Source organism: Coenobita brevimanus, chromosome 45 (genome assembly GCF_032717465.1).
Source record: "Coenobita brevimanus isolate Jiangsu-jjx chromosome 45, ASM3271746v2, whole genome shotgun sequence".
Lineage (NCBI taxonomy): Eukaryota > Metazoa > Arthropoda > Malacostraca > Decapoda > Coenobitidae > Coenobita > Coenobita brevimanus.
This window is the reverse complement of record NC_136998.1, coordinates 14,357,059-14,429,147: the sequence shown is the minus strand read 5'-3', so window position 1 is coordinate 14,429,147 and position 72,089 is coordinate 14,357,059.

Sequence of the window (72,089 nt, the reverse complement as noted above, 5' to 3'; positions counted from 1 at the left end):
CCATTCATCTTCACTCAACAATACTGTATCATCAGCAAACAGCAACACCAGAATCTTCCAAATCTCATCCTCATTCATTAGAGCCACCCCCACATCCACTGCCCTACCTTGCATCTCCTTTACAATCCCATCCATGTATATATTAAACAGCCATGGAGACATCAAACAACCCTGTTTCAGTCCCACATTCAGATCAAAGAACTCACTCAGCTCACCATCCACTCGCACCGTAGCCCTAGCTCCTTCGTACATACTCTTCACAGCACTCAACAATTTTCCCTCCACTCCATATATTCGTAATACTTTCCACATACCTTGCCTATCTATTCTGTCATAAGCCTTCTCCAAGTCCATGAAGGCAGCATACACTTTCCTTCCCTTCTCTAGATAATTCTCCACTAAACATCGTAGAACAAATATCTGATCTACACACCCTTTTCCCTTCCTAAATCCCCCTTGTTCTTCTCCAACTAGCTCCTCTGTTATATGCCTAACCCTATCAATGAGTATTCTACCATATATTTTACCAGTCACACTAAGAAGGCAAATACCTCTATGGTTACCACATACTTCTCTCTCCCCTTTTCCTTTGTATAAAGGAACAATTATACCTGATTTCCAGTCCTCTGGAACCCATCCCTCTTCCCAAGCCAATCTAAACAACTTCCATATCCACTCCACAACAATCTCACCCCCGTACGTCAGCATTTCACCACACACTCCGTCAATTCCTGGGGCCTTTCCCAACTTGATCTTCTTCATTGCTTCCACTACTTCCGCCCTACTGATCTCTTCCTCCCTCCTCTCATCTCTTCTTCTCCCAGTCATTCCCCAACCACTTATACTCTCACTGCTCTCACTTTCTGAATTCAACAAATCCTCAAAGTGCTTCTTCAATCTCCTCATTGTAATTGTACAATATTACTACAGTTAGTACAACAACCTACAATAGTACTGCAGTTACAACAATATTACTACAGTTACCACAATTAATTACGAACGACAGCATTACTGCAACAATGTTGCTACAATTATCTAACTACGAACGATAGCATTGTTGCAATTATGTTACTACAATTATGAAAGTACAAACGCCAATATTGCTCCAGTTAGATAACAATAACAATATTACTTCAATTTAAGATACAATTATGTAACAATTACAATGCAATTATGCACAATATAAATACCATTATGTAATATAATTATGTAACAATTTCATCATTAATTAAAAATACAATTATGTACCGTAACAACTACAATATTCCTTCAATTAAATAAGACAATTATGTAACAGTTACATTCATACAATATAAGTATATATATAAGTATAATTTTCCTACAATTCTGTATTACCAGATTCATCATACAAGTGTAAAAATAGGCATTACTATAGGCATAATACCATATGTAATGTAATGACCTAGCAGTATTACCATTGCATAAATAAATGCGTATGTCTGTTATACATACTGTATACATTTGTGCTACAATATACTACAATGTGCTACAATATTCATACTGCAATGTGTCATATAATATTCTATATTCAATTTTACTACAATGTCGTTACTCCATTATACATATAGTTTATTACTACGATCTATCTATCTATCTATTGCCAGACGCCTTAATCCCGTTTGGGGTGGCCACAAACAAATCGCCTCCAAGTCGCCCTGTCCCCCGCCATTTCACTGCCCTGCTCCCAACTCACACACCTCTCTCTCATATACCTCTCCACCCCATCCCTCCATCTCATCCTCGGCCTCCCCCTCCCTCTTACCCCTTTCACCTCAGTCACATGCACTCTCTTCGTCAGTCTTTCACCCTCCATCCTCTCCACATGGCCAAACCACCTCAGTGTGTTCCTCATAACGCTTCCTATCACATCCACATCAACACCACAACGCTCCTTTATATCCTTATTCGTCAGCCTGTCTCTCCATGTGACTCCACAGGCTCCTCTTAAATAACTCATTTCCACTGCTCTCACTCTTGACATGTGTCCTTCCAACAACGTCCAAGCTTCACTTCCTTACGTTAGAGTTGGTATCACAATACTGTCATGTAGTAACTTTTTCACTTCCATGCTCACTTCACTGTTTCTTATCACTGCTTTCAAAGAACCAGCAACCTTTCTTCCCTGCTATACCCATTCAAGCACTTCACCCTCCAAACCTCCATCCTTACTCATCACACTACTCAAGTACTTAAACGTACTCACATTTTCCAATTCCTCACCATCCAACCTCGCTGTACATTCACTGACTTCACCTCTCTCAAAGACCATCACTTTACTCTTCCCTACATTCACCATTAGATTCTGTTTCTTACACACTCTCCCAAACTCATCCACCAAGCCTTGCAGCTCCCGTTCGTCTTCACTCAACAACACAGTATCATCTGCAAACAACAGTACAGGGAGTTTCCAAACACTATCCTCTCTCACCAGGGCCACTCCAACATCCACTACCCTACCTTGTACCTCTTTTATTACCCCATCCATGTACAGATTGAACAACCATGGAGACATGACACATCCCTGTTTCAACCCAACTTTCAAAGAGAAAAATTCGCTTAGTTCACCAACCACACGCACTGCAGCCTTCGCACCATCGTACATACTCTTCACAGCATTCAACAACTTCTCATCTACTCCATATATTCTTAACACTTTCCACAATCCTTGTCTATCCACCCTGTCATATGCTTTCTCCAAATCCATGAAAGCCGCATACAACTTCTTTCCCTTCTCTAGAAACTTTTACACTACAGATCTAAGAATGAATATCTGATCTACACAATCTCTTCCCTTCCTAAAGCCTCCCTGTTTTCTCCAACTAATTTCTCTGTTCTTTCTCTAACTCTGTCAATAAGTATCCTACCATACACTTTTCCTATTATACTAAGAAGACAAATGCCCCTGTGATTACCACACACTTCTTTTTCCCCATTTCCTTTGTACAAGGGAATAATTATACCTGACTTCCAATCCTCCGGGACTCGACCTTCCTCCCAGGCCAATCTGGACATCTTCCACATCCATTCTACTACTATCTCTCCCCCATGCTTCAGCATTTCACCACACACTCCATCAATTCCTGGGTCTTTCCCCGATTTAACTTCATTGCTTCCACAACTTCTATCCTACTGATTTCTTTCTGTCTTCTCACCTCCCTCCTTCTCCCAGCCATTCCCCAGCCACTTATACTCGCATTACTTTCATCCTCTACGTTCAACAATTCCTTAAAGTGTTCTCTCCATCTGCTCACTTTTTCTCCCTTCTCCACTAGTAATCTACCATTTTTATCTTTCACTCCCCTGCTAACTTCACTTCCACCCTGTCTTACTCTTTTCACCTCTTTCCAGAACATTTTCTTACAGTCCCTCCACTTTACACTCAAATTCCTTCCAAATTCCTCATCCACTCTCTTCTTACTCTCTTACTAATCTTTTCACCTCTCTCTTTCTTTATACATATAACTCTCTGTTCCGCCTCTCAACTTCTTCCATGCCCCTATTTCTCATCCATTCATTGTATGCTTTCTTCTTTTGTGCCACAGCCTGTTTCACCTCTTCAGTCCACCATGCTATTCCTTGCACGCCCCCTCCGTCTTCTCTTCCTTCCACACACATCACATGCTGCACATATTTCTTCTGTAATTATCCTACACACACCTTCCACGTCTCCCATCTGCTCCAATTCATATTTGCCCAACCGTTCCTCCACTTCTCTGTTATACTCTGCCTTTTTCTCATCCTCTTGTAACCTTTCCACTCTCCTTGCAACTACTCCTTCCTCTCGTCTTTCCCTTCTTCTATTCCTCCATCTTACTTGAATTCTAATTCTGGCCACCACCAAGTATTACTACAATGTGTTATGTTTTTACAGTATTATTATATCTGTACAATATTGTCATGAATATTATATCTCTAATATAATATATTAATAGGTTAGCATTAGTTGCTACATGCTGTCGTAGGTTCATCAGCAGGGCGTGACCGAGCGATGTGAGGACTCTAGAATATCATAAATAATAGCTGGTAGCATAGATGTAAGCTAGAGGTTAAGTCAAAGTCATGGCTAGGGTCTGCAGGAAATATCATTTACAAAATTCTTTCTCAGGAATGCCAGACAGCAAGGTGTGACCAGAAAGTTACCATACACACATACACACACACAGGCTTCTAGAACATTCGATAACAGTGTAGCCCAAGTGACAGAAGTTCTCATATATGGAAGGAAAGAGGAGAAGAAGTTAGAAGGAGTTAGGAGGCTGGAAAAGAAAGAAACAAGAAAAAATGAGGAGAGAGAGAGGGAGAAAGGGGTCTAGACTCGAGAGAGAAGCACAGTGGTGTTAAAAAGGGGTCAGGCTGACGAAGTTAACTTAGTGTTAATTTTGAGATATCCCCTTGAAGAAAATAAAACTACAGCCAACCCCAGACTCATCTTTATCTTCTCCTGTCACCGACTACAAGTGAACTGAGGTTATCTCCTGCAAATCCACTCACAATTAACTACAGCTCGGCTACGACTACGATTTAATCAGTTACAGAGCTGATATACTATTTTGGTGGCCAGAGGTAAAAACGAACCGACTACACTCAAGCCGCGCCTAACGAGTTTATACGCAGCAGATTACTTAATTACAGCAGAGTAATCAATTACAAGTCTGATAAATATATTTTAACTGTTAGTTATGTAACATTCAAAATCTGTAATACAGAATATTCTATAATGGCATATACAAGTATTTCACTTTTTTTTTTTCGTAGCAATTTATCATCAGTGTACCTTCTAAGCCCATTCTTTACCCTCTGATTTCCTGATTTCTAGTTATCCACTCAAACCTATGGACTTTCCCCCATACATTCCTCAACACTCTTTTCTGTACCTTTCAGTCTTGATTTTTGATACTCAGGTCATTTCAAACTCTCTCACTGATTCACAAATGAAGGTATAAGCATCCTTTCATGCAGTCGTTAGCAAACTACATTCAGAACTTTATTGCGTGTCAGGGCCCCCAGTTTACTAGCCAATTTACTTCCATTGGCAGCTCTACTCTTCATTTCCACCAGCTGTTCTGCGTTTCACTTCCATTATCATAAACCTTTCCATTGTCGTAGTCCGCCTTAGTCTTATAATCTACTGCCACCTCTAGCCCCTCTATTTACCACCCCATTCCATTGCTACAAGTATTTTCCTAAAAAAGCTGTTTTTGTTTTACTGCATAATACTTTCAGACCTCGGTACAAACAATCTGTCTGTCGATAGCCAGACACCTTAATCCTAGAAGGGATGGACACTAGCGAATTGCCACTTTGTCACCCTGTCCATTGCCATCAGTTTACGTTCTCGCCAACTTACCCCTTGTCACTGATGTATCTTTCCACCCGATCCCTCCATCTCACCCTCGATCTCCCACTCCTCCTTTCCTCCTCCACCTCACGCACGTACAGTACACTCTCCTATTCAGTCCCTTATTCTTTATTCTCTCCACATAACAAACCAATCTCAAGGTTTTACAGTTATCCTAATGGTTTCCAGCACATCCACATCAACACCACAGCATTTCGTCACTCCTTCATCTACTTGTCTGTTACTCTACTTAACTCCACTTGTATCGTTGCAACAGAGCCCAGTCTTCAATCTCACATGCTATCATGGAGATCACAGACCTGTAAAGTAGTGGGACCTTTATTTCCTTACTCAATTTTCTGTTCTTTATCACAAATTTCAGTGAATCTGGAACCTCTCGTTGTTGCTCAACCCTTTCTTGAGATTCAGTCCTTACTCATCATGGGATTTAGATATTTAAAGACATTCATATTCTCTGTATCCTGACCATTCATCCTCATAATGCACTCCGTGATTGCCTTCCTTTGAAGGACAGACAAGTAAACATGCATACAAAAAATTTAGAATCAATATTCAGATTAAGATCACTGTGAGTCAACAACACATCATGTGTATGAAGTAAGTAGAATGATTTCCACATAAAATTCAGAAGCAAGACTTGAATAAAAAGCAGTTTCAGTCTTGCAATCAACATGTCTACTAATACATCACATTCTGTCACAGAGCACTAAGTGGACAGGCGATGAACAAACTCAAAGCTGCTTTAATCACACAGTCCATCAAAGGGAACGTGCAAATTCTACAAACGATATATTTCAATGCCAGGAATTAGGCACACAGATTCATGCTCATAGAAGTATTAATACTATTAAAAACTCTCTCTCTCTCTCTCTCTCTCTCTCTCTCTCTCTCTCTCTCTCTCTCTCTCTCTCTCTCTCAGGAAGCTCACAAGTCATCCCGCTGGTGAAAGTTGGTGGGTGGATGAGTATGTGAGCGGGGTGGGTGAGCAGGGTGGGTGGGTGGGGCGAGGTTGGTGAGTAGGTGGGTTGAATGAGTGACAAGAAAGGTTTGGTAGGTTACTGGGTTGATGTGGCTGGGTAGGGAGTGTGGTGTGGGGGGTTTGCTGGTGGGGGGGTGGAAGAGCAAGGTGGATGGGTTGTGTTGGGATTGGTAAGCAAAGAATGTGGTGGGAGGGAGGATGGGCAAATGGAGTGGGTGGGTGAATGGTGAGGTTGGTTGTGTGGGTTGTGAGGTTGGTTTTGTGGGTAAGTGGGATGGCAGTGGGTGGGTAAGATGGATGGGTAGTCTGAGTGGGATGGATTGGCAGAAAATGGGTAGGAGTGAGTGAGCAGGGTAGGTGAGTAAGGTCTGTTGAGTGGGCAAAGCAGGGTGACCTGGGTGGGCATGTGGGTGGGATTGGTTGGGTGGCCAGGTGATGAAGGCAGATAGGGTGGATGGGTGAGGTTGGAGTGGATAAATGGGTTCGTGGGTGACATAGGTATGGAATTGGAAAAAAAAGTCCATAAGGGCTGATTCCATGGAATGGATAGATACATTGTAGGAGTAGGTCCATGTGGCAAAAATATCAAGGTGGGAAGAATCCCCAAGGACGGTGACCCAAGTAGCAACATGGGTCCAGTATGTCTACGATGGAGATACGTTCATGAGAGAAAGTAAGTCTGATTTGGTGTTTCACCCGGGGGAGGAAATAGGTCCAAGAGTTGAAACAGGTCAGTGGGCTAAACAGATCCAGTGGGAAAATAGAGCATTGGGGGAAATACGTCCATATAAGGGAAAATCATTGATGGTGAATATAGGTCCATGGCAGAAAAATTGTTAATGGAGAAACTAGAATCACAAGGAAAATAGGCCCATGTTGAAAATAGGTTCCCGTAACGAATAGGCTGATAAGTAATATAGCCTCATTTTCCGAATATCTCTGCTACCAACCATATTTCCACGTTAAAAATATTTTCATTGGTTAAAATAGGTCTTAAGATGCAAGCTCGACCCATTGTGGAGACTATGACCAATGGGAAAATAGGTCTAAGGGGAAAATGAGGCCATAGGAAAGGCATGTTAGTACAGGAACAAGTTCCTGGCAGAAATAGGCGGGAGGAGGGTTGACACATACAGGTGGAGCCGGACACGAGTTTATGTGTTAATGCTCTTGGAATTGTAACAGACTTTGTTAAATCTCTTTTATTTGAATTAAACTGAACAATGGATTTCTAGCACCAGCTCTCAAAGACCATGTTGCACAAATTCAGAGGAAAGCTATATGACTAGCAGTGGAACAGAAACTGGAAAGGGGATGTAGAAGTGGCTTTAGCACTGAACTGGTTTTGATGTAGAACTGGTTTTGGTGAAAAAGTTACCTTGGTATAAAAGTGGTAATGGTGTAGATGTGACTTGATGATGAAAAGGTTTAGCATTACGGCTTGAGTGGTCAGTTGGTTGAAAGGTTTGACTCGGGAAAGGAGGAAGGGTCGACATCAATGAGGTCCTTCAACTCTATATTCAATAAAACCAAATGACCAACCTGATAACAGCAGGGAAAATAATAAAGTCTGGAAGAAACAGACTTATCAAGAGATGAGGTAGGACAAAAAAGAAGGAGAGGACAGTAAGGAGAGAAAGAATGGAGCGAAAAATGTACACTTTAATAAACTCTTATATCACCCAGGGATACTGAATATTGTTTCTCCTCACCCCCTGTCCCCTGGGAGATGTAATTGAACTGAATTATTAAAAATGGCATGGCGTCACAACTACTAGGTCATATAGCACCGCAAATACGTTAATACATATAGATGCATATAGCATATGCATACAAATACATACATAATTATACACACAGCAGTAACGCAGGACACGGTAATGAACATAAAAAACAATGAAATCTGACAAAAATTTCACTGGACTATAAGAGGTGAAGGAGGCCCGCCTCCTTCAAGAAATTAAAAACTTCAGATGGAATGAAAGAGGCTCCCCCAAGCACGGAGGACAGACAAGCGCCATCCGCCCCCTATGGCTATGGAGGAACCTCCAACGCAGGTCTCCCAGACTTGGACACTCCACCAGCAAGTGCCGGGTAGTATGTCATCATAATATGGCTGGTTCCCACCACACATCGGGAAGCCATGAGTTAACTGGGAGTGCTCAATGCGCAGTATGGTCACAGCAGTTTCCAACCGTCTAGGCATGGAGAGTAGCACCCTATTGATAACCACCCTTTCGGTAAGCTCCCTTAGTTTATTGTCACGAACAGTATCCCACCTCGCCTGCCAACAAGTCTGAACTGCAAACTTGACAGGAGTCAAATCTGGGGCAGGAAGTGGGTAATTAGCAGAGGGTCGACGAGAAGAAGCAGAAGTGGCCAGTGCATTGGCCCTCTCATTACCAGTTACACCAACGTAACCATGGACCCAACAAAACCCTGCAGTTTTCCCCACACTCACTCAGGAAAAGCCACTCGAGGCAAGGACCAATGGGTGAGTAGGGTTAAAACCCTCAAGGGCCAAAAGGGCCCTTTGAGGGTCATTAAAACTGTAAAGCAGTTGTCATGATGAAAATTAAATGAATTTTAAAGCTAAAATGATACCTCACATTTCTGCAGTAAAAATAGATGCATCGACAGGAAGACTCCCACCTCGTACAAAACTTGGAAATACCACCCCAAACCCAATGCCAGTATCTGACTTCGAACCATACACTTAAACAGGAACAATGCGACTCTGGAGAGACTTATGTTCCAAAAACAACTGACGAAAGGCTTGAGAAGGGACACAGGAATTGGAGCCCATAAAAACCCGGCAGGAATGCACCTCTGGGAGCAACCAAGGAGCGATCCTTGGAACCCGGACAGGGCAGACAGGCCGTATGGAAAGACTAAAGACCCCCACACTCTGCCTAACCCTGTACCCAAAAGGACATGGAGCACGAAGATGCAGATCATAATAATTTAAAATATATTACCTAGATACACAAACTGTTGTGAATGAGCCTGGCATGCGTCTCAAGTGGTTCCAGCAACGAATGATGAAGGAATTGTGTTGGAAATCCAGGGAAGCAGTGTTGCCACACGTACGAAATTATCGTATGTTTACGATAATATTGCCTCGAACGATGTACGATACCATTTTCTATTATCATACGGTTTGTACGATAATTTTGGGTTGAATGCTAGCATGGCAGTAAATATTGTGGTCACACATTCTAATGCTGAATGTGAAAGAGTATTCAGCAAAGTTAATCTTCTCAAAACCAAGCTAAGAAATTGGCTAAAAACCAAATTTGTAAATGGAGGTCTTCTTTCATCAGAATGCCTAAAAAAATTACAAGGGTCATATATCAAATTTAATCACTCTAAAGATATGATTGCATGCATAGCTAATCATGCACAGTTATTCCATAGTTTGACAGATGAGGATCTTATGGGCTAATGTAATGGTGATCACTGAAAATACTTTTTTAATGGTCTTACAGAATTATTATCTCAAAAGCACATTTCTTTGAATTATCTATTTCAGTTCTATGGACTGCATTCTGCTGCTATACTCTATTTCACTGAGTCTGGCACCATCAATGATGTCCTCAACACTTATAGCACTGATAAAGCTCCTCAGCACTGGATATACCTTTTTGAATTGCCTTTATAAAGGTTCTGAAGGTAATATAACAGAGGCTTACCTAGTGCAGAGGATTTACATCAACAGTGCAGGCGTTGAGAACATCACTGATGGTGCCAGACTCGGTGAAAATGAGAATAGTTTACCGGACGGCCACAGATAATGTTGAGTGACGGCGTGATGACTTGGATTATTTACATTGCATGTCTTGGTGTGATCCCAGTATTTTGTCTTCTTACCTCATTTCACTTATACTTATCCCTGGCTATGGCTTCTAAGAAAGATGCAAGTGTCAGTGGTGGTGTCAAGCTTAAACACCAGTCTATTCCAACAAAGCTGGTCCGCCATACTACTCCAAAGACTAAACCCCCTAATATCCAGATACAGAGGCGTACTAAGGGGGGGCAGGGGGGTGGCCCACTCAGGATGACAGCCATAGTGGGTGCCATTTAGCTGAATGATAACTTTTTCATTTAACCGTTTCAAGGTTTTCAGTATTTCAGAAATTAGATAGAAAGTAAAATGGTTCTGTGCTGCCTAATTTTCATTAAACATGAATTCATCTCTGGGAGGTAGGGGGTGCCAGTGAATAGATCTGTCCTGTTGCCAAATACTCTAAAAACGCCCCTTACCAGATAGAGCAAACGGAATATAAAAAGATTGATTTTCTAGTGTGGCACAGAGGCTACTTCTTTTCCATGTAATATTTTTTGTAATAAAAGATTGATTATATTATTATAATAGTATTATCAATATGAGATTTTCATGGTATGCCTAATTCTGATACAAAATAAAAGGTGATAAAAAACACCTGAGTATACGTCAGCACCTTACAAAATTACGGTTCTGATAAAGATAACTGTAATGAGTAAGTTTTCAGTAAATACAGCAAAGTATCGGCGACAGTTTTAAAATACATCAGATTATTAAACATTATAAAAAACGAATTTAATAGTGTATGATAATTCCAGCGAAACAAAGATAATTTTGAAGAGCAAGTACGATAATACCCATTTACAAATGTGGCAACACTGCAGGGGAGGCACTCCAGCCTCCCCCAATAAGCTAGGGATTGGGGAGGACCTAAAAGCTCTTGTAGTAAGTCGCAAACCAGCATGATATACAGGATCAAGAACCTTAACCCCTAAAGTACTAACAGGATTGATCGATCCTTTTTCTGGATTACGCTAGATCCCGAATGTGATTGATAGAGGTGCCTTTGTAAAAAAAACTGTGGACACTAGGCTTCGGCCTGATTGTGACATATATCGATGCAAATCAATGAGAACTAATTCTTAAGTAGGGAGAGGGGAGGATCCGGGCCCCTACCCATGGTGGCGGGGGTGATTCCCTAACCCCCCTCTCGCCACTTTCCTCTACCTCAATACCTTTGTTCTCTCTCCTTCCTTCTCTTCTGGCGGCCTCCTACTCACTCACTCCTGCCCCACCATCCTCCATCACTCCCCTGTGGTTCCTCCCCCTTTCCCCCTTGTTTCCCTGGGGAGGGTTATATCCCCCCTACCCATCCTCCACACCCCTGTACTTCCTCTCTGCCTGTCCTCTTTGTCTTGTGGTGTCTGTCTCCCACCTCTGTATCCCTGTACCACCGCCGCAGGTCTCTCCCCACCCCCACCCGCTGTAGTATGCCGTCCGCTTACCTCTCCCCTCCCCCTCCGCTCAGAGTATTATACGTCCTTATTACTATTCATGTCACGTGCTTTCATTCAATACCAGATTATTGTTTGTGTAATTGCAGACACTGATGCACGACACACACAATGTATGTTTTTTTCATGTATGTTTTTTATTTTGACAGCTACACACCTCTGAGGGAAGGGGACAGGGGAAGGGAAGGTGGGGGGGGGAGAAGTGTTGGGGGGGAAGGGTGTTGGGAGTGAGTGAGGAACACCAACATAATTATTGTGCATGCTATTGTTTAAAAAAATAAAAAATTTAGCTGGAAAATTCTGAAGGGTGGGGGTAGGGGAGGGGGGTAGGAGGTAGGGGGAGGGGGAGGGAAGAGAGAGAGGGTGATGGGAGTGGGTGAGGAAGTTCACGGGAGGGGAGGAATGAGGGAGGGGTGGAAACATATAGAAGTGTGGAGTTGCCCCACCTGGAAGGGTAACATTTTTCAACTTTGACGGGCTATAGCTCATGAACCAGTTTGTCTTCAGTGCTCTGGATTGAGGCATAAGGTGCGTAAATTCAAGCTCTAAACTTGGGCATGAAACTTTTTACTTCTGTGAGAGTCAAAAAATCGGCTCCATATACAGGTTTTCAGTGAAGTTCGATCGATCGAATTGCGTATCGTAGGGGTTAAGTCAAGGCACAGTAGCAGAGGCGTAAACCCCACAACCATAGGCAAGTTTAGATCCCAGTAACACCTGATATAGGTGTAGGAGAGTTCGTACGATACGATCAGCACCCCATTGGGTATGGGACAAAACATTTAACAAATTCATAGCCTGCATACAAGATACTTTCAGATGTTGCCAGTGTGGAACCCAAGTTATCCGGCTGTCAAACTTTAGACCGAAAACTTGGTTTCCTCCACACACTGGAGCCGGCACCCACTGAGAAATAAGTCAGGGTCTAGTTGAACTCTCCTAATCCAACGAAAGTGCATTGCCACCGTTTTACTCAAAGAAAAATGAAAACCTCTTCAGTCTGCCCAGCTGGCGACTCTGTCCAGTGCCATCTGCATTCGCCTCTCAGCCACTGACATGTGGGATCCAGCAAACCAGATTGCCAAGTCATCCACATAAAGGGAGGATAATACTCCCTCAGGCAATGAGTCTGTTATGCTATTAATGGCAATTGCAAATAAAGGACACTTAATACACTGCCTTGTGGAACACCCTTCTTCTGAACCTGAGAGGCAGAGAGTGAGGAATCCACTCGGACCCGAAACATGCGGTTCGACAAAAAGTCCTGGAGCAACACCGGTAGATGACCACACAACCCAGAGCTGTGAAACATACTCATGATGCCATGCTACCACATCGTATCATACGCCTTCTCCAAGTCAAAGAAGACAGCAACATGACGTTGCTTTGAGGCAAAAGCCTCACAGATCGCTGATTCAAGTCTGAGTAGGTTGTCAGATGTACACCCCATCTTGCAAAACCCAGTCTGCGAAGGAAAGAAGAACCCATTCTTCTCTTAAAATGAAGCCAGCCTCACGTTAACTATTTTCTCAAACAGTTTACATACACAAGATGTCAAAGAAATAGGACAGTAATTAGAAACATGAGAATGGTCCTTACCAGACTTAGGAAATGGGAGGACTGTACCCAGTTTCCAAATAGTGGGCACAGTACCTTTATCCCAAATCCTACTGCAAAGGTCTAACAAAAACAGGAAAGATTCATCAGGTAAGTGGCGAATCATAACATAAGGTACATCACCCAGACCAGGAGCAGAAGCACGACACTGTCAGAGAGCAGCTTGTAATTCACAAAGAGTAAAGCATGTATTATAGGTTTCTTCACCTCTAGAATGAAAGGAAAGACTAAGCTTCTCCTGTTGCTGCTGGTAACAACTGAACATCTGAGAAGGATCCTTGCAGAAGACATTGTAAAAGTGTTCTGCCATAGCAGTTACCACATCCAAAGTGTTAACACAGAAGCACCGTGAACAGTCAGCACAGAGGAAGGAGAAGGCGAATGCTTATGCATTATTTTTCTCACTTTCTTCCATACTAATGGTAAAGGAGTAGACGAGGATACAGTCAAGACATATGACCTTCAAGAGTTGCGGCGGGAGTTCCTCAGAACCCATCAATAGGGAGCTCGAGCTTTCTTGTACTCAATTTTAGGAGAAATATTATTACTGTTCATCCTATATCTTCTGCCAACTGCTTTACAGACAGTTCGAGCCAGAGCACACTCCTCACTCCACCAAGGCACGGGTCTCCTGCAGAACCTGCCACGTTCATGGGACAGAAGAAATCCCAGTCTGGAAAACACTAGCTTGGAAGTAATGTACTGCATCATCCACATTCTCAAACTCACAAACACCTAATTCAGTCCTACAGTGTTCCTTAAACTCTGCCCAGTCAGCCTTATCTAAACACCATCGAGGAATGAGTTTCAAAGGCACTGAACTGCACGTTTTGATCTCAATAAGGAAATGGTCTCTACCACACAAGTCACGCAGAGTCACACACGAAAAATACAACGAGCAATCTGGAGAGGCCAAAGTAAGAACAATAACTGAATGAGAATCAGTCTGTTCATGAAAATGTGTAGAGTCACCTGTAGTCAGAAGAACCAAATCCAAATCCTCAATCAAAGTTGCCAGATCAACTCAGGGGTTAGAAATTGTATCACCCCACAAAACATGATGCTCATTAAGATCACCAAGAAGAACAAACGGTCAAGGAAGTTGACTGATAAAGTGGTCATGGTTGGCACGTGAGACAGGCACAGATGGAGGTAAATAAATGCAAAAAAATGGATATTTTCTCTCCAAGTGTAACTGAACAGCCACAACCTGAAGAGGAGATCTAACAGGAAAAGAAGTGAATGAAACATCTGTCTGGCACAGAATAGCACAGCCACCTTGATTAGTACAGCCCATTAAAGGAGGGGAGTGGAAAACTGTATAGCCTCTAGGAGCAGAAAGAGGCCTATCTCCGACCATAGTCTCTTGAAGGCAAGCAAAGAAAGGGTGAAACCCAGACAGAAGCAACTGAAGTTGCTCCCAGTTAGCTCTAACATCACGGCAGTTCCACTGTAAATCAACATGTATTGAACCAGGCAAGGTTGGTTACCAGGAAACTTTAGGACGAGGAACACTGGATCCACCCAGATGAGGAACAGATGATGAAGGCCATACAGGGTTTTTAGAAAGATAGATTTGTTTATCATTGGTTACTGGGTTGGCTGTAGGAGCCGAAGAAACATGATTTGGTGCTGTAGCATTGTCAAATGTAACAGCAGAGGATGCACCAACCTTCACACCAGCCACCATCAGCACGTCCACAAAAGCCCCAGAAGTAGCAGTCAGGTTGCCTCTCACTGGTGTCTTTGGCAGAGAGTTTGCTTGGGAGATTCTCTGCCAAAACTGACTCTGCTGATCCCCTACTACATTTTTATGCACCAGAAGAACCATGTTAGGTAGTAGATGTAGTCTTAGAAATTTGAGGACTACGCGATCCACGTAAAAGGCTAGATGTAGCAACTGCAGGTTTCGGCTTTGTATGATGGGCAGAACTGGAGACAGGGACTGGAGAAGACTCTGGAGCTGAGGGTTGGAAAGACTCTCAAGAATCATCATAAACAGGGACCAGAGAAGACTCTGCATTTGGGGGATGGCAGACTCGTGAGATGCACCACAAACAGGGACTGAGAAGACACTACATTTGAGGGTTTGGAAGACTCTTGAGATTCACCACAAGCAGGTCGAACCAGAACTACGGCTGAAGAGGATGGCTCAAGGACAGAACCATCGCCAGACACAGAAGCATGTGCTGTTGAATGCGACTTGGAAGTTGTATCCCTAGAGGAGACGCTTGGACTCGATCTGGAGAGTGCAGCTGCATATGTAACACCTTGACGAACAAACATAAATCGTACATGGTCCTCAGCCTCAGGAAAACTCAGCATCTCCTTGGCACGAAGGGACAAAACTTCCTTCTTAAATCTGTACCGATCACATGACTTAGATGATGCTGCATGGCTACCACTATAGTTAACACAAGACTCAGGACCAGTGCAATCCTTCATGAATGTCCATCCCGCATGAAACACACTAGAAGCAAGCCCAGGACTAGACACCGGCAGGACTGACCAGTGTGACCATAGTGATGGCAATGAAAACATCTCCTTGGCATAGGAACATAGTCTTTAGCTCGAAAACGATAGCAACCAGCAGACAAAATCTCAGGAACATGGAGAAGGTCAAATGTAATGATCAGCATTGGCGTGGGAAATAGGTCACCACCCATCTTCTTAATTCTCTCCACCTTTACAACATGTTGATCAGCAAGCTCTCTTGTTAGTCGTGCTTCATTATACGTCATCAAATCTCTGGCACAAACGACACCTTAAGAGGAATTTAATGAAGCATGAGGAGACCAGGATTCTGGCTGATCCCCCCAAAAGGTCAGGGATAACATATGTGTACTTGTACTTGCATCAGGCACTTCAACCAGCAAGCTACCATCAGCCTGAGGAACAACTTTTGGAGACTTACCACAAACTCTTACCAATGCTGAATATCAGACACAAAACACTTCCTCAAATCCATCCCTTCCTTGGAGCACATGATCAAAAACTTAACAAACGACTCTTTTTGTTTGCTTGGGTCAAACATAGACCAGACAACTCTCGTGGGATGGGGACGGGACCCCTTAGATGGAGGCTGACGTGAAGTAATTGGCAGTCTCATAAGGCTCCAGAGTCATTACAAGAGACAGTTCACAGAATCCTGAGACATACCAGAGGGTCGTGGCATCAAGATGCCAGCCAATTCATTATTAATTTCTTCCATAACAAGGAAAAGCCTTCATTGCCCCACTCCTCCACCAACCAACAAGCCCAGCAAAGGGAGCTCGTATACCGAGGACAACACCATTGGCGACCCCAGAGGGGGCAGGAGAATATACGCAGGTAACCACCGGGGGACCTGGGCAAGGGTGACTCCAGGATGACCGGAGCCACCAGGTCCCCAAGTGCCCACTTAACCCTAGCCAATGCATGACCAGGCGATTGACATTGTCACGCCCAACCAGGCCGCCCATCTACTCAGAATAAGGGACGAAACAGATGTACTGCTAGCTGTAGGGTGCACTGTGCAGCATCAATCAACCCTCAGGACTCCCGTCTCCCAACATTACGGAACGCCACGTACTGCAAACACATGGGGAAGCAACAGTCCTGCCCTAGATGGCAAGTGGGCAGGGACAAACATCACCAGCAGGCCTCCTCCACCAGCGATGTAGGGGGTGCTTGGTCCACAAGACCAACATGTGCCGAACCTTACAAAGGTAGACATGCCTCTGGAGTAGGTGGCACTGCCAGCCACGCTTCAAGCACCGCCACCACGTCAAGGTGACCCCTCTCAGCGGGCCTGGGAGGTATAAAATTTCTTTCCTAGCAAAGAATATTATGACATAGAAAAATATCTCATGACACTGTAATACCGACATAGATTGTGTAAGCAGATTACATATATTACTTAAATGATTTGCAGTATGCAGAAATTACTGATAAGGAGAGATTTAGTGGAAACCTCTACATCATATGATTTAACACTACAGCTCAATGGGCAGTATTCATGTGATCTAGGCGGTATTTTTCCACACAACTTTTTATCATTATAATATTGTATGACATGTCATCATTCCCTTGTAAGATAGTTATGCACACAGCACCTGTTAAATCTATTTCATCTATCAGTTAATCTATCTATCTATCTATCTATCTATCTATCTATATATTTCATCTCATCTCATCAGCCGTTTGTCTGTCCACTGCAGGACCGGCCTATCCCGATCAAAGTGGGGGCGATATAGCCAATGTATCTCTACCAAGTGGCTTAGGCTGTCTAGTAGAGATTGTATGTAGGGAAAGAAGTGCTTGTAAGTGTCATTGGAGTGTTGGAGTGGCTTTGGATGTGTGTGTAGTCTGTGAACCAAGTGTAATCGGCCCACGCAAGCCGACTGGGTGCAAACATACTTTAAAGTATGCGACACTGGTTCAACCACAGCACCCCTTGAGTCCGCCAATGCAGTATGTGGCCAGAAGAACGCTCCCAGAGTTTATTACCCTGGCGGGACACAAACCCTCGTTCTTCAGTGTACGAAAACGCACACTTCACCACTGCACCACAGAGGCATCCATCTATCTATATATATATGTATATATCTATCTATCTATCTGTCTATCTATGTATCTATCTATCTATGTATATATATATATATATATATATATATATATATATATATATATATATATTATGCAAGGAAGAAGGAACCAAAGGCTAAGCCAGCATGAACGTTCATTCCAAGGGAAAAAAAAAACACAAACAATACAAAAGAGAGCCAATTTCAAGATCCATTCATTTCGAGATGCCAGGACACACTGCGTTTGAAAGACTGGAGATTATAGGAGGTAGGAAATATAGAGGGAGGCAGTTCCAGAGTTGACCTGTTGCATAAATGAAGGACTGAGAGTAACGGTTAACTCTTGCATTAGAGAGTTGGACAGAAAAGGGATGAGAGTTTGTTGCTAGATGGGTGCTACGCACCCGTCGTAGAGGTGGAGGGATGCAAGCAGACAGTTCAGAGGAGCAGTGACCAATGAAGTAGCGATAGAAAAGAGATAATGAGGCAACAGTGCAGCGAAGAGACAGAGGTTGAAGGGATCCAGTAAGAGGAGGAGAGATGATGAGACAAATAGCCTTTGACTCTACCCTATTGAGAAGAGCTGTATGTGGGGACCCTCCCCACACATGACAGTTGTACTCTAAACAGGGGCAAATAAAACCCATGTATAAAGTCAACAACTGTTCAGGGGTAAAGAAGGCACGGAGTCGACTTAGTACACCTAATGTTTTGGAAGCAGATTTTACAAGAGATGCAATATGATCTTTCCAAGATAAGTCCTGAGTGAATGAAACCCCAAGCATGTTCAAGGATGGTGCAGGATTGAGCTGGATATTATATATATATATATATATATATATATATATATATATATATATATATATATATATATATATATATATATATATATATATATACAGGTATACATATACATATATATATATATATATATATATATATATATATATATATAATGTGTGTGTGTGTGTGTGTGTGTGTGTGTGTGTGTGTGTGTGTTTGAAAGGATTATTTGGGTATTATATGTTAATGAATTTGCTGACGAGATTACAGTTCATAGTCACGAGAGAGAGAGAGAGAGAGAGAGAGAGAGAGAGAGACTGCAAAGGGTTTTTGCAAACATCTCCCTGAACACTGGCAGCGGCCTTGACTTTGGCCACTATTGTTCATCGTTATCCTAAAAAATGTAGTCTTGTCGTTTAGGAGCGATGGTACGTATTCTAGTGCATTTATTCTACATGTGATACCTTTCCTTCTAGAATCATTTGTTTGACGATTGAATTTGTACACTGTACCCCTGAGGTTATCTTAATCCATTCAATTTCTTTCTGGCAAGAGGGAAGACGAAGACCGTTTTGAGTATTGCCAAAGAAATGTACTAAAGGGTTCAGTTGTCACATTATGCTTCTCATAATCAGAGGTTCACTCAACTGAATCCTAACACATTTCACAGTGATCCTTTGACTGCAGCGCATTTGGTTAAAGAGGATTTTGTTATCACTGGAAGATGAAAATCTGCACTCCTGCCATTATAGAGTATTTTTCGGCTCAAAAACATTGTTATCGCACGCTTGAGCTGGGTCAAGCCCAAGACTCACAAAGAATAGCCCGGAGGCATGATTTTTTCTTTCATTACACTTAATCATCCAGGCATATTGGGAACATGGAAGACAGTTCAGCGAGAAATGATTTGGCACGTCGCACCTTTACTCAGGAGTAGATGCAAGAATGCAGCTAATCAAACCATAAAATCATCATCAAAACCATGCTTTGACAATAAACCAACTTAACCTACCATAATACGTTATTTTGTTCAGAAGGATGAGGAAGGTGCGCAGTTGTCGATTCTTCTCTCCGGGCACTCAGACAATTACCTGATGACTTAAGTGTACGAGAAAAATATAAAAAAATACAGCCCAGATCATTAGCCCATGACATCATCACATGGATGAGCTGTTTCCATTGCTCAGGAACTTTTGACACTGAATATTTGCTTTTCTTTGGCCCACACCATCACAGCTTGAGTACAATGCGCAGCCCACACCCCAAAGTCATGAACAGTTATAATCCAGGTCAAATGCATGCAAATACTACGTTTTCAATTATCCACATTGTAATGCTCATTTTTGTGCTTCATAAACTCGTAACATTAAAATAATTCCGGATATAATATTTAATTTCAAAAGCACAAGAGGTATTATACAACTGATGTTGATTAGCTTTTGTTTACAACTAAGCCAGTCAGTGCATAATCTGGATTTTTTTTTAATTAATTTTATTAAAAGGCTCAAGATGCCATTTTAATGCCAATGTCATATAAATAAGTATACAAAATATTCTAAATCTAAATTTTTCGTATTTGTCGACGATGCCATCATGAAACCAAATTTATTATGACATCACGTGTGAAACGATATCGTTATAATTGCTACTTCACCCCTTCTTACAGCAACAGCTTTTAAAATTCATTCTAAGAGTCATTTTTTCGCTCTTGAAATGTTTAATGAATTTCATCAACAATTCGGTGTTTCCTTACAAAGTTAGAGATAATTTCTGGAAGTTGTATGTTTAACGGTTTTACCCTAATAGTCACAGATTTTAGCATCACTGCAGCAGAATTCTTTTCCATTACTCCTAAAACGGAAACTTTCAGTCGTAACGAAATCTTACTTAGAACTATTTTTAATCCTAGAAGCGGCAGCCACGTTGAGTGAAAAATAATAATAATAAAAAAATCTTTTAAGAGACGCTGCTGATAAATAAAAAAATAGAAAAAATCAATAGGCAACGTTCTTAACTGATAATGGCAATCTCCTCGAATTAGCTTTTTTTTTTTTTTTCATTATGTACTAAAAATCAGCAGATCTGAGGAACCAAATTCTAAATATTTATTACTTCCATATCTCAGTGCTGGAATTATATTATTACTTTGCCAAAGTCATATTTATACGACTATCAAAACATTCTCAATTGTTCTTATGAGAGTTATCACGGCTCTCTGACACTTTACCAACGGAAAAATGTCTTAAGGTGTAAGACCACCTAGTATTAAGCGCGAATATACCTTTTTTTGTAGTTTATTCATGAGAGTGATGATCCCGTTTTAAAGCCCGAGTCATATATAGAAAAAGAAAATACAGTCAAACTACATTTTACAAATTTTTCAACATCCCCCATCTGAAATATATATATATATATATATATATATATATATATATATATATATATATATATATAGTGCAAAACCCAAATAAAATCTTAGCTCATTTCAAGCGTGAAACCATTTCATTATACATGGTAGACTTTTCTGTATAGCATCAAAAATTTTTTCCCCTAAGTGGTATTCTGTTATTGTCTTTAATGGTTTATGAATTTCTTCAGTAATTCCCCGTGTTTCCCGAGAAATTTAGTGCTCATTGGTCAAAGTTGCATATACAGTATAGCGTTTTCGACTTATAAACGCGAACTTTAGCATCACTACCGTAGAACAAGTGTGAATTACTCTTAAAACGGTTATTTTCATTCGTAACGGGAACCCATTTGGCACTATTTCTTATCCCTGAAGTGACTGCAACGTTGACAGGAAAAAAAAAAAGTCATTTAATACACAGCTTGATAAAGAAAAAATCAAAAGATGCCAAATAAGCCATATATAACCATTCTTTCGAACGTTCCTTCAAGTTTTTATTATTTTTTTTCATATTTGTCATGCGCGTGAAATTTGTGGCCTTGAGAAAACAAATTATAAATGTTTGTCACTGTCATATCTCAGTACTGGAATGATGTTTTTAATTACTCGAATTCATTTTTATCTGAGAGACAAAACCTCCTCAATTATTTTTATAGTAGTTACCTAGGCCCTGAGTGACTTTACTGTCGGAAATATGTTACATGGTCTAATTCGACCCTGTATAATGTGGACTTATTTTTTTTCAGTTTTATTAATATGTTAAAAATATCTTTTTATAGCCCTTGTCATATACGTACAAATAAAATCTCTTCTAACATTACGTTATTCACTTTTGTCGACGACACCATTATCAAACAAGGCATATTATGGTATTCCCACCTCATATGACAGCCCATTTAACGTGTGAATCGATTTCGTTATACATCCTACTTCAGCTTTCCTTATAGGTGCAGCTTTTTAATTTTATTCTGTCGCATTTTCACGCTTTAACATATTTCACGAATTTCTTCAACAATTCTGTGTTTCCCTACAGATTTAAAGATCATTTCTCTATTTATTTATCTATTGCCGGACGCCTTAATCCCGTAAGGGGCGGCCACAAACAAATCGTCTCTATGTCGCCGTCCCCAGCCATTTCACTGCCCTGCTCCCAGCTCACACCCCCCTCTCTCATATACCTCTCCACTCCATCCCTCCATTTCATCCTTGGCCTCCCCCTCCCTCCTCCCCCTCCACCTCACTCACATACACTGTTCTCGTCAGTCTCTCACTCTCCATCCTCTCCACATGGCTAAACCACCTCATTGTGTTTCTCCTAACACTTCCTATCACATCCACATCCACACCACAACGCTCTTTCACTTCCTCATTTGTCAGTCTCTCTCTCCATGTGACTCCACACGCTCCTCTCAAATAACTCATTTCTACAGCTATCACTCTCGACTTCTGTCCCTCCAACAAAGTCCAGGTTTCATTTCCATTTCTCAAAGTTTCATATTTAACGATTTTGTCTTGAAGTCTCAAATTTTAGCATCGCTCCAGCAGAAATGATTTGAATTGGTCCTGAAACGATTAGTTTCAATCGTAAGAAAATCTTACTTAGAACTATTTTTTAACCTAGAAGTGAGAGCTACACTGAATGACAAAAATAATGTTCTTTTAGAGATGCTGTTTGATAAAGAAAAAAATTAATAGATGATGTTGATAACCAATGATGGCAATCCTCCTGCAAGTAACATTTTTTTTTTTTTTTTTAGGGGGGGGAGGGATCTCTTATGTACTAAAAATCTGCAGCTTGAGGAACCAAATTCTAAATATTTACTAGTGTCATAACTCAGTACTGGAATGATACTTTTACCGTGCTGAATTCATTTTTAAAGACTATCAAATCCTTCTCAATTGCTTTTATGCAAGTTATCATGGCTCTCCGAGACTTTGCCGACGAAAATACAGTATGTCTTATGGTGTAAGACCTCCCAGTATAATGTGGGAACATACTTTTTGTTGTTGTTGTTGTTTTTAATCAAGAGAGTTAAGATCCCGTTTTAAAGTCCGAAAAAGAAAATACACTGAGAGTACATTTGTCATTTTTTTTTTTCAACGTCCCCAATCTCAATCAAAATTTATTGTGCAAAACCGATATCAAATCCCAGCTCATTTCATGTGTGAAGCTATTTCTTTAATTATATATTACTTGACCTCATTTTATAGAATATTTTTGTTTCTAAATATTTTTTTTGTCGTCAGTGTTTTATGAATTTCATCAGCAATTCCGTGTTTCCCAAGAAACTTTGAGCTCATTTGTCAAAGTTGTCTATATAGCATTTTCATCTTAAAAACGCGATTTTTAGCATCACTGATGTACAACTGTTGTGAATTAATCTAAAACGATTACACTACTATTTAACGGAAACCCATTAGATACTTTTATGACTGCAACATTATTTGAAAAAAAGGTCATTTATGACACCCAGCTTGCTAAAGGATAAATCAAAAGATGCCCAAGGCACCTCATAACCTCACATAACCATTCTCGGCAATTCTCCTTAAAGCAACAATTTATATATATATTTGTCGTGCACGCAAAATCTGACCTCGTGGAACCAAATATAAGTATTTGTCAGCTGCACATCTCAGTACTTGAATGATATTTTTATCTTGTCAAATTCATTTTCATCAGATAATCAGAACCTCCTCAATAGACCAGTTTCCTCTACCTGAGGCAATGAATAAAATAAAATCTTAGAGCCTCATATAACAAAGTAGTGAAAGTAATTTTTCGATGTGAATGGTGTTATTTATGATACAGACAATTTAAAATCGGAAAATATCCTGCGCACAAAAAAAGCTGGCGCCATGTTGTGACGTCACTACCGAGGTGGCTGGTACTGCAGACGACACAGCCGATCTGTGTCAACACTACTGTATCATATGATGGCCACCGATCCATCCTCAAATGATGTGGTAAGTGTTTATTGTATCTTCATCATGCCTGTTTAGCAAGCTAATAGCAACCTGCTGATGGATAAATAGATAAAGACAAACTGGGACTTTAACGTGGAAATAGCTGAAAAGATACGGTTTCCTTTCACCACAGGAACATATCACTCACTCCCCGCCCTCACACCTGCCTCCCACCAGTAAGTCCCTACCCACCACACTGCCACATCTATGCAGTCCTTCATCTATTTTACGTTGTGTATTATAATGAAAGGAGAACATAGGTATTTTTGGGTAGAAGCCACCAATATTAGAGTAACATTTTCTTGTACATACTGGGTAAGAATAGGTTAGGTAAGGATAGGTTGAGTAGGTTAGTTTTATAAGTAAGATGAAGCACAACCTACAAAATATGAGAAAAATAATTTTACACAAAAATGGGTGGTTACTTCCCAAAACTTACTAAAACATACATAACAGTAGGTTGAGGCCTTGTTTGGATATATTATTTGTGCCATACATTTCAGAGTTGCTTAGATCACTACTCTTAGTAACAGTAGCAGATAATGTTCTCTCATTTTTTCAGAGTCAGACATGTCGGAAGGTGAGCCTCCTTCCCGGTTATGTGATGGCAGTCTACCAAGAGTAGACATACTTATGATAATTCAGTATTATCAAGGACTCCGTCATCCAACTATGAAACATGTTAAGTTGAAAAGATGTGTTACTCAAGCTGGTAGCTGTAGGAACTGTATAATACAATCAGTCAACAGATTTTCAGGCTCTGGATGTAAATTTTTGACAACTTTATCAGTCTCTTAAATTTAGTACAGCAACTTTATCATGTTTGGACTGTCTGACCACTACATGGCAGTGGCCAAAATAAGGTTGCAAAGGAGATGGATGAATAGGTATAGGGGAAGACAGGAGGAAACTGTTCCTGTGAGGAGAGTAGAGAGGTTGCGAGAGGAAGAGAAATAGGTAGAGTACAAGAGAATAGTGGAGGAACGATTGGGCAGGTATGAATTAGAACGGATGGAAGAGGTGGAAGGAGTGTGCAAGATATTTAAGGAAGAATATGTGCAACATGTGAAGCAGTGTGTGGGGTGAGGAGAAGACGCAAAGGAGTGCAAGGGACAGCATGGTGGAATGATGAATTGGAGCAAGCTGTGGAACAAAAGAAGGTAGCTTATAGAGACTGGATGGGAAGTAAGGGAATGGGAGACGTTGAGAGGCAGAAGAGAGAGTTATATGCAGAAAGGAAGAGAGAAGTGAAAAGGTTTGTAGAAGAGAGCAAGAGGAGAGTGGACGAAGAGTTTGGCAGAAATATGAGTAAGAAATGGAAGGAATGCAAGAAACTGTTCTGGAAGGAAGTAAGGAATGTAAGACAGAGTGATAAAGGATGCAGTAGGGAAGTGAAAGATAAGAATGGCAGAATGTTGGTAGAGAGAGGAGAGATAGTGAATAGATGGATGGAACACTTTAAGGATTTATTGAACACCGAGAATAAAAGGAGTGCACTTTATTACGATACTTAGATACTTTGATTTTAAAAAATCTCATTCTTGTGTAAACTAAGTGTTTGAGGTATGAGACTGTTAAATCACAGGCTTTATATACTTCAGTACTTGAAACTATAAAGAGAAAATAAGACACTAACCAAGCTACTCTGAGCAACACTACCACAACCTGTCACAGTACAACACGCCAACAAGCAATCACAGTTATATCACAACACCATTTCATGGTAATTTTGGGTAAGTGTATAATATAATAATATAATACATTTAGTACTTACATTAAAATGGTCTTCACAGTAGTAACAGTCGTATTCCAGCATGGGGAAGTCACGACGACCAGACACTCACCACTGCCTCCTTATTTTCTTATCTTTTGGCACACTTATAAAACGTTTACTTGGTGTTGCCTTCGTGGTGCTTTTGCACATTGGCACAAAGCAATAGTAATAATGTCTGCTTGCCTGGGACATGTTTATAGGGATACAGTACTCAAGTAAACACAGTCACCTGTCGATCAGCTGGGCGGTGGCTCTGGCAAGACACTATTCTGAAGTCTCAACCATTAACAGTGCGTTCCGTAGTCAGGTGATATTTTGGCATAAGAACACTGCATTTATTAAATATATGATGCATATTTAAGCTAAAAGACCATAAGTATATTGAAATTAAACATTTTCCATTAAAATATATATAATATGTACGATTTTTGATCTGAGGAAATTGGTCTATTGCCCGTGGAAATTTGTCTTATGGTCTAAGTCGAAACTCTACAGTATTATGTGCATTTTTTTTTTTTTTTCAGTTTTATTAACAGGGTCAAGATACCATTTTAAAACCATCGTCATATGGAAAAAAAATATAATCTCTTCTAACTCCACATTTCTTACTTTTGTCATCAACGCCATTATATAAAATTTATTATGGTATTCAAACGTCAAACAACATTACATTTCACGCGTGAATCGATTTCGTAATATACGGTGCTTAACCTCTCCTTATAGCAGCAGGTTTTGATTTTTTTTTTTTCGAAGTGTCATTTCTTTCACCCCTTAAAATGTTTTATGAATTTTGTTTACAAAGGCGTGTGTTTCCCAACAGATTTAGAGCTAATTTCATGAAGTTCCGTATTCAGCAGTTTTGCCCTAATACTTGTAAATTTTAGCATTATTCTAGCAGAAATGTTATGAATTAGTCCTGAAAAGTTTGCTCTCAGTCCGAACGAAATCTTACTCAAAACTCTTTTTTCTTCAAGTGACAGCCACGTTGAATGGAAATCAGAAGGCAACATTGATAACCATTCATATCTATCCTCATGCAGGCATATTTTTTTTTTTAACTCTCATATAGTAATAATGTGCGGACTTGAACCAAGTTCTAAAAGTTTATTAGTTTCATCTCAGTATTGGAATGATGGCTTTACTTTGCCAAGGTCATGTTTATATGACTATCAAAACATTCTCGATTGTTTTTATCCAGTGTATTACCTCTCTCTGAGACTTTGCCAAAGAAAATATGTCTTAAAGTGTAAGACCACATTGTACAATGTGCCTTTTTTTTCAGTTTAATCAAAAGAGTCAAGACCCATTTTAAAGTCTGAGTCATACGGAAGAAAGAAAATACATTCAATCTCAAAATTTTTCACATTTTTCAACAACCCCCATTTCAAATAAAATCCCAGCTTATTTTATAGGTGAAGCCATTTCTTTATCTCTGCTACGTGACCTCCCCTTGCCCATGTCCATACTATTTTGATGGACGAATCGTAACAACAACAACAACCTTTCCTTGTATCGACATTTTTTCTTCTATGTGGCATTTTTGCAATTATTGATGATCCCTGTTTCACAAAATTTATTGTGCAAAACCCAAATCAAATCCTGGCTCATCTCAAGTGTGAAGCTATTTCATTATATATGCCACTTGACCCTTCCTTAAAGCATCAGGGTTTATTGTTTGTAAGTGGCATTTTATAAATGATATTGACTGTTTTATAAATTTTATCAGCAATTCCGCGTGTTTCACAACAGAGTTTGAGCCCTTTTGTCAAAGTTGCATATTTAGCTTTTTTGCCATAAAAACTCTGCTTCTAGCATCACTACTGTAGAACGGTTGTGAATTAAGATGAAAACATTTACTTTCACTCGTAACGGGATCCCATTTGTCATCATTTTTTATCCCTGAAGTGACAGCAATGCTGATTGGAAAAAAAAAAATCATTCAAGACACCCAGATTGCCAAGGAAAAAATCAAAAGATGCACGACGTGCCATTTATAACTGATATTGGCACTGATTCTTCAAGCAACAGTGTCATGCACTTGAAATCTGTGGTCTTGGGGAACCAAATTCTAAATCTTTATCAGTTTCATATGTCAGTACTGGAACGTCTTATTTTGAACTCAGTTTTATCTGATGGCTTATCCCCTCCATATAGCAGCAGCTTTTTCATGTTTTTCTAAGCGTAATATGTTTAGGCTACTCTTTAAAATGTTTCATGAATATCAACAAATGCGTGTGTTTCCCAACAAATTTTGAGCTAATTTCTCCATGTTACATATCCAGCGGTTTCACCCAAATGCTCTCAAATATTGGCATCACTCCAGCAGAAATGTTTGAATTACTTGTAAAAATTTGCTCTTAATCGAAATGAAATCTTACCTGGAATTATTATTTATCCTTTAAATGACAGCCACATTGCATTAAAAAAAATAAAATAAAACAGACACGGTTTGATAAATCAAAATTTAAAACAAAATCATTAGACAACGTTGATAACCGTTCATGTTAAACATCATGCAAGCAGCATTTTTTTTTTTTTTTTACCCCCCCTGGACTAAAAATGTGCAAACTTAGGGAATCAAGTTCAAAATGCTTATAAGTTTCATATCTCAGCATTGAAATGATACTTTTACTTTGCCAAATTCATATTTATATGACTCTCAAAACATTCTTAAATGTTTTTACGCGAGTTATCATTATTCGCTGAGACTGTAACAAAAAAAATATGTCTTAAAGTGTAAGACCACCCCGTATAATGTGCAAAAATACCATTTTTTATTTTTAGTCTAATCAAGAGACTCAAGATCCCACTTTAAAGCCCGAGCCACACCCACAAAAAGAAAACACATTCAAACACTACATTTCTCACTTTTTTTTAACAACCCCTAGTTCATATGAAATTCGTTGTACAAAACCCTGATAAAATCCCAGCTAATTTCACATATGATTCCATTTCTTTATATATGCTGCTTGACTTCTCCTTATATATCATCAAGTTTTATTTTTCTAAGTGGCATTTTTTATTATCTGTCCTGTTTTATGAATTGCATCAGCAATTCCATGTGTTTCCCAACAAATTTTATGCTCATTTGTCAAAGTTGCATACTTAGCGTTTTCGCCTACAAGACGCAATTTTCATGGTCTGGGGAAAATCTTGTGCGTCTGCTGAGACCGTGTCGATCAATCAGACAGCAGAATGCAAATCTGTTGGGCTGACCGCAGAGCTTCAAGTAGTAACTGAGAACAAGCAGCTAGTGCCTACACCACAGTCGAGGACAGATCATGAGGTCAGTAATTTAAAACAATGTCAGAAGTAATGAAGAGACATCTCAACTTTAGTATGTAACTCGAAGGGGTACTCGGCATTGTCACGGTAAAACCCTATGATCGTGCATTGCCTGGGACTCTGGACGGCCACTCATTGTGGAGGACCTTCGGGTTCCCACTTTATCCTTGGGAAAATTTCCCCAGGGTTTTATTCTCCATGGATCTATTCCTACCATGAGCATATTTTCCCAGTACCCACCCACCCATCAACCTCCCCACCCATCTCACTAATCCGTCTAACCATCTGACCTGCTTTAGCTAATAATATGAGTATAGATGTAAAAAAAATCCATATATGGTAATTGGCTACCATCTTTCCACCGTGTTGACTTGAATATTTCTGATTATTATAATCCTGGTCTTCAGAGGAGCTACTGTAGCTTATGCAATGTACACATGTAAAACGTTTAAATTCCTTGTCAGAAATTACACCTGCCAGAGCTGTTAAAGGAGTTCTCTATGCATCCCTGTTGATTTAACCCGCCCCATCCCGACATTTTCTGGGCAGTGGTACGCCCCAGTCCCGATATTTTTGGACCTTTTTTTTGGGGGCTCAAACATCCTCTTTTGGTGAGAAACATCGAAAATTCATAGACAAATCGCTCACCTGAGGTTTAAAATACTCGATTAGGTACGAGTACTTCCTTACCTGACTGGGTTTTCTAACAGGCTGGCACCAAAGAAAACGAGTTCTATGGGAGGGTAACTATTTTATCCACTCATAAACAGTATTTATTTATTTACTTGGTACGAATTTATGTGTAGTAAAAGAGTATATTGGTTTTCAAACAGTAATATAGGCATTATAAACATTGTTTCACTCACTAACTCATCACCATTCATGACCTTTATTTCCCACATTACCTGATCATCATTTCTAACTGTTTCTTCCTCTAATGCTATGTAAACTTTGTCCTCCACATTGTCATCGATTGGGGAATCACTCTGGCCCTGAATGTCTTTATTGGCCAGGTCATTGGTAACAGGTGAATTTCCAAGACAATGGCGTGCAGGGGGGGGGGAGAGGTTATGCGGTGTAAGGCATTGTCCCTGCTTGGCATCTTGTAGAGGAATAGAGGAAGGTGTCCCATGTATACGTGCCAAAAATCACTCGTGAAATCACTCACGAAAATTGAAAATTGTGCAAATTAGGGACCTTGCAATGTTGCTGCGTTAATTCACGTCGCCGGGACATGAGTGCACATCATGTGCGGACGTTCATTCACGTCGCCGGGACGGTGCAGGTTAAATGGAAATAATGGACCCTGTTTGTATGAGATGTGCACCTGAGATCTTGGCAACAACTAGGGTGTGTTTGATTTGTGGCTGCTGACTGGTTACTGATGATGTCTTTTTCCAACAGATGCCAGATGAAAAAATAATATTTTTCATTTAATACTATCATCTTGTGCTCTTTGGAATGTATTACTTAGCTGTTAATTAAAATCACAAATAATATATTTAATCTGTTCTTCTGTTGATCAAGATAATGGTCTAAATGCCTTAATTACTCTAAATATGCGAAGAGTACTTGTTGTGACGAATAAATGCTTACTCGTATGTCGATGCCAACACTTGTCTAGCTTTGTTCAAAATGCTCTATGATTTTGTTAATCTCTCATTATATCATGAAGTTTTTATGTCAGTTTGCATTATTCATGTGGTAATGCATGTGTAAACTGCAAGGGCTGATTTAAGCAAAATGAGTGACTATCCCTTGTTCGAAAACGTTTGTGTGATGACAGAACTAACTCAGTATATATGTTAGGTTGATAAAATGTACTTTGCTGGAATTACTTCAAAGGAACAAACATGAACTATCCCTTCAATTTATTTCATGAAACACAAAGTTGTAATGGAGAGCAGATATAAGTACTGGATTCCAACAAGAGACAAAACGGACAGGTTTGGCGGGAAAACTGGCTCATGCCAAACCTGCAGCTTAACACTCGGCACAAGTGAATCCTATCTTTTATATGAGTGCTTATTATAATATGAACATACTGTTTGTAGTAGGATAATCATGGGTGATTAACACAATATCATAAAGAAGGATGTATACCAGCACAACGAGATAGTTGCATGAGGTGGTATGGGAAGAGATCATTTGTTCCAATGACAGTTCGACTACTGTAGTTTTAAAGGACAACGGGGTATTTTTCAATAATAGTAGCGTTTATCAGGATGATGTTAACCCACCGTGTGCCAGTGCCGTTTTAAAACGTTCTGACATAATGATGCTGCCAGTGCCAGTGCCGTTTTAAAATGGTCTAAAATAAAAAACTTCACTGTGACCGCATTTTTCATGATTCGCAGGTAAAAATTGGCAGGCATGTAAGGTAACCGTTCCTCTACCATCCCCCAGGCTGTCAAGGCCATACACTCACTCGCTCCTCCCCTCATGCTCGCTATGCCTCACTCTGCCTGTGTGAACCACCCAGTGCTGTACATAGTGAAGGCATTTTGTAAAGATTTTCATGTAAGTGTAAGTTGTAAATATTTTCTTGTAAGTGTAAGGACTATATAGTGAAGTCAAGTTGTAAATACCTTCTTGTAAGTGCAAGGACTGTATGTAATGAAGTCAGGTTGTACCTATCTTCAAGTAAGTGTAAGATAATGCATTCACAGTGAGAAAGACATGCAAATTGTGATAGATGCTGAAGTAATAAGTGATCAGAGAAGTGTACTGAACATTGCTATACCTTCCCAGCATAAATACCTGAGTATACCATACACAGAGAATGGTTTTCTCTCACGTACATGGTGAGTGTGAGAGAGCGGCTATACTTGTACATGAGTATGCAGGACTAAATAAAACTCATTTCCGAGCCTCAGTGTGCATTTTAATGGCAAAATTCGTTGTTTCCATATCAAATGTATCATTTTAGCCAAAGAATAAAGGTCGAAAAATGGCCGGCACTGGGGTGACCCAGAGGGCTAAAAATAGCCAGCATGTGGCAGGTTAAACACATTGAGAGAGAGAGGAGTCACATTCATTGCTTCCTGTGCTGGCCTCTTGAATGTTGCCATCAACATACAGTAGATGTGAGCATTTATTCATCATGGCCAGTACTCTTTGCTTCTTTACAATACATACAGTATTTAGACCGTTATCTTGTTTAACAGAAGAACAGATTAAATATATTCTTTGTGATTTTGATGAACAAAACGACATCATCAGCAGCCAATCAGCAGCCACAAATCAAAAATTCCCACCTCGTTGCCAGGATCTCAGGTTCACACCTTAAACAAATAGTGTACAATTAATAACATTTTTGGTAACCGGAGACCGATGCAGCTGGTTATTTTACACATTTATAAATCTCTCTCTCTGAAGAGAAATGAAACTCCATGGGAATGCCCAGCTGCATTTATTGCGTATTATATATGCGTTAATTAATAATATTTTTGGTATCTGGAGGCTGACTGCATTCGTTTTTTTTTTTTTTTCCCGCATTCTTTAAGCAGCACATCTTAGGTGCGTTGATAAAAAAAAAAATTGTTGCACTGTAAAGTACCATTTCGGCTAACTTGAGGGTACAAACAGACAAACAGATAAACAAAATGGGATTTTTAGTAATATATAGATTATCAGGTATTATGAGATTAGGAAAGAACTTTTGCAGTAAAATTTTGAACAGAATCTCACTAAAGAAATGAAAGAAATGAAAAGGCATTGCTGAGTCAGTAAGGAGCACCTCAGCAGAGTGCAGCTTCGAGCTGAAAATAAAATTTCCTCAGCTGCTGATCTTGTTGTTGTGTTGTTTAGATTAACCTCCCTTGGGAGGACCGGGCCAGAGGTAGAACGAGGCTGATAGATGGTGGAAAGAGTTTGAACTACTTATTTAGGCTGCTGAACAGCTCTAAATTTGTAGTTTGGTGTAGTTGAAGACACTGGGCATTTATCCTCATCAGTGCTTTGCTGGCAATCTTCACGGCCTTCATTTCAAGGTTGTTTCCTGATGTCGTCGCAGGTGGGATGAGAAGCTTTGAGCTTGAGGTCATAGACGGGCTCGGTGGAGGGGATGGGCAGGTCGAGATTAATGTCATTGAAGGAATATCGTTTCTCTACTTTCCTCTTGTTCCACGCCTTGTTCTTCTGCTTCTTCATCTCAGTGTCGACAAAGAGGAGGAATCACCCGTCTCCACAGACGTGATGTCGATGGAGGCAGCAGGATCTTGAGTGACTCGAGGGTCGGGTTGGACTCCCTTCTCTCCTCGGCTGCCATTGACGGTGCTTGGGTCTCAGTGGTGGTTGTATCAAGGTCCATGTTCGAAGCCAGGCTGTCAGGTGTGATGGCAGTCGCCCTGTTGAGAGGGGCATTCAAAACTGCAGCCATTTCTGTGGTGTCTTGCAGGGTTGGACAGGCTGCAGTGGACAGGGCCGGCACTCCCTATGAGTGGCGGGACGAGCATCTTGGGCGAAGCTCTCAGTGATGGCAAGGCGGGGCAGCCCATTCTCCTCAAAGATTTGAGGGATGAGAGTGAGCAGAGCAGCCCTGTCATCACCACAGAAAGCCCTTGCCGTCATGATGCACATCACAGTGATGGTGTCCATCTCCCCAGAGCACCTAGGATCCTTGGACTGGCATCTTCAGGCCGTGGGAAGTCACAGTGCATAGGCAGAACCCTGCACAGCAACACACCCCGGTCCAGAGACATCCCTGGCCTCAGGGCCCTTAGGAGACTGGGAGAGACTGAACTCCACTGACTCATCCTCGCCAAGGGAGCGCTGAAGGTGCCATGTGTTGGGTGCAACGATCGCTCGGCTGTGCATGAAAACATCAGCACCAGTGTCCTGGCACGTGATGAAACCGTAGGCAGCCTTAACATTAAACCAACACACGGTCCCCCTGATCTCCTGGGCTCCCGGCATCTCGGATCTGCTGTCGATTGTCCCCCTCAGCGTGTTGAAGGCAGTAGCAGATGTTCTAGCCATCAAGACTTGGGGATTGGCCAGCCACGTTTCACTAGCTCTGTAGTGATGCTGCTGGCACAGCTGCTGAACCGGGGCTCAGCTGATAATGTTCAAAGTGCAGACCAATCAAGACTCTTTCAGTAATAACATAGCACGTTGTCAATATGGACAATTCTTTAACAAGTATTGCTGAATCTCTGACAAATAGCTTCAGGAAGAACATAAAGTTTTATTTAATGTATAAACTGTATTCTCGTTTCTTCTGTGTTGTCTCATGTTTTCATCCAATGAAGCTTTTTTCCTATTATATCTTTGTTTTTAGTGCAATTATTATTAGTATTTGGCTATGTTCAAATAAAAATAACACTTTAAATACGTACTTTTGGATGTCGTAAAAGTTTTGTTAATTACCTTCTTTTATTTAAAAAGGTCTAATTTAGACGCTTTTATATGACACTGTATACATCATGTATAATAATATGAGAGAATCGCTCTATTTTTCAATTTCCTAATGATGTGATGGAAAGATCTCGTGTAAGACAGTTATTAAAGTTTTCAGTTTGGTCAGTATTGTTTACATATCTTAATCTCATTTTCTTTACATGTTAAAGCATTACATGAATTAAGTGCAACGTTTCTTTTTGTATTTATGATGATTAGTAGCCTACCTCGCCTGTGCCTGGGGAAAGAAGGGAAAAAAATAATCTCAAGTACACCTGCTTGTCGTAGGAGATGACTGAAAAGATCTTATTTCCAGTCTTTCTCTTCTCTCTGTCTTCTGCTTTTTTGTTCCCACTCTCATGATATTTCCGTGTTTCTTCTTGCCTTTAATTTCCTCCAGCCACTATTAAAAATGCTGACGAGGGGTGCTTCTCACAGTGGCTCCAACAAAGGCTATGTTATTGACTCAACAGATGGTCAGGCCTTTTGTTAAATAGGTGCAGTGCATCCCTGAATTTCCGTTCCTTTCGCAAACCCCAAGTCAATTCATAGGCAACATGAGACAAACAATAACAAGCTTGGTCTTTTTTTTTTTTTTTTTTTTTTTTTTTTGAGAATATAAAATTGGAGTTACTTTTTTTGCTGGTCACATGACAGTAAGGCCTTGTAGAGCAGGCCGTAGTAGCTGAGACTGTGTTGTCCTCTTGTAGGAGCTTTGTGCATTGGCCTTAGCCAGAAATGGCAACATACGGCCTCAAACAACCCTACAACCCTAATCAGGTGAAGTGGGGTATGAAATACCCCAGGGCATGTATTTTTCCAATGTTTTTAACTACTGCGCATGCCCAGTCGGGTGTAGGGGTGCCAGTTGGTGAGGGAATTTCAGTTGCGCTGGTACCCTTGCCAACGGGGAACATGCTACCTGGATCTCATACCCCCAACATGCAGTTTTGGCAACCTTGGGGTATGGTGGACCCCGCTTCCCCTGTCATCGGTAAGTAAACGAGATTTAAGCCCCCTAACATTGCAGGCATTTAAACAATTGATATGGGCATTTATTATGGATATTAGTGATTTAAATGATTCTATAATAAATCCTAAACAGTGATAGGTGAATGAAGCAAAACTGACGGTTATTAGACTGTTTATTGCAAATTTCCCATTTTGTCTCATTCCAGGATTACAATGGCACAATGAACATTGAACGACAAGGAGATTGATGCCTGCCTATCTGCCGTTGACAAAGAAGGTGCATTGAAGGAGGGATTAATAGACCTGGGGGAAGATGTTTCCATTTATTTTGACGAAGATGAACTGCTTGGATTGAGAGTAGAAAGCTGGGAAGAGGAGGGGGACCAGAGACCAAGGGGGAGGTCACACTCCCCCACATTCTCTCCTTCTGTTGCTCCACCACCCCTCCCGACTCACACCGATCCAGACAAAGCACTTGGCAACATGTGCGATGTTACCATGGAGGATACCAACCCAGGCTCTTCTCCTGCTGCAGCCACATAAGAGCAGTAGGAAGAATCTGACCACAAGGAGAACTCAAAGACTTGGACGAGGAGGACTCACAAGACTTGCAGGTAGCTAAGGGAACAGCGTGCAAGGAATTCAACTCTATATATAAGTTGCCTAGGAAATTGGTTGTTGCCAAAGGCAGGCACATGTGGTCCACCCAGCCTCCACGACCGAGAAAACGGATGCGCAAATCTTCCTACATCCTGGGCCCTGTACCAGCTACCCTTGGCATCACAGAGCCAGAGTAGATCTTCAGTTTATTTGTTAATAACTGTACATTGGCAAAAATTTTACTGTACACCAATCAGTTTACTGAAAAAGTGAAGACAAACTCTTGCAAGAGTATATAGAGGTTTGGGGAGTGGATTTCAGACCACCACTTGGTGGTGATCAGAAGCAAAGTCCAAATGAAATGGAGAAATAGAAGGGAAGGACAGGAAGTAGTATATACAAGAAGAGTGGAAAGGTTACAAGAGGATGAGAAAAAGGCAGAATGTAAGAGGGAAGAAGAGGAGCAATCGGGTAAATATGGATCGGAGCAGATGGGGGACGTGGAAGATGTGTGCAAGATATTCACAGAAGAAATCTGTGCAGCAAGTGAGGTGGTGTGTGGAGTGAAGAGATGACGAATAGGGGCGCAGCGAACAGCAGGGTGGAATGAAGGGGTGAGAGAGGCTAAGACACAAAAGAAGAGAGCATATAGTGAGTGGATGAGAGGCAGGGACGTGGAAGAAGTTGAGAGACGGAAGAGAGAGTTATAAGCAAAGAGGAAGAGAGGTGAAAAGATTAGTAAGAGAGAGTAAGAAGAGAGTGGATAAGGAATTTGGAAGGAATTTGAGCGTAAAGTGGAGGGAATGTATGAAAATGTTATGGAAAGAGGTAAAGAGAGTTTGACAGGGTGCCAAAGAAGTTGGTTGGGAAGTGAAAGATAAAAATGGTAGATTACTAATGGAGAAAGGAAAAAAAGTGACAAGAAGGAGAGAACACTTTAAGGAATTGTTGAACATAGAGAATGAAAGTAATGCGAGTATATGTGGCTGGGGAATGGCTGGGAGAAGGAGGGATGTGGGAAGAGAGGAAGAAATCAGTAGGATGGAAGTTGTGGAAGCAATGAAGAAAGTTAAGATGGGGAAAGCCCCAAGAATTGATGGAGTATGTTGTGAAATGCTGAAGCATGGGGGAGAGATACAGTAGTAGTAGAATGGATGCGGAAGATGTGCAGATTGGCCTGAGAGGAAGGTAGAGTCCTGGAGGATTGGAAGTCAGGTATAATTATTCCCTTGTACAAAGGCAAAGGGGAAAAAGAAGTGTATGATAATGGTAGGAGCATTTGTCTCCTTAGTGTAATAGGAAAAGTAAATGGTAGGATACTTATTGACAGAGTTAGGGAAATAACAGAGGAAATAGTTGGAGAAGAACAGGGAGGTTTTAGGAAAGGAAGAGGTTGTGTAGATCTGATATTCATTCTTAGATCTTTGGTGGAAAAGTTTCTAGAGAAGGGAAAGAAGTTGTATGCGGCCTACATGGATTTGGAGAAAGCATATGACAGGGTGGATAGACAAGGATTGTGGAAAGTATTAAGAATATATGGAGTAGATGGGATGTTGTTGGATGCTGTGAACAGTATGTATTGGGGTGCTAAGGCTGCAGTGCGTGTGGATAGTGAACTGAGTGAATTTTTCTATTTGAAGGTTAGATTGAAGCAAGGAGTGAATCTTTCTGTTTGAAGGTTGGATTGAAGCAAGGATGTGTCATGTATCCGTGGTTGTTCAATCTGTATGTGGATGGGGTTATAAAAGAGATAAAAGGTAGGGCAGTGGATGTTGGAGCGGCCCTAGTGAGAGAGGGCAGTGTTTAGAAACTCCTTGTACTGTTGTTTGCAGATGTTACTATGTTGTTAAGACAAAGGAGAGCTGCAAGGCTTGGTGAATGAGTTTGGGAGAGGGTGTAAGAAACGGAATCTGAAGGTGAATGTAGGGAAGAGTAAAGTTTGGGTCTTCAAGAGAAGCGGTGTCAGTGAATGTACAGCGAGGTAGGATGAGGAGGAAATGGAAAATGTGAGCGCGTTTAAGTACTTGGGTAGTGTGATGAGTAAGGATGGAAGTTTAGAGGGTGAAGTGCTTGAAATGGCACAGTAAGGAAGAAAGGTTGCTGGTTCCTTGAAAGCAGTGATAAGAAACAGGGAAGTGAGCAAGGAAGTGAAAAAGTTACTACATGACAGTATTGTGATACCAGCTCAAACGTATGGAAGTGAAGCTTGGACCTTGTTGGAGGGACAGAAGTCAAAACTGAGAGCAGTGGAAATGAGTTATTTGAGAGGCGCCTGTGGAGTCACATGGAGAGACAGACTGACAAATGAGGAAGTAAAGGAGGGTTGTTGTGTGGATGTGGATGTGATAGGAAGTGTTAGGAGAAATACACTGAGGTGGTTTGGCCATTTCCAAAGGATGGAGAGTGAAAGACTGTCGAAGAGAGTGTATGTGAGTGAGGTCAAGGGCGGATTGGGCTACCAGGATGCCAGGCAAAATCCCAGTGTGCCGGTGAGTCTGTTGGCCAGTGCTGTCTGGCGCCTTGTCAGTAACCTGATTGGCTTCTGTAGTTTCAATACTATTATATGCTCCTGAGCAACCTACTGCTCTGTACATTAAGAGGTGTCTGTATGTATAATTTTATGTCAGAATACGGAAGTGATCAGCTGTATCATGAAATTATTGGTGTTCTGGTCCCCAAGCCTCATTGGTGAGAGCCAAAATAAGTTCCAGCGAATATAGTTCAAATTTGGCGTTTCGTACGCGTACATTCAGCCCAACGTTCTGTGGCTCGGATTTAAGGTCCCGTCCACATCAGCGGGCAGTGCCCGACGGGCACAGCCCACTGAGTGGATATCCCTCGTTTTTTTAGCAGTGTCTCCAGATCGAGCAGTCCTTAGCGGCCATTGGCTACAACCAGGCACACCTGTGTTGTTCACACAGCAGACAGAGCTGTGGTAAGGTTGTGGTTATCCAGTAGATGTCGGGCAGGGGCATTTTGATGGTTTGCCCGTGGTTTCCGTGCTTATGACGTCATTTACATCCGTGCCCGCCACCCACCCTCGAAACGTGTGAATTGGAACGTCATTTTGTAACAATATTTGCCCGTCGGGCACTGCCCGCTCGTGTGGACGGGCCCTAAGCCTCAATCGTATTTTGCTTGTTGTAAAGAACAAACTCTTCCAAGGGCTGAGGCACATTGAGTACTAATTAATATATAATATAATATTATGCTTTAAAAAAATAATGAACTATACTAAGTATGAGTTTAAACAAAATCTGAAGTCGAAGTCAGTGCTACTATACCAGCAGTAACCTAGTAAAGTTTCAAGCATAGTCGTTACTTATTTACTCAGTGGTTCACTGGCGTTGATGCAGCAGGACACGCTAAAAATCGTCGAGAGAACGTAAGATTCAAAAGTCTTTTGCATTAATTATTATGCGTAAGGTTAAAAGTCTTTTGCATTAATTATTATGCGTAAGGTTAAAAGTCTTTTGCATTAATTATTATGCGTAAGGTTAAAAGTCTTTTGCATTAATTATTATGCGTAAGGTTAAAAGTCTTTTGCATTAATCATTATGTAGCATTCCCATTCGTTATTATTAAGACAAAATCAGCAAACACTGTACAGTGATTTTTCGAAGTTTTCATTGAAGTTAGATAAAGAAAAGTTGGTTTTAAATCTCATATTTTGTTTAATAGATCTTGATTTTTCTTAGTGGTAGGTGGTGGTGACCATCATCCACTCACTTGATGTGGTGCTTCCTACTTCTTCCTTAGCCTTTATCATTCTTTTTCTGTGCCTGCCCTCCTCTCTTCCCATTTCTCCCATCTTTCCTGTCACTTCTTATCGATTTTTTTTGCTTTACAGGTGGTTTCACATTGACTGACAAGCCCAGTGGTTTCCTGTAAGCCTAGAAAACGTATACAATGCTGGGTGGCAACCATATAACCAAACTATAGCCCAACATGTCAATAAGTGGGTTGGTGGAGGATTAGTGCCCCTCCCCGTAAAACAAATAACTCAAAGTCAAATGGCCACCCCTTACGGGATTATGGCGTCTGGCAATAGATAGATTTGTCTGTATTTTGTAGGCAATAATTTTATTTTCGTTTTACCATACTCATGCTGATTAAAGATTTTTCGAGTTTACTTCAAGCTTTACGGGAAAGATTTAGAAGAATTTGATGTCACAAAATCTCGCCAAATCTGAACTACTAAAATGTAATATATATATATATATATATATATATATATATATATATATATATATATATATATATATATATATATATATATATATATATATATATATATATATATATATATATATTTGTCATTCTGCCTTTGAGCCTCCCTGGTTGATATTTAAAAATTCCTTTTTTCAGCAATAACAGATCTTTTTGGTTTGGTGAACCGCATTTGTTTTTTTCAAATAAGAGTATGTTAATCTAACAGTTTCATGCACCTTTTTTTGATTGATTAAAAAGTGCTTAAAATTATTTTAAAAAGTAATAAAGCTAATTATGGCTCTGAATAGAGAGGCTAGCTGGTTAACCTGCCCCATCCCGTCGACGTATGGGTACGTTGCAACATTTTGCATTTGCCAGTCCCCATGACGTACTGGTATGTCGTGCAATTGCAAGGTCCCTAATTTGCACAATTTTAAATTTTTGTGCATGATTTTTCGTACATATACACGGGACACCTACCTCTATTCCTCTACAAGATGCCAAGCAGGGACAATGCCTTACACCGCATAACCTCCCCCCCCCACACGCCATTGTCTCTGCAATTCACCTGTTACCAGTGACCTGGCCAATAAAGACATTCAGGGCCAGAGTGATTCCCCAATCGATGACAATGTGGAGGACAAAGTTTACATAGCATTAGAGGAAGAAACAGTCAGAAATGATGATCAGGAAATGTGGCAAAAGAAGGTCAGGTATGGTGATGAGTTAGTGAGTGAAACAATGCTTATAATGCCTATATTACTGTTTGATAACCAATATACTCTTGTGCTACATATAAATGCGTACTAAATAAATAAATATCGTTTATGAGTGGTGTGAAATAGTTACCCTCACATAGAACTTGTTTTTTTTGGTGCCAGCCTGTTAGAAAACCCAGTCAGGTAAGGAGGTACTGGTACCTGGATCGAGTATTTTAAACCTCAGGTGAGCGATTTCTCTATGAAATTTCGATGTTTCTCAACAAAAGCGGAGGTTGTAGCCCCCCCCAAAAAAAAAATCGAAAATACCTCGGGATTGGGGGGTGTCGGAGGTGCGAAATAGCTCGGGACGTGACGGGTTAAACATCAGCATGGAACAAAAGAACTACAGGAATATTATGCTCAAATTTTACAGTAACACACAGAATATTTAAAAAATATATATGCGATTATTAACCCGATGGTTTTTGATTACCAAGTTTTATAAACTAATTTAATCCTGATGAGAGAAATTAACATATCGAAATGTCGTTCAGTGACTGCCTGTCGTCGGGACTGTATTTTGTGTAAATATTTATCTTAACCAACCTATCCTAACCAAGGTAACTTATCCTGTGATTATATTAAATTGTCTCTTAACCTGAACATGCTAACCTAACTGTGTTTTCTATTAAACCTGATTGTAGGCTACCTGGATGAACGTAAGCAGATGTATATCAGTGCTTATATAACCTATACTTCATACATTTTTTTGTTAAAATCTTTCTTATCTATCTATCTATCTATCTATCTATATATGGGGAGCCTCTGTGGTACAGTGGTAAAGTTTACGTTTTCGTACACTGAAGAACGAGGGTTCGCGCCCTGCCTTGGTAATAAACTTTGGGAGCGTTCTTCCGGCCATGTACTGCTTTGGTGGACATCAGGGGTGCTGTCGTTGAACCAGTGTCGCATACTATAAAGTATGCATGTACCCAATCGGCTTGCGCAGGGCGATTACACTTGATTCACAGACTACACACACAGACAAAGCCACTCCAACACTACAGTCACACTTACAAGCAATTCTCACCCTACATAAAATCTCTACCAGACAGCCTAAGCCACTTGGTACAGATACATAGGCTGTATCGTCCCCACTCCTGTCCTGCAGTGGACATTCAAACGGCTGAAGAGATGATATATATATATATACAGTAGAGAGAGAGAGAGTTTGAAATCAGTGTAAAACTAATTAAGCTTCGCAGGTCTTGGTGAATGAGTTTGGGAGAGTATGTAAGAAACGGAATCTAAAGGTGAATGTAGGGAAAAGTAAAGTTATGGAATGATCTGCAAGAGAAATGAAGTCGCTGAATGGACAGCGAAGTTGGATGATGAATGAATGGAAAATATGAGTGCATTTAAGTACTGTACTTAGGTAGTGTGATGAGTAAGGATGGGAGTTTAGAGGGTGAAGTGCTTGAACTGGTACAACAAGAATGAAAGGTTGCTGGTTCTCTGAAAGCAGTCATAAGAAAAAGCGAAGCGAGCATGGAAGTAAAAAGTTACAGCATGACATTACTGTGATACCAACTCTAACATATGGTAGTGAAACTGGACCTTGTTGGAGGGACACAAGTCAAGAGTGAGAGCAGTGGAAATGAGCTATTTGAGAGGAGCATGTGGAGTTACATGGGGAGACAGACTGACAAATGAGGAAGCGAAGGAACGTTGTGATGAGGATGTGGATGTGATAGAGAGCGTTAGGAGGAATACATTGAGGTGGTTTGGCCATGTGGAGAGGATGGAGTGCGAGAGACTAACAAGGAGAGTGTATGTGAGTGAGGTGGAGGGGGGGAGAGGGAGGGGGAGGCCGAGGATGAGATGGAGGGATGAAGTGGAGAGGTATATGAGAGAGGGGGTGTGTGAGCTGGGAGCAGGGCAGTGAAATGGCGGGAGACAGGGCGACATGGAGGCGATTTGTTTGTGGCCACCCCTTACGGGATTGAGGCGTCTGGCAATAGAGAGATAGACAGAAGTCTTTATTAAAAAAAGAAATTGCACTTCATCAAGCCGAAAAGTTCCGCTGTAAGATTTTCAAGATATTGCTATTTAGCAAAATGTGAGGTTGGGGAATTTTGTACACTAACCATGAAATTTTTTATAGACACAAAATTACTTGAATATTCGTATTAACCCTTTGTAGATGGAGAAGAAACGCAAAGGAGAGGCAGAAAAACTCCTGGTAAAGAGAAAGAATATTCTCCTCTTTCAAGTAGAAAGGTGTTCAAAGCTTACTGACATATTGAAAGTTAGTGCTGGCACTGCTGCCAGTTCATCTTCTGTGCTGAAACACCATGGAGTAGAAAGTGAAAGTCAAGGCACAATAACTAAAGACTCTCAGTTACATGATAATTCTGCAGCACAAGAAACTACAGATGAAACGCATGAGGCCGCATGTGAGGAGAGTCAGTGTGACAAGGCAGGCACCGAACCTGGGGTTTTTGCATTAAAATTTGATATACAACAGGAAGAAGATGCAGCAGATGCTGATCTTTTTGCCAGGGCAAGAGTAAATGAGAGAGCTTTCTTTTTTCAATTTCATCCAAGACAACCACAAAATGATCGCTCTCCCATTTTCATCAAAAAGTATATTTAGGAGAAAAAATGGTTCTCAGCATTATTGGTTATCATACAATAAATCAAATAATTCACTCTACTGTACAGTATGTCTTGCACATAGTAAAGAACATGAAAGCAATTCATTTATGGAGGGTAGGAGAGACTGAAGGCATATAACATGAAAACAGCAAACATTACAATTATTGTGCAGAAGCTGTCATTCTTAGTTCCAGCAACAAAAACACTGAAAAATTATTGTTTACAAAACAAAAGCTGATGAGAAGAGAAGAAATTAAAAAGAATAGACAGGCAATGGAAAGAGTTAGTGAAGTTGTGAAACTGATTGGTAAACGAGGGCTATGCTACAGAGGCAGTATTACAGCCGAATCAGCCTATCCAATCGATGATTCATTGATAGATCATGGAAATTTTTTAGAACTTCTCATTCTGCTAAGTAAATATGACTCGCTATTGAGGAGGCATTTAGAGAAAGTAGTTAAATAAGTCAGGTGGCACACAAGTTTGGAAGTAAAGGCCGTGGTAGTTCCTTAACCCCTACACCGCGGGCTTGTTTACCAATGACTTGCGTGTGCCGCGGGGTTATTTGGGCTCCAAAAGACTCTCAAAAAATATTTGCCAAAAATCAGTTATTAGTCCTAGAATAATAAAATTATATATTCTTATGGCACATACCTTCAGCTTTCTCCTGGAATGATTGTTGAGCCTTCGTCGGTTACCGTAGGACATGTGGAAACCTCGGAAGTAGGGTAACGAAGTCTCCACTTTACACTTCCCGACAACCCGTAATATGATTACCACAGCCAGATACAAACACTATAAACACTATTCTACAATTTTCAAGTAGTTTGGGATCCATACTAAAAAAAAAAAACACTGTGAAAGCAATGGAAATTACGAGCGCGTCTGATCGTCGCACTGGCACTAGTTCGCTTTTGTTACTCTGTCATTTATTATTCATGAAACCCCTCACACTTTATATTTCTATTACTATATAACACTTATATATATCTACAGTCTTTATCCATAAGTTTCCTTCAGTAGTATTAGTTTATTGTCACTGTAGGGATTCAATTTCTTTCAGTAAAATACGTAGCATTCACTTTCTCGTCCTGTATACTGGCATTGACAGTGAATGTCACTTTCATCTTCACTCTCATAACTCATAGCATTCAGACATGCTAGAGTGAAACTTTCACTTTCATTACTCCTAGGGTATATACTCGTATTCTTATAATATTACTCATTTACATTTCTATTTACGTTCTCTATTTTATTTTACGTTATTTACATTTCTATTTTATTTACACTGTGTTGTGCACTGTCACTTGAAATAACTTATAAAACTATTTTCCATTGTTCACGTATATTTATATTCATTACTTTCACTTGCTGTTTACACATTATTTACACATTATTTACAATTCCACTTGCACTGTTTTACTCAATAGAAAGATCGTAGTCACTCTTTTATCAATTGTCAGCCCTTTACCTCTTTCCACACGAGGTTTAGTAGGGTGTAAAGGTCACAGGGCCATTTGCATGGGGGTTAAAAAAGGCCTTGAAGTCAGTAAGAAGAAACATACGTACTCTCGCTTCGGAAGATGAGAGTAAACTGATAACGGAGGGCCAGCGTGGAGGCCTGCTTAGGGGTTATTCAGAGTTACCAATATTGGTTCCTGAAACAGCTAAGTCTAGCACTGATATGATTGGCAGGAAATCTAGACAATACATTATAAATTTGGTAGTTCCAGGTGAATGTAAATATCACTTAGGCTTCTCCCTTCCCTCCTTACATGTATATTTATTATGAAAATAGATTAGAGGCCTACTTAGGAGATATATATTCAGAGCTACCAATGTTAGATCTTGAAACAGCTTTGTCTAGCACTGATATGATTGGCAGGAAATCTAGACAATACATTATAAATTAGGTAGTTCCAGGTGAATGTAAATATCACTTAGGATTCTCTCTTCCCTCCTTACATGTATATTTATTACGAAAATAGATTATACGGCATATTTCAAGGGGAAAAAAACAGCGAAAATTAGCGAACGAGTGCACGTGAGGTGTTGTCAGGTGATAATTAGCCAATTCCAGGTGTATGGCACTCTCACTTACCTTATTTCTTTCTTGTATATATTATTTGGTATAAGAATAGGACATAGGGCTTATTTCAATGGATGAAATCAGTGAAAAATTCCAGGGAAGGTTTACTTAGCGTAGCACGGCCGGGCAGGCGAGAGGATAGGGTAATGGAGGGGGGGTAGGGAGGGGAGTCAAGAACGGGGAGAAATGGCTAAATTGTCAACAATGGATGGGAGTACAGATGAGATTAGGAGTGCTGACTAGTGTTGGACATTGGCAATACTGATAGATGATACAAGCCCCCACTTGGAAGCCCGGGTGAATTCAAAATAACACAGAATCACAAAAGCGACGCCCCACGGTATGATCCCTTGCTCCCAAGCGTCACGAAAGTGACGCCTCGCGGTTAAAGGGTTAATATTGGTATCCACAACAAGGATGAACAATGTCATAAAAGTTATTTCATCGTTAACAAAGAGGGCTATAGCTGATGAAGTAAGGGAAGCTGGTATGTTTTCAGTACATTCGGTACGTGAACAACAAAGGCATTCAGGAAAGACTGCTAGCACTAGTGAATTGTTCTGAATCTACAGGAAAAGGTTTCCTTGAACTTCTGAAAAATATGTTAAAGGATAATAACTTGGACGTAAATAAATGTACGAGTATTGCTAATGCAACAGATGGAGCAGCCAATACGCAAGGAGTTTGCAATGGTTTTTCAACCTGGCTAAAGAGTGAGTCATCTAGACAATTCAGGTTTGGTGTTATAGTCATATATTAAATTTTGTAATTAGTGATGCAACTCGATCGCCTGCTACTTCACTCTTCTGTTTGTTAAATGGAATTGCATTTTTTTTTTTTTTTTGAGAGAGAGATTCTTATAAAAGAATGAATGTGTGGGATCAGACAAGTAAAAAAAGCAATCAGCATCGCTTATAAACCATCGGTGAAACACGTTGGTGGGCAAAGGATGTCGCACTTACCAAAATATTTGGCTCTTTGGGAAATCCACAAAGTTCCCTGTATATAGATGTAGTTCTTTCTCTCAATTGTACTGCAGGAGCAGAAAATTTCTCCTCTGATATACGAGCAAAAGCTATGTCTTATAAGGAAGTTCTTCTGAAATACGAAACAATAATGACAGCATTCATATATCTTCGGATTTTTAACCTAACAATTCCTTTATCCGAGTACCTGCAGACTATTGGGATAGATCTATTAAAAGCACATCACTTGGTCATGGGTACTTTAGAATAGCTGGTGAACATTCAATGGGACTGTGAAGGGGTGAAAAAAGTGTGATTGATATCACTGACTGGGCAACAGATGAACTTGAAAAACGAAGTCCACTAAATAGTATTATCATTCAAGAGTTTTATCCAGAAAAAAGACTACGGAAGAGAAGCAGACTACCTGGAGAAGGCACAAATGAAGAAAAGACATTTGATGCTTACAATGAATTTGAGGTTAGTGTGCATTATAGAATATTAGACACTACTATTGAAAGCTTAAAGTCCAGATGTGAGAAGAATGGGACTTTATACAGGGACCTGGCTTATTAGTCTCCTCCACAGTTTGGAGAGCTAAAGACATTCTTGCCTCATGAAGAACTTCAAAAGCTAAGTGAAGTACTTATAAAATTGATGAGGAATTAACTTGTGAGCAACTGCTAACTGAACTTAACAGTCTGGCAAATAACTGGGGATAGGCTGAAATATACACGACCTGAGGAGTGTACCCTGCATTATGAACTGTGAAGAAACAGCTAGTAAGACAGACCTTAGAGCGAAGGACACCGGTGAATTACAATATGATGATCAGATTTCTGTGTGTAAATGGTGCCGCAACTGTGCAGCGGCACCGTTTAACCTATTCAGCTGAAAAAAGAGTATGCAGCTTTATACAGGAACATTATCTAATGTACTATAGCACTAGCCATGTGTGTGTGTGTGTGTGTGTGTGTGTGTGTGTGTGTGTGTGTGTGTTGGACAGCCGAAACTACACATTCAAATCGTACCAAAATTGACAAAAAATTACAAAAAATTCACTGATATGAAAAAACTTGCTTCCATCACGATTGAAATCTTTTACTGTATTTAATGAGCAATCACATTTTGACAAAACACGCTGCTCCCGGCGCCCGGCATAGGATCTCCATAGAATTTTTTGCCCATAGCTACAACTAAAATATACTATAGCAGCGAGAGAGGCCTCCGCAGGAGCAAGTGCGAGGGGCTCGAAGGGCCCACGAACACTTGTATATTACTATTCTAATATTATTACTTGTGTAAAGTATTCTGCTTCTCTAAAATGCACTGCCTAGCTATATTGATTGTAGAATATACTTTATACATCACACATATTCCCTTTTCGTTAAGGAGCAATATTTTTTATATTATATTATTACAGATTTATGTTCTGTATCAGCACTGGTATTTGTATATTATTGAATATAGAAAAAAATGTATTTATTTCATTTATTTGAATAACTACATATTATATATAACATTCTCCTTCTTCAGTAAAGATTATCATGTCATATGCATGTTCATATTATAATTTATATCATCTTCTACCAAGTAACTGGGTTATTACTGCTTAATAATTTCAGTTTCGTGGAAGATCAGGCAATCATTTTATTTTTAACTGTATGCAAGAAGATTTATAAAGGTCACACTTAAGATTTCAACTATATTCTTTGTACTCAGAATTACTGAATGTCGGTCTGTCTGTATATATAATTATCTATCTATCTATCTATATACCTAGGCTGCTTCCCCCAAGGAAAGGGAGGTAGCCGAGACAGGATGACTCACTCTCCATTTACTCATCCATTCAAACACATTCATTCGCATCTTAGCCCCAAAGGGGAGAACGGACAGATCCTCACCGCACCGCACCGCACAAGGGTCAACTGGGCAATGCAATCAGTGACATCCGCAGCAGGGCCCGACAGCAGAACTGGTTTACCCCTGCCACATCATAACAGACCCATCCCCTTGCCCGCACCTGACCTGACTAGCTGATCAGACCAAATGCGGGAGAATGTCCCCTCAGGGCTGCGTCATCACTTATTCATTCACAATTTCTCTCCATTTATTTCTGTCACGCACAGCCACTCTTCCTTGCTCAACAGACATCCCTCTCGCATCCAGCGCTCTCTTCACACTGTCCATCCATCCTATTCGTGGTCTTCCTCTCAGCCTTACACCTCTCACATCAGATCTAGTTATCTTTTTCACCAATCGCTCATTATCCATTCTCTCCATATGCCCAAACCATTGCAACACCCTCTGCTCAACTCTGCCAGCCATCTCCCGAACAACTCCAGTTCTCCTTCGCACTTCATCATTTCGCACCCGATCCATACGCGTCACTCCACACATACTCCTCAGACATCTCATCTCCATTACATTCAAACTTTTCCTCTCTGCTACACCCATATTCCATGTTTCAGCCCCATATAATGCAGTCGGTACCACAACACCCTCATACAGCCTTCTCTTTACATCCATTCTAAGCGAACGACATTTAAACACTTTTTTCATTCCTCCCAGCACCTTTCCTACTTCATTTATTCTAAACTTCACTTCTGCATCTATTCTTCCATCCACAGCAACATGTGACCCTAGATATTTAAAACAATCTACCTCCTCAAGCAACTCACCATTCAAAACTATATTCATCCCCCTACCATCTATCAACCTCGTACACTTCATCACTTTACTCTTATTCTCATTTACTTTCAATTTCCTCCTTTCACACACCCTTCCAAACTCCTCTACCAACTGTCTCAATCTCTCCTCTGAATCAGTCACCAGTGCAGTATCATCTGCAAACAGCAGCTGCTTCAGATTCCACTCTCCTCCATCAACATTTATAATTATAAATGTGTATAACTTGATTATTTTTGACCTTGTATAAGTTGTGTACAGGGTTTTGTTTAATGTGCAGTTCTAATCAAAAAGTGCAGTTCTGAAGGCAAATGTGAGAAGTTCAGATACAGAGATATACTGTAACAGTGATTCTTCTAGTAACATCAAGCAAAAATTAAAGTAATGCATTTTTAAATTTTTTTGGATTAACAATTATGTTCCCCATGCCTGCAGAGACTGACAAAAATAACAATTCTAAAACCCAAGGTATTCTTATTCTTGAATAAAGTGGATACAGTCAGACTGCTCAGTCAGTGTTGTCTCAAAACTTACAAAATGTTTATGTTTAGCTTGCTCTTTGAGGACTGTTCATCAACTTCGTCTGTTTCTCCATCTGAGTTGTCTGTCTGTTTATCTATTGCCATACGCCTTAATCCCATAAGGGATGGCCACAAACAAATCGCCTCCATGTCGCCCTGTCCCCTGCAATTTCACTGCCTTGCTCCCATCTCACACCCCTCTCGCTCATATACCTCTCCACTTCATCCATCCATCTCGTCCTCGGTCTCCCCCTCCCTCTCTACCCCTCCACCTCACTCACATACACTTTCCTTGTCAATCTCTCACTCTAACGAAATATATGTTGGATGTGTTTTGTTCTTATTTTCTTTTTAAGTGTTTGTTATTAAAATGCGGCTATTTTAGTGATCGAATCATAAGCCAATGGGATGAAGTACTTAATACTGACCTTTGAATATGTTCTAATACCCATTTCATATGGCCTCAGAATGTCCCTGTAATTGGTCAAATTTCAAAATTTTCTTGTGGACTTAAAGCACTCCGAACTCACAGCTGTATGGGCTCGCTGCGCTCGCCAGAATCACAGCCTACATTAGTGGGCCGATTTTAGGCGTTTAACTGGTCCATTTTGGGCTCCCAATCCTTCCCTGAGTGGGGTGGAGGGGGGGGGGAGAGGGAGGGGGAGGCCAAGGATGAGATGGAGGGACGGAGTGGAGTGGTATATGAGAGAGAGGGGTGTGAGCTGGGGGCAGGGCAATAAAATATGGGGGACAGGGTAACCTGTAGGCGATTTGTTTGTGGCCACCCCTTACGGGATTAAGGCGTCTGGCAATAGATAGAGAAACTTTGCTAATATCAAGAAACAGTACGACCACACGAGCCTCATGGAACTGAAGGCCCTGCTTGGAGCTCTCATAGTGTCTACCGTCAGAAGTGACAACAGGATAGCTGCAGAAGAAATGTTTAGTACAGGGGTGGGAACAACATTGTACTGGGCTGCTATGACTGAGCGAAGGTTCGCCTATCTCTTACGCTGTCTGAGATTCGATGACTCGGAGACCAGACCTGAAAGACAACAGAAAGACAGGCTCGCAATAATAAGGGATATGTTGGACACTTTCGTGCAGAACTGCAAGGATATGTACATGCCAGGCTCTGATGTCACCATTGATAAGCAATTCCTGGGCTTCCATGGGAGGGTTGTTGTCAAGATGCACATCAAGAACAAGCCAGCAAAGTAAGTATAAAATGGAAAGGGTGAAAGAAAGAGAGGGAAAGGGGTGCAACACATAATTACCAGTTTGATATGCAAATACTCACCTTGTTGTTGTGAAGACATCTGAAAATACTTATCTGTTTTTCCCATATTTCCAGGTATGGACTCAAAATCGTGTTGGCCTGTGATGCAAGAACCCACTACATGTTCAGTGCATATCCTTGCCTGAGGAAGGGATGGTGCCCAAGACTAAAGGAAGCACTCTGATGGTTCTGTAGCTATTTCTTCTACTGATAAAGCAGATCTCTTCGCACAGACTTTCTCCTCCAATTCCACCTTAGACGATTCCAGTGCTGTTCCTCCATCTCCTCCCCCCTCTGACTTCCTCATGGCTGATATTAAAATTTCTTCAGTTGATGTATTTTCTGCCATCACTGGCCTCAGTACTAACAAGGCATATGGGCCTGATGGGGTCCCTCCTGTTGTTCTCAAGAACTGTGCTTCTGTGCTTACACCCTGCCTAGGCAAACTCTTTCGCCCTTGTCTGTCAACTTGTACCTTTCCTTCTTGCTGGAAGTTTGCTCTCATTCAGCCAGTCCCAAAGAAGGATGACCACTCCCAACCCTCGAACTATCGTCCAATTGCTTTAACGCCCCGTATTTCAAAAGTTTTCAAGTCAATTCTCAATAGAAAAATTTTAAGGCATCTTTCCTATCACAATCTTCTTTCCGATCATCAGTACGGGTTACGTCACGGACGCTCCACTGGCGATCTTCTCACCTACCTTTCAGACTCCTGGTCATCCTCCTTTCGGGACTTTGGCGAAAGCTTTGCCATTGCACTTGACATCTCAAAGGCTTTCGATCGAGTCTGGCATAAATCTTTAATTTCCAAACTGCTCTCCTACGGTTTCAATCCTTATATCTGTGCCTTCATCGCTAGCTTCCTTTCTGGTCGTTCTATAGCCACTGTTATAGACGGCCATCGTTCTTCTCCTAGATCTATCAACAGTGGTGTTCCTCAGGGCTCTGTCCTATCACCAACTCTCTTCCTTTTATTCATCAATGATCTTCTAAGCTGTACATCTAACCCTATCCACTCATACGCTGATGACTCCACCATTCACCTTTCCATTAGGTTCCCACAACGCCCATCTCAACAGTTACTTCAACAAACAAGGGATGAGGCTATGGCACACCTAATGTCTGACTTGGCTCGTATCTCTGACTGGGGTAAAAATAATATTGTTGTTTTTAATGCATCTAAAACTCAGTTCTTACACCTATCTACCCGACAAAATCTTCCACAGGTATACCCACTAATGTTTAATAATATTCAGCTTAATCCTGCATCATCCTTGAACATGCTTGGGGTTTCATTTACTCGGGACTTATCTTGGAAAGATCATATTACATCTCTTGTAAAATCTCCTTCCAAGAGATTGGGTGTGCTAAGCTGACTCCGCTCTTTCTTTACCCCTGCACAATTGTTGACTCTATACAGGGGTTTGAAAGGCTTTTTGTCTCATTAACTCTCCCCCTCTTACTGACTCCCTTCAACCTCTGTCTAGTCGCCGCACTGTTGCATCTTTATCTCTTTTCTATAGCTACTTTAATGGTCACTGCTCCTCTGAACTGTCTGCTTGCATTCCTCCACCTCTACGACGGGTGCATAGCACCCGTCTGGCAGCAAACTCTCATCCCTTTTCTGTCCAAGTCTTTAATGCAAGAGTTAACTGTTACTCCCAGTCTTTCATTTATGCAACAGGTCAGCTCTGGAACTGTTTCCCTCTGTCTGTATTTCCTGCTACCTATGATCTCCAGTCTTTCAAACGCAGTGTGTCCAGGCATCTCAAAATGATCGGATCTTGAATTTGGCTCTCTATTGTATTTTGTTTTTCTCTTGGAGGGAACTGTTACTGCGGGCTCATGGCCTTTGGTTCCTTCTTCCTCGCATAAAAAAAAAAACTCAAGGCCACTTCCTGTTGGAAAAACTGCTGGGGGGGGGGGTACACTGGCGCAGGCCGGACAGTAACAGTGGATACCTGGTTCACATCTTTTCCCTTGGCCAAGAAACTTCTCGAGGAGGACACCTACATAGCTGGGACAATGAGAATGAAACCGTATGTTCCAGAGGAGGCAATAGCACTCAAGACAGAGACCTGTCGGAACTTCAGCTTTCTTCTATGACAACGATGCCACCCTCCTATCATACAAGGCCAAGAAAATAAAAAAGTGTTGCTATTCTCAAACAGGCATCAAACCCATACCACTGGAGAACATGACAAGCCCGTGATCCTGCACTACTACGATATAAACAAAGGAGGTGTGGATATATCTGACAAGCTTTGTGGTAAATACAGCTGTAGTCGAAAGACAAGAAGATGGCCTGTCTGCATCTTCCTGGGGATGCTGAACATGACCTTAGTGAATTCCTACATCATCCACAAAGAGCACCAGGTGCAAGCAGGCAATGGACACATGCCTGTTTCTCAGAGAGATGGCCAGGGAATTGATCAGGCCATGGGCCGTTAGCCGCCTGCAACAGCCTGACCAGCTCTTCTCCACCTGTGCACTCATATGAGATGTGTACCACTTTGTGAAGGCAGACCAACTCCCCCCGCTCCAAGATCCAGCTCTGCCCGAGGTCTCAAGACAGGAAGACCAGAGAAGTGTGCTACAAGTGCAACCACCCAGTCTACAGGGACCATTCACAGCCCACCTGTTTCCTCTGTCGGGAATAACAAGGTAGTTAGATTTGACTTTCTGTGCTGGAATTACTGTAAATATGTCTGACAATATATTTCAGGCCAAAATATAACTTATAACCATATACAACTCCCCTGAGCCCACCCTAACTAACCCCCATCAAAAGATACCCAAAATTTGTATATAAAAAACTCCCACTTCTTTACCTTCACAGGCGACGTAGATCCCGGCGGTGCAGGTCCCTGTGATGTTGGCACAATCTTCCTCATCCATCCAGCACTCAGGTTTTCCATTTTCATAACAGTCCCAGCAGTAATATTTTTTTTGTACATTTTTTTTTCACACAGGTGTGAATATTGTCACCCTTTTTAAATTAACGTACCAAAATAACAAATAACGTGCCAAAGGAAACCAAAACCTCCCCAAGGGGGGAAAAAAGTCCATATTTTTTTTATGCAACCTTTATTTGTTCAGTAATGTATCCAACTTCGGAGTTATTATTTATCTACCCCGCTTCACCAGGAACTCAAAAATCCAGTCCGTTCACCTGATTAGGGTTAAGGCTGAACATCGTCCTAAAATCGTTTGCGCATCTGGACCCTGGTGAATAAGCCTACATCTTTTCTATCCTCACTGACCCAGAATAACTTGTACAGCACTCTGATCATATCCCTGACTGTCATCCAGAGGGTTCCAACGTAGCTGACTTTTCCTTACAACTAATCCCTCTACTCTTCCGCTGGGCTCCTCCAGTCACAACTTTATCGCTTAAGCCAGTCATTTTACTCCAGCAAGATCTGCGGACACTCCCAAGAAGATGTGACTCTGACTCACTGGAGCTGCCGAGTGGGAGGCCCTCAGGCAGTTTTTCCTTGACTGTTTCTCAGGAATGATTAGCGTTTCCATGGCCAAGACCCATGTGAGTGTGCCTTGTGCCTTATGGAGATTATTCTCTTAGCATAAATCAATACATTCTTTTTTTTTATTCTCTGGTTAATAAAAAAAAAAAATGATTTAATCAACCTTGTTCTCATCCAGCCCACAACACAACGAGGAAGTCTACAAAAGGTACTAGCAACCCATCACAAAAATGATCATTAGTTGCCTTTTTTTGACATACGAAGTGTGCTTACAAAATAATTAGATTGATATCAGTAAATGGAACACATGGTAATGACTACTGTAGAGTGTAGTCACCTTTAGAATTGTTCCCTCTCATAACTAAGAACTTTGTCTATCAATGTTGCCACTGTTGGGAACAGTTCATAAAGTCTTCTTCCGGGATATGAATCAGTATCCTTATCGAAATACATTTTATGACCTCGACAGCCTTGAACTGGTGTCCAGGAAATAAGTAGGCTGCTTTAGTTGTGGTGCTCAATGTTGGACGAAAAATTCCTAAAAAAAAGATGCGACGTTTGAGCAGGCACAGTGTCCTGGTGCAGAACTTAGTGTTTCGGCATTCCTTTAGTTGTTTCCTCACATCTGCCTCATGTAAACATCGCAAAACCGTAATGTAGAATACTTTGTTGCTGAAGGGAGCTCAGGGCTCAAGAAAATTGCTATAGAACACCAACTGGGCTGTCGAGGACATTAACGTTTTGCATGTAGCTTACCTTATATGAGTCACTTTCGCTGGGTTGTGGTTTACTTTATTTAAGAGTAGCAATTAACAACATATCACTAATGTTTTTGTAGAAACAGCGTAACAGAATTTTCGTGGTATTAGGCTATTTGTTATCTCTCAACCCCATCCTCAGGGTTGAGTCTAGAAACAGGGGAACAGTAGCTACTACGAACGAAATTTATGCATTTCCTGGTCGATTAACCATACCGTTAGTACCCAGGAAAATTCAACCATGCATATAAAACAAAGATCTTGAAGGTAAAATACAGTGCAAGGCTGACAGTGTCTGGCAAGAGAAGAAAAAATAAAATATGGCATCGGGCCCCATCACGATCCTTATGGCTTATTGGACTGACTGGCAACTCAGTAAGGCTTTGACATGAATGAGTTCCGTTTAAACGTCGACAATTTCCCACCAACTGGGAAATATCTGACCACAATAGTTAGGTAAATATGGTAAACTGAGCAAAATTATTTCATGGGAAGATGTGCTATTCAGTTTCCAAAACGATGATGTACGACTGAAGTAATTTTGCAATGGCTGCTAAATTAACCTTATCACCATACCACAGAACCTGTCATGCAAGCATCCCACTTAGTCCAAGGGTTAAGCGCGATTCCACGAGGGTACTGTTGTATATCACGTAAGAGAACCTTGTGAACTTTTCCACCAGTGGCAACTACGATGAGCAAATTATGTAAATGACGGAAAGAGCTATTTCAGCGACAAAAAAAAAAAAAAAAAAAAAAAAAAAAAAAAAAAAAGCAAACTCTATGCCCTACGTGTACTAACATCAGTCTCGATACTTTTTGAGTACACCTAATATACTGTCTCTACTATGATCTCTCTCTCTCTCTCTCTCTCTCTCTCTCTCTCTCTCTCTCTCTCTCTCTCTCTCTCTCTCTCTCTCACACACACACATCCATTGGTTAACCAACCTAATTCTGTATATCTCCCTGTGGTGGGGGAGGACACAATCTGGCCGCACTATGGGGTGGTACTACTACTCTGCGGCCAGATTGTGTTAGGAAGAATACTGCCACCGTATTCCCTGCGTGTCGTAAAAGGCGACTAAAAAGGGCGGGGTGAGGGGACTAGGGACCCCCTCCTCTGTTTTTTAGTTCCTAAAAAGAGACAAGCCAGAGTAAGGGATGGGGGATTGAGTTATCCCCGTCCTCTGAAGATTGGGTCAATGAATGTGCGTAGATGTAGTACGATTGAGGCTAAAAGGGAGGAGATTGGGAGAATGTTTATGAGAAGAAAGTTGGACGTGTTAGCTCTGAGTGAAACGAAGATGAAAGGGAAGGGTGAGTCTATGTTTGGAAGTGTGAATGGAAGATTGTCGGGTGTTGATAGAGGAAGGGCAAGAGAAGCTGTGGCCTTGTTAGTGAGTCCGGATTTGCAGCAGTGTGTGAATGAATGGAAGGAGCTGTCATCGAGACTGATGTGGGTGAAAGAGAAATTTGAACGTGAGTTGTGCGTGTTTGTGAGTGCATATGGGCCTGGTAGTGAAAGGGATGAAGAAGAGAGGGAGTCTTTCTGGGATGATGTTGATGAGTGTCTGCAGAGTTTTGGAGTGAACGTGAATGTGGTAATGATGGGAGATCTGAATGCTAGAGTGGGAAACGTAACGGTTGAAGGTGTAGTTGGTATGCATGGTGTGCCTGGAAGAAATGAAAATGGGGAACGAATGATAGGGATGCGTGTTGAGCGAGAGATGGTGATTGGAAATACGCTGTTTGAGAAGAAACATATAAGTATACATGGGTCAGACAGGAGGGTGGAATGGTTGTGGATAAAGTATTTATGGACTATGTGGTTGTGTCTAGGAATGTGATAGGAAGATTGCTGGATGGGAGAGTTCTGAGAGGGGAGGGTGGAGGTATGTCTGACCACTACCTGGTGGAGAGAAAGTTAAGAGTAGGTAAGAGATGGGTAAGAGCTAGGAGGGTTAGATGTAGCAGGGAAGTTTTGAAAGTGAGTGAGTTGGATAAAAGAGAGAAAATGATAAAGTATCAGGAGAAATTGAAAGATGAGAGGAACGCAATGAAAGATCAGGAAAACGGCAGTGTGGAGGAGGATGACAGTTGTTTAAGAGTGCTGTTGTGGGGCATGCAGAAGAGGTGTGTGGTGTGAGACATGTGGGTGGTGGTGTAAGAAAAAGAAGCGAATGGTGGTGCGAGGAAGCAAGAATGGCTGTGGCTGAGAAGAGACGTGCATATGAAGTGTGGCTGCAGAGGAAGGATGAGGTGTCATATGAGAGGTATATATAAGGAAAAGAGGAATATTGCGAGAAGGGCTGTGCGTGATGCTAAAGTGGCAGCAGATGAGAGGTAGAGTAGGCAGCTCACTGAAAATTTTCAACAGAATAGAATATTCTGGAAGGAGGTTAAAAGGGTGCGAACGGGAGAATCTGGGAAGGAAGAGCGAGTAAAAGCAGAGGATGGAAGGATGTTAACTGAGATGGATGCAGTAAGGAAGAGATGGGCAGAGTATTTTGAAAGATTGTTAAATGTACAGGGGGAAAGGGTGGCTTAGATTGTGGCGGATGGAAGGGTGCAAGGAATAAATGTGTTGGGAGAGTTGAATGATTCTTTGATCACGAAGGAGGAAGTGGAGACGGCAGTAAAGGAGATGAAAACAGGGAAAGCTGCAGGTATGGATGGGTGTGCTGTGGAATGCCTGAAGGGTGCTGGAGTGACTATTGTTGACTGGTTAGTAAGACTGTTGAATGTGTGCTTTGTGAAAGGTATGGTGCCAATTGACTGGACAAGTGATTGTGTGGTCCCGCTGTATAAAGGCAAGGGTGATAAGTATGAATGTACTAGCTTTAGAGGTATAAGTCTGTTGAGTGTTGTAGGTAAGGTGTATGGCAGTGTTAATTATGAGAGTTAGAGAGGATACAGAGGGAGTGATTGATGATGAGCAGTGTGGCTTTAGGAGAGAGAGGGGATGCGTGGATCAGGTGTTTGCTGTGAGACAAGTGTGTGAGAATATTTAGCGAAAGGCAAGGATGTGTTTTGGGCATTCATGGATTTGGAGAAAGCGTGCGATAGAACTGATAGGGAGGCTTTGTGGGCTGTTTTAAGATTGTATGGACTTGATGGTAGGTTACTAAAAGGGGTGAAAAGTTTTTATGTAAATAGTAGTGCGTGTGTAAGAGTGGGAAATGCTGTGAGTGATTGGTTTCCCGTGAGAGTGGGGGTGCGGCAGGGAGATGATGTCGCCTTGGTTGTTTAATATTTACATGGATGGTGTTGTATGGGAGGTGAATGCAAGAGTTTTAGGTGGAGGTTTGAGTCTGGTGAATGTTGGTGGTGGAGAGTGGAAACTGAAGCAGCTGCTGTTTGCAGATGATACTGCACTGGAGAGATTGAGACAGTTGGTAGAGGAGTTTGGAAGGGTGTGTGAAAGGAGGAAATTCAAAGTAAATGAGAATAAGAGTAAAGTGATGAAGTGCACGAGTTTGATAGATGGTAGGGGGATGAATATAGTTTTGAATGGTGAGTCGCTTGAGGAGGTAGAGTGTTTTAAATATTTAAGGCCACATGTTGCTGTGGATGTAAGAAGAGATGCACAAGTGAAGTTTAGAATAAATGACGTAGGTAAGGTGCTGGGATGAATGAAAAAAGTGTTTAGATGTCGTTCGCTTAGAATGAATGTAAAGAGAAGGTTGTATGAGGGTGTTGTGGTACCTACTGGGATATATGGGGCTGAAACATGGAATATGGGTGTAGCAGAGAGGAAAAGTGTGAATGTAATGGAGATGAGGTGTCTGAGGAGTATGTGTGGAGTGATGCATATTGACCTTGTGCAAAATGATGAAATGCGAAGGAGAATAGGAGTTGTTCAGGAGATGGCTGATAGAGTTGAGCAGAGGGTGTTGCGATGGTTTGGGCATATGGAGAGAATGGATAATGAGCGATTGGTGAAAAAGAAAACTAGATCTGATGTGAGAGGTGTAAGGCTGAGAGGGAGACCACGAATAGGATGGATGGACAGTGTGAAGAGAGAGCTGGATGCGAGAGGGATGTCTGTTGAGCAAGGAAGAGTGGCTGTGCATGACAGAAATAACTGGAGAGAAATTGGGAATGAATAAATGATGACACAGCCCTGAGGGGATATTCTCCCGTATTCGGTGTGATCAGCTAGTCAGGTCAGGTGCGGGTAAAGGGATGGGTCTATTATGATCTGGCATGGGTAAACCAGCTCTGCTGTTGGGACCTGCTGCGGATGTCACTCATTGCACTGCGCAGTTGACCCTTGTGCAGTGTGGTGCGGTGAGGATCTGTCCCTTCTCCCCTTTGGGGCTAAGATGCGAATGAATGTGTTTGAATGGATGAGTAAACAGAAAGTGTGTCGTCCTGTCTAGGCTACCTCCCTTCCCTTGGGGGAAGCAGCCTAGGTATATAGATAGATAGAGATAGCTTTTACTTTTTTCCCCACTGACCACTTACCTAATATATATTTGCCTCACAGTACTGGTATGGTTCATGTTCTTTGCCATTTTTCATCCTCACCGTTTTCTGTTTAATAAGATATTCTAAATTTGAATTTACGCCCACGAAGTTTTTCAGTTCACAGTAAGTATCTTCATAATCTTTGTATCAGCTCGTATATGGTGATTCTCTCTTCCTCATGTTCACTTCCGTTCTCCTAAACATGATCGTCTTCATGGCATTACATGCTTAGTTTTTGCCACACCCAGAGGGATTGCCAAATACAGTGTGTCCCTCACTCAGTCACTAACTCACTTACCGATTCACTGTACTGTTTTGATGGGTAGAGGTCATGCATGATGAGGATGTTGAGTTTTATTTTTAAAGCAAGAAAGAGGAACCAAAGGCTTGAAGCCAACAGGACTGTTGCATCCAGGGAGAGATCCAAATTCAGGATATGTTCAATTCGAGATGTCTGGACATATTGCATTTAAATGACTGGAGGTCATAGGCAGCAATATATAATGAAATAGGAAGAAAGACTCAGAGTCAAACTACACACACACACACACACACACACACACACACACAAATATGTACTCAGTGCAAGAGTACTAATCGGCTGCGTAGTTTGCATGCTTATTCTGTCAGAATTAGCTGTAAGAATGACAGACGATCAGGGCGCAGGACCACATACATGCACACGGTACATGCACACTCGGGTGGGTCAAAAATTTAAAAATCGACGAAACATGACAATATTGATGCCCTACAGTATGCTTTCACATGAACTAACTTTATTTTAAAAATGAGCCAGTGGTACTCCAGCAACTTTCAATTTAGTTTTCACGGCACTGACCCTCCAAGCAATCAGTGATAACTGGTGATTGGCAACTTTGTAAATGATAACCCATTGTTCTGCATTTCTGTTATCATCTACACGATCTGGAACTGGTTTACAGTTTTGAATTTTGAATGAGTATGCGTATTTTACTGTGATTGTGGCCAGCTGCAGCACACAAGAAAGCACGAAAGACTGTGTTTTCGGCTTATCACGCAGTCTTCCGGTAAATCAGTTGTCCACTAGCTGTGATGTCATAATGGCATATTTGGAACATGAATCCACAAATCCGTCATTGAGCACCCAAGCCTATGCGGAAACTGTTGCACTTGAAGTAGCAGGAATTTACGAGAAAGCTTCCATCTCAACTACTGATTACACCAGTGTTGTTATTCGTGTGAAACGCCTGATAGCAAAGGCACAGAAGCTTAGGAAATATCCAGTGAGCAAAAGGACTTCCAACACCTACACAGAGAAACTCGCCAGCTTTGACACCTTATTTGACATTAGTCGTTGCAAAATTTTTCAAAAACTTCCATGCACGAGAGGTCTGAATGTCAGTGCGCTAGAGCAGACAAGATATCGTCTGAGGAGTGGCCTTTCTGGATTGACCAAAATAGTTGCAGAATAATGTATACTGGTCGAACAGACCGGAAGAAGACCGTACAAAATAAGTGTGCAGCATGAAAAGGAAGCTCTATGAAGAGTCCACAAGAGGAATTAAGCAAAATAATGAAGATATAATGACAGCATGTATTGACGAAAGTGTTACCTGTGATGAACAATATGATTAATATGTTGATGATGATACTGCAGAAGTAGATGGAAGCAAACAGACAGAACAGTGTCAGAACAGATTAGTCTACTCTGAGTTGAGTCGTGTAGCTGATCGATGTCAAGTAAGCAATAAGGACATCTGCTCCATTGTGAATGCAACAATGAAAGTTATAAATATTCTTTGTGAAGAAAGTAATGTTGATCACAGTAAACTCCACCGTCAGAGAAAATCCTGGAGAGATGTCATATTGCAACAGCATAAAGATAACCTGAAGGAGATTGTTTGCATCGGTTTCGATGGAAAAATCTATCAGACGCTCAAGAAAACCCTAGATGGTCAGAACATTGGGAAGGAAGATCACTACTCAGTAGCTGCTTTTCCTGGCGTTGTTTACATCGACCACGTTTCTCCCGAAAGTGGAAGAGCAGCAGATATTGCCAAGAAACTCATGTCTGTCATTCAAGAAACAGATTCAACACATTCGTTGCAAGCTGTCGTATGTGATGGGACAAATGTCAATACTGGAAATAGAAATGGAGTGATGCGTGAGCTCGAAACACAGCTTGGCAGACTACTACAGTGGCTTGTTTCTTTGTTGCATCTTGTTGAAATCATTTTCCGAAGGTATTTCGAGGCAGTTGATGGTTCGACGACAGGTCCACGAGGCTGCAGAGAAGAAGTAGGACAATCACTTGAATTTGACCCAAAAGATCTTCCAGTTGTTGGTTATGAACGTGTTACTGGAAAAACTTGCATTTTAGCAGAAGTAGTTGTAAGTGGTCTCAGCAAAGATCAGGGCTACCTGTACCGTGCATGTTTGACAGTGAAATTGCCAAGTGGAGATACTAATGAAGGTGGGGGACCATCTGCACAACCAGGACCGCTAAATCATGCCAGGAGGCTTACAAAAGCTAATCGAATACTGCGACTTTACTCATGTCAAAGGAGCAACCATCATCAACCCTAAAACGTCTCGTTTCATTCATTGTGAACTACTATGCTCCTGTATGGTTCAGGGTGAAAGCCAGCAGCTCGTGTCAGGATGGAGCCAAAAATTTCTTCTTCATGGTGGAGCTCCTTCAAAAGCTGCCGTTGGAGGATAAGGAGATCATTTGCCCTGTACTTGACAGTAACAGCTACTGTCACCCAGAGAACATCTTGTTGTCGGCTGTTGCTGATGAAGACGTTGGCGTACGCTCGATGGCGATCAAGTTGATGGAACAAGCACAGATGGGTGAGAATGATAACCAAGCCTCAGACTATCTGAAAAAGCGGCACTGAGGATAAACTTCGATACCAAGAGGTACACTGAGCTGGTAGAGCTTTCTTCTGCCACAGTTCCTCCATTGCTGAAGAATAGACTGGACCAAATGGACGAAAGCCAACCCATCATACTGGACATGTACCCGTGCCACTCCCAAGCAGTGAAACGCTGCGTCAAGGACGTCACATCCACCACAAGTAAAGTATTTGAGCATGAATCACTTCATGGTATGCTCGTCCAATGTAAGCGATCTCACAACTTCGTTTCCGGAGCGTGAAAGTAAACAAGATTTTTGATGTGTTCAACTGTTCATGCCATTTCTACTGTTCTTTTTCTTTTTCATGAAGTAATGCCTTTCATATGATTTGAATACATTTATTTTAACAGTTACTTTTATTTTTAAAACTGAAATTTAATTAACACAGAAATTGCATTTTAGTTCATCCGAAAACATAGCATGATTCTAATTTTTTTGAAAAATAAATCTATTTTTATATCCAAGTTGCTGGAATGGGCACGTATATATCGAAACATTTTTTTTCGTAGCGTTATTGTCATTATAAAGGAGCACCATTCTGACTGTTTCAACCTGGCAACCTTAAGTTGTTTCCTTTTCGACCCGCCCTAATGCACACCTATTTACACAGTAACACACAAGTATGCATTACAAGAGTACTAGTCGACGGCATACCTGCGGCGTGCCGAAAGAGCCGTGAGTATGACACGGAGGTGCAAAATAGAACACTGGGCACTTTGCTTTATTGGGGTGGCCTGTTAGCCAGACAGGTGTCGTTTAAGTACTTAACCAGCAAATAATTAGTTTTTTCTCCTTTGATTACTGAAGAGTGGATGTTTCATCATTGGTGCCCTCTGTCTTGTTCCTTAACCCGCTGGCTGCGAGAAGTTTCTGTGAGCTGAATAAAATCATTTGTTGTAAGCTTAAAAAGGGGGGGGGGGCTTTATTTTCGTTCAACACGTTAATCGCGAAATAGATATGATCATTTTGGGTGACCTAGGTTTGTCTTGAACGTTGTAGAAGTGCATAATGCCAGACGAAAAAAATGCAGTAGGTAATTCGCAGCCGAAAGATTAAAAGTTTCCACCCTATTCCTGTTATAATAATATATTCGTATGTTAGTTGCTTATGTATTTGGATTTATCGTCGTGATTTGTTTAGGGTAACAAGTCAGGAAGTTTTAAGCCTTCCAAAGTTCTTATACTATTGAGTATTAGTAAATTCATTGCCATAGATTATGAGGTAATGATTCATTGGAGCGGATAAAACTATTATAATAATATTATGCTCAGCTGTAAAAATGAGCAAAAAAAGAGGGGAGAGGGGGGCCTCAGAAAATACCAGAGACCTTGATTAACCCTCGTCAGTTTACCTGGGGTCTGACAGACCCCAAATCCTTTTTTTTTTTTTTTTTTTTTTTTTTTCATATATTACCATAGCCAACGGGATTTGTCCTCCTATCTACCTTCCTGACTAGTTAAGTAGTTTAGGGAGGTGATGGGATTATTCCTGGATGTGGCTCACTTTTGGTCTATACAGACCTGATGGGGTCCTATAGACCCCCAAGTTACCTGACATGTGACATCATCAGGGTCTGTCAGACCTCAGGCTACCTGACGTGGGACATCATCAGGGTCTGTCAGACCCCAGGTTACCGGACATGTGGCATCATCAGGGTCTGTTAGACCCAGGTTACCCGATGTGGGACATCATCAGGGTCTATCAGACCTCAGGTTACCTGACTTGTGATATCATCAGGGTCTGTCAAATCCTAGGTTACATGATGTGTATGTGCATGTATATATAAAAAGGGGGGGGGGAAGGGACATGTGACAGTGCTATTTTTTTTCTTTTTTCTTTTCCCTGGAGCTTCTGCATCTGCTGCCACACCACTTGATCATGCTGCTGTATTGCGAGGCCTGAATGAATAAAGAGATTATGTAAGAACTAGTTGATATATGTCCTTTCGAGAATGCTGAAAAAACTCCAAAGTTATTTTGTCATTTTCATTGTCCATGCCTACAGTTATTATTCATTTGCTGTGGTTCTACTTTTCCATACAGATAGTTTGGGCATTGGTTTACCGCAGATGATGATGCAAAACAGGTTCATGATTATCAGTTTTAGTCAGGCAACTACAAAAATCAGTGTACCATAAATTTTCATGTTTTTTTTATTCAAAAATTAAAAATAAAAGCAATTATGGTCTCATACATTTTGCATTAGAAGTAAGAAGACATAATAATTATGTTAGGTGTGTTTCAGTGCATATTTCAATAAACGTAATGGAAGTATTTTTCCTGTATTTTTTAAAAATGGGATCTGTCAGACCCCGGGTTACCTGACATAATAAAAATAGATGGTTACCTGAGCAGGGTTTATCGGCAATCATGAAGCCAACTATAAGCTAGATGCAGCAACTAAGGATGGGTATACAAGCTTATTATAGAGGTTCAATAACCAGGATTCAGTATAAATGATTCATAAATACTAATAAAATAAATCATCAATATTCATGAAAAGTGATGTCGTGAAAGTGTGTTAATACTATGTATGTACCCTTTCAACATGTTTCCTGTCCTGAGAGATAGAAGTCCTGGTTGCTGCTTCCTGATGCCGCCATCATCCTGTTCCTCTCATATTGGTGAACTCTGCATCATGATCCCCAAACATTTTTTGTTTTCACATGTGTATCACATTATTTTGCTTATTCTTGCAACAGTCAAAGTTAGTCAGCAGATAATCTCGAGCGCCTTTACCACGAGAGGTTGAATAAAATTATTTGAAGTTAGTAACGATTAAAAAAAAAAAATAATGATGTATCTTACAAAGCCCGTATTTTTTCATGTTAGAGTGTATATTCAAGTACGATATCTTTTATAAGTACCCCTGCATAATCTTTCCAATACACCAGGTCTTCCGAGGTAAAGGGAAATCGCTTTTTTGGCAGAGTAATATAAGAAGTCATCTACTGTATAAGGTATTGGAGACACCGTAATACCTCCTCCACAAATGGTCTCCTGAAAGCTGCGTAAAATAGCTTGGTAATAACAAAAATGAAAGAAGAAACGCCTCATTTACCTGAAGCGGTTTTGTTACTCGTGGCATTTCCCTAAAGCAAGAGGTGTACTTCGAGACCTTTCCTTGCTACACTGTAATTATAAACTTGTTAAAATGTTACATCTCTCTCTCTCTCTCTCTCTCTCTCTCTCTCTCTCTCTCTCTCTCTCTCTCTCACTCCTTCAACTTTAACACATTCTCTTTCCTTTTCCATTCACATATTCTTTTTCCCCGTCGCATCTCCGAGCTGCAGCTGACATGTGCCCTTTCTCTTTTCCAGAAAGGTCGCTGAAAAAGAAAATGCCCACAATATAATGTGATGGTGAACGGTGAGAGACTCGAATCGGTGAGGGAGTTCATGAATTTGGATGCAATGGTAGATAAGAGAGGCTGATATGCAAAAAAGTAGAAAGTCGAGTATCACAGGAAAGAGAGTGAATGGTTCTATGGAGTCCTTGATATACGTCTGCGTGTGGTGGCTGTGAACGGCTAGTACGAAGGAGCTTTAGTTTTGCGCTAACATGGTAGAGTGAGTGTTGCTTGAAAATGGAAAGTCAGTAGTATAAGCAAAGGATATGGCAGTTATTGATGATTGTGTGAAATGAGGAGAGTGGATAAGAAATGATTCATGAATAACATGGAGAAAGGAAGTCTGCACACAAAAGAATCTAAAAGAGCATGTGTAAATAGTACGGATACCGGTATGTGGACAAAATGGGCGGGGATATGGTGGTGTAAAAAAGTTTATCTCAGCAGCGAACTAGAAGGTATATATATATATATATATATATATATATCTATATATATATATATATATATATATATATATATATATATTGTTACATAGCCTATGATTTCATCATCCTTTGTATAATTCTAACGTACAGTATGCTGCATGTTTGATCACGATTCGCCTCGTGGCGTCCATAGTGACCAGGCTTGCGTGTTCTACCTCACTCCCCCCTTCTCCCCCTTATAGTAGAGTAAGTCGTTCTTTCTGTTGTTCAGAGCAGGAGTGTCAACTCTTCGTCCTGTGTGCCCTCATTTGCGCGTCCTTCTTGCAAGTTGAATCAAGCTCTGCCGGCCCCTATATAATGAGCTCAGTCTCTGCGTTAGGGCCACTTAGATCTACCCTGATTTTGCTCACATCTCTGTCCTCCCCTGTATAGTGTATTATTATTTTTGTGAGTGCTCAGGAAGTCTCCAGCCATCTAGCTGCTGTATAATTTGAGTATAAGTGTTGTTACCATTTTTCTTGTACTGTGTGGCCTGGGACGTTGATTCGTGGGTCTGGTGGGGTTTTTGTGGTTCATGTAAAGTTTTAATGTCAGCCAGAGTTAGTAATATTTTGTATCCGTAATAATATTATATCTTGCATTAACTGAGTACTATCTGGTTCTCTCAATTATCAGGGCTTACTTAGACAAATTTGTTCTTGCTAAATTCATGTTAATAGAGGCTATTGCAGTTAACCATATATGTAACCTGTTTTGCCATTACATTATCCTTATGAGTCCTGAATGTTTAGTTGTTAGTTTGAGCATTAAACTTTAACTTGTAATTTTACCAAAGTCTTTTGTTTTGAACCTGGAACTTTGCGGGACAGTAGTGATTTTAGTATTCTCACTTGATGTGTTCATTATCTCTCTCTGTTCCGTAACATAAATTTCGCGACCTCTTATCAGGATATTCAGAATATTATCATAAGGATATTCCTTGATATTTTGTGACTGTGATTTATTCATGATGTCTGCTATTACTACTCTTGATGAAGCCAAAGATTTTTTGTCAAATGTGCAAACAGTGTGTGATGTAGAAAACAGAACAAAGAATGAACTTAAGCTTGTTGCTCAACAATTGGGAATTGCTGTTCGCTCTCATCATTCTAAAGATCAAATTGTTGACATGCTTAATAAAAGCTTGTTTAATGTAACTCCTCCAGATGAGCAAACGCAGATTGAAATAGCTAAGTTACAGCTAGCCCTGCAGGAGGCTCGTGCTAAGGAGGCTGAGTCTCAGGCTCGTATTCAGGAGGCACAGGCACAAATTGAAATTGCTAGGATTCAGGCAGACCATGAGTATCGCATGAAACAAAGTGGAACTGGATCATCTAGCTCTGATGATTTTGATGTGGCTAAAAATATTAAACTTGTCCCTCCTTTTAATGAATCTGATTTAACAAAGTATTTTCAGTTGTTTGAGAGGGTAGCTACAGGTTTTAATTGGCCCAAAAAGTATTGCCAGTACTCCTACAGAGTGTTCACAGGATCAATCTGATAATTGTGATGTATCTAAGAGCTTGATTCTTAAGTCCTATGAGCTTGTTCCTGAAGCCTATAGAGTAAAATTTAGGACAACTTATAAGCAAGATAAGCAATCCCATGTTGATCATGCAAAAATCAAAGAAGATCTGTTAGAGCAGTGATTAAATTCTAAGAATGTAAATTCTGATTTTGATAAATTTAAGCAGATGATTATGCTGGAGGACTTCAAAAGGTGTATTAATAAAGATGTAAGCCTATATCTTGATGAGAAAAGAATAGATAATTTGTCTGATGCTGCAGTTTTAGCTGATGAATATGTTCTCACTCACAAGAGATATTCTAAAGAAAAAAGGAAAGCTGAGAGTAAGTACGTTGCCTCTACTCAGAGTACAGGTAACAGGAAAGAGAATAAAGATGATGTTTCTCAGGAAGTAAATACCAGCTTCACCTCTAGATTTCAGAAAAGTAAATGTACTTATTGTAGTAAGCTTGGTCATACTACGGAGAAATGTTTCAAGAGACAGCATGATGTGAACAAAAAGGAGTCTTTAAATATTCAGTCAATTGGTCTAGTGTCCACCCTTGAGAGTTCCCAGAATTCTTTAACCGAGTTAACTGAACCTGCTTTGAGGGGTAAACTAAATTCTCATGATGAAGCTCCTCTTTTGAGCAGGAACGTGGGTGACACTCTCAAGAGTTCATGTGCTAATTTCCTGTCTGATGGTTTGTCAGTCCTCTGGACAATAATGACAGGAAATCAGTTAAAATATATCGTGATACAGGTGCTTGCCAATCCCTTATGCTGACCAGTGTTCTAGGCTCTAATGTTAATTCCTCTGATGAAACTGTAATCTTACAAGATATAGGGAATAATTACTTCTCTGTCCCTCTGTGCAGAGTGAATTTAGAGTCTGGTTTTGTTAATGGTTCCGTTATGGTTGGGTTGGTTGAGACACTCCCAATGTCAGTTGTAACTTTCTTACTTGGAAATGATATTGGTGGAAGTCAAGTGTGTCCAGCTCCTCAGTTGTCTAGTGAACCAGTGACTGCGACCCAGGATTGTGATGTCCCTGATGTGTTCTCTGCATGTGCTGTCACTAGGGCTAAGTCTAAGGTTACTGGTGACTTAGAGGATGATGATGATGATGTTATCCTAGCTGACACTTTTCTTGCTAATTTGGACCACTCACCAGATGAGGCAGTACTCCGTAGTGTTGATAATTTGTCTCGTCAAGAGTTGGTTGAGTTGCAGGTTGCTGACCCTGAGTTGAAAGGTCTAGCTAACTCTGCTTGCAGTGAGGAAGATTCAGCTGGTGCTTCTACTTGTTATTATATAAAGTCAGGAGTACTTATGAGAAAGTGGAGACCCCCAACAGCATCAGCCGACTGTGAATGGGAGGTTGTATATCAAGTTTTCATTCCTCGTGTTTGTAGGCAGGATATCATTAGAGTGGCTCATGATTCCAGTTTAGCAGGACACCTTGGAGTGAGGAAGACTGTGGCACGCATTTTGAAACACTTCTATTGGCCAGGTATCTTCAGAGATGTTTCCTGGTATTGTACGTCTTGTCACACCTGTCAAGTTGTGGGGAAGTGTAATCAGACCAAAAAGGTTGCACCTCTAGTTCCCATTTCTCCTTTTGAGGCGCCATTCACCCGTGTGTTGTTGGATATTGTGGGCCCTCTTCCTAAGACTTCTTCAGGATTTTCTTATGTGTTGACCCTGATTGATATGGCTACTTGTTATCCTGAAGCCATTCCACTTAGAAATTTCTCAGCAAAGAAAGTGGTTAAGGAAATGCTGGGGTTCTTCACCAAGTTTGGTCTGCCCAAGGAGGTACAGTCAGACTGGGGAAGTAATTTCATGTCAAATGTTTTCAAGCAGTCTCTGAAAGAGTTGGGCATCACCCAGATCACGTCTTCAGCTTACCATCCACAGACCCAAGGAGCGTTGGAGAGATATCATCAAACACTCAAATCGATGCTCAGGAAATACTGTTTGGAACATCAGAAAGACTGGGATAAAGGTCTTCCATTCGTTGTATTTGCCACAAGAGAATCTCCAAATGAATCACTGGGCTTCTCACCCTTTGAACTACTGTTTGGCCATGAAGTAAGAGGACCCCTTAAGCTACTCAAGGAATGCTGGCTGTCAGAGGAAGATGATGTCAACCTGCTGGAGTATGTGATGAAGTTCAAAGAACGGCTGTCCACTGCTTTACAGCTGGCGAGGGAGAATTTAGAAGCTGCTCAGGAGAATATGAAGACTTGGTATGATAAGAAGTCCAGGTTACGCCACTTTCAGCCAGGAGATCAGGTTTTGATTCTGCTACCAGTGCATGGGCAACCTCTTCAAGCCAAGTTTAGTGGTCCTTATTTCGTGGAGAAGAAACTCAGTGATGTCAACTATGTCATCGCCACACCAGATCGTAGAAAGAACAAGCAACTTTGTCACATCAACATGCTAAAGTTATATCACAGGCGGGACGAAAATAACTCAGTCTGCACTGTAGCTGTTCCACCCGAGTCTGCAAGTGAAGTTCTCCCAGGCAGTATGAGCCTGAGTGATAGTTTGGGGAAGAATCCTGACATCATGAATGATCTCCAGACTAAGCTTTTTCATCTAGCTCCCGAGGAAAGGCAGGAGTTTTCGGCATTACTGCAGGAGTACCCGCAAGTGTTCCGTGCCACTCCAGGAAGAACCACTGTGTTGATGCATGATGTCAATGTTCGAGATGCAAAGCCAATTAAACTGCCTCCTTACCGTGTGAACCCAGTGAAAGTTCCTCTCATCCAGAAGGAGCTTGGCTACCTGTTGGACCACAAGATGATTGAGCCCTGTCAGAGCGAGTGGAGTTCTCCTGTCACTCTAGTCCCTAAGCCAGGTGGGTCACAGCGGCTTTGCATCGACTTCAGACGTGTTAATCAGATAACCAAAACAGACACTTACCCTCTCCCTCGCGTGGAAGATTGCATAGACAAGATCGGAAAGGCTAGGTACATAAGTAAGTTTGATTTGTTAAAGGGATACTGGCAAGTACCTATGACTGAACGTGCTAGGGAGATCTCATGTTTTGTAACACTAGGAAAGACTTTTGCATGTTCTGTAATGCCATATGGTATGAAGAATGCACCAGCCACTTTCAGAAGCTCATGAATGTTGTAACAGAGGGTTTGGCAGGGTGTGTTGTTTATATTGATGATGTATTAATCTTCAGTGACAACTGGAAAGATCACCTATGCCATGTCAGTAAATTTCTTGAGCGTTTGGTTCAGGCTAATTTTGTAGCTAATTTATCAAAGTGTGAGTATGGTCAAGCTAAAGTTCAGTACCTTGGGTACGTAATTGGTGATGGACACGTTGCACCACCAGGAGCTAAGGTTCAGGTTATAAGTGATCTTCCCAAACCTAAAAGTAGGAAAGAGCTACAAAGATTTTTGGGAATGGTAGGTTATTACAGGAGATTTGTTCTTAACTTTTCAATTCTTGTATCACCACTTACAGACCTACTGAAAAAGGGAGTTAAATTTGTCTGGACCGATAACTGTGAATCCTCTTTCAGTAAACTTAAAACTATCCTATTAAGTCAGCCAGTGCTCGCTACTCCAAATATTGCTAAGCCTTTTAAGATGGCTGTTGACGCAAGTGATACAGGAGCTGGGGCTGTTTTGCTGCAAGAGGATGATCAGGGTATTGAACACCCTGTATCTTATTACAGTAAGAAGTTCACTCAACCTTAAAAGAACTACTCATCTATTGAGAAAGAGCTTTTGGCCTTGATTTTGGGTTTACAGCATTTTTCATTTTATTTGTGTTCTGGTTTTGACCCCATAGTCATTTATACCGATCATATCCCACTGAAAATCCTTAGTAAGTTTAAAGATAAAAATCAGAGATTGACAAGATGGAGTCTACTTCTTCAGGAGTATTTATTAGACATACAACATGTCAAGGGGAAAGAAAATGTTATTGCAGATTGCTTATCTAGACTTTAGACAGATTGTTTTAGAGTAATAAGAAATTTCCTTTGTAAATT